The following is a 72,089-nucleotide window of genomic DNA, read 5'->3' on the forward strand; positions in this document are numbered from 1 at the left end:
CCAGTTTGTAAGTGTGGCCCCAGCTCCAAGAGGCAGGTGATCCCTGAAAAGTACCTTAAAACACATGACATCTCACTACTGAAGAAAGGCTGTCCACATACTTTTAGGATATGGCTTCCTTCCAGAGGCATAGCAAGGCCAAACGCAGGCCAATTCTTTTTTAGTGGTCAAGCGCTGCATCCACCTCCCTTGGCAGCATTCCAAGAGTATAACACAAGGGCACAATCCAGCCAGAGTTAAACACTTTATCTTCAATATAAATGAATGGGTTTTTAAACACATGTCCTGGTCTGCCCAAAAGATCAAAATAAGATCAAAGTATTCCACTTTGGCAGGATTGTGCCCTTGAACCATAAGTTATAAATGTCTTAATGCTAATACTACCTATCATCTTAATTGAACAGGTCTACACCACACTTGCTGTTACCACCAGAAAGGTTTTACAGTTTATCAGCCCATTATTTATTTGACAAATCAAACTGAATTGACCCAATTATGTTAATTGCTGGGTTATTGCTATTAATGTACCACATACATATTATTTTTCATTTTAGTAGTCACTTGTGCTTCAGCCCTTCAAGACAATGATCAACCTTTGTTTATGCAGAGAATGTTACATACACAGTTCGCTAGTTTCACAAAGCTAGGCTACAAGAAAAAAAACTTAATTTTAATATGTAAGCCAATTGAGTGTTATCATCTAGAAGATGCAGCTAAACAGGGCCAGCATCAGAATTCCAGCTCCTGTCATTTGGATTCGCTCCAGGACAGTCCCCTTCTCTGACGCAGTACCTAAGAGGAGTTAAAAATGTTCAAGGCAAGTCAGGGAACTCCCATGGTTCACTGCCCCACCCCTTTGTGGCTTGGTCATACAGTCATTATGTCCATACCTTGTAGTGGCATCTTGGCTACCTCCACAGGTGCTGCTAGTTCACCTGAGTTTCCCTCTGCATCAGAAGTTAGCTTGGCAGCAACATTGTCATATACTATGTGTGATCTGTTATCTACAGTCAAAGGAAATAGGGTGTTAAAAATTGGCTTGTCAAACAAAGAACTGCAAGTTTTGAGGTGCTTACAGGCAAAGCTACTGTTTTCGTTTTAAGAAGTCTTAAGGGGCTGGAAAAATATTCAGCTTTGCATCTTGATTCTGGCTACCACAACAAGGCAAAATAGGCATAGAAATTGTGTTGGCTATACAGTAGTTTGCTATTCCTTCCATTTCTGATCTTCAGACTGAGTGCCAGTCCTTATGTAGCTAAAAGCACACCACCACATGAGATGGAAGTAAGAGAAGGCTTGGCAGAACTCCCAAGTTTTGCAGACATACAAAAAAATTTGAGAGAACACCCTCCCATCCAAAAAACAGCCTAACAAGGACTGAGCATGCTAAGTGACCATACAGAACGCTGCTTTTGGGGATAGGAATGGAATAGCACTCCACACTGCAACATTTTCAGGCCCCACTCATTTATGCTATTTGCTTAGGTTTTGACTCCAGGACCTGCATGTGTATACACCAGGGTGGGGAAACTCGTCGGCCCAGTGGACCATATCTTTATCTCCCCCCGCCCCCAAGGGGCTACTCACCTGTCATTGGATGCCATAATGCCATTAGGTGATTGACAGTCAAAGTTGATCCTCTGAGGAAGGGGGACGGATCTGCTTTGCCAGCACATTCCCTGCAGGGAACACAGTGCTGAAGCAGCACCCAACAGGATTGAACTCTTTCCTCATCAGCCAATGAATAGAGACTTCAGTCCTGCTCTCTGCAGGGATCTGGCAGGATTCATCAGCTGTTGAGCAAGGGGCTCAATCCAGCTGATTTGACTTCCCTGTGGGGAACTGACAGGAGCAGCCAACGCAGAATTGAACTCCACCTGTCGTTCAGAGTGACATCAGGTGACTGACAGAGGCTGTAGTTTTGGGAGAATGGTTTTGCAGGCCAAGATGTTTCTCACCCCTGGCATACACACTCCTTGACACTTTCCAAGTTCCCAGTATAGCATGCTAAAGAACTCCACCATGGCTAATTCTAGTACTTTTTGTGATTTTGTTTTAAGAAATCTGCTCCAAAAGGTGGAGGCCATGACTACAGTTACCAACTGATAGCAGCTTTTGGGAGGTGGGGAAAATCATCTAAAATTCCTACCAGTAGTTGTCATCACAGTTTCATCAGAGTCTAGAAGCCATCTTAGTCGTTCATCTGCCTTGAGGAAAAACTGATGTCCAACAGTAGATTCGGACTCAGTTTCTATCACATGGGATTCACCTTTAAGAATGGAATCACAATTAGATATGCATCAGACACCCAATAGGGCAGTTAAGCATGTACAGAGCTCTCACCTGCTCAAAAGATGGAAAATTTAGGATTTACTGAGTTTGTATGACTAGTAGAGTTTGTATGTTTGGTAGCCTCTAAAGTATGCTTCATGCAAAAAGCAAGTTCTCCGACCCCCAAGACTATGTGCCATCAGAGTAGCCCTTCCTTCAAGGGAAAGATAATTCCAGTAACACCAAAGTAATTGTCATGAAATCTGGCCCCCAAGAGCCATGATTTGCATGCTTCAGACCCAATTCCCACCCTTTGGGCAATTGATCTGGAACCCAATCACCAAATTCCCCTTGCCAAGGCTGCGCAAACCAACACCAACCCTGCAAGGTAGAAGATAGGCTGCCACCACCCCTTCACTGGTTCAACTCTGAGCTAGGGGAACTCAGAGCCCAGAAATAGGTAAACCAATGTTCAAATAGACAAGAGCCAAGTAGACACTCCTTGTCCAGAAACCTCTGGTTAAACCAAAATACACTGCTGCTTAACTCCTTGGTAGTTTGTGGTCAGTGGACAAGGTGCTGGATTCAGAACCAACTTTCCCCCTCAATGAACACACCAGGTTAATAAGAAGTAGCTTTATTAAAAATATAAGTGCACATTAATATATAGCAGCAAGACAATTCCTTCACCACACACCCAACCAGGGGTTCAGGTATAACATAAGAGAGTTCAACACACAACGGAAAATAACGAACTATCTAGCCTGTCTACTTACTTAGAGGTAGTGGATGGTAAGTCTCATCTCTCCTCAGAGAGAATAGCATCAGATAAGAAGCAGTGGAACCCCACATAGGTAACCACCCATCAAGATGGAATCCCAGGGGAACAAAGGCTATGGGTCTCAGACCCTATACTTTAAGGGAAAAGGCACCCAACGGTCCAGGATGAATTAACCAATCAGGGGCTTTCTGATGTAATCATCTTCCCAAAGCTTCTTTACTTTTTTGCGCCTTGCAGGCCCCCCTCCCATCTCTGATCTCAACCTTCTCAGGCCTGCATGGCCTTGAGTACCAGGCTCCCAGCAGATTAGCAGAGATAAACATGTGTTTCTGTTCAGGCCTCCCAACTGCTTACAGCTGGAAACGAAACTTAAACTTTTCCTCTCACAGAGGTCTGTCTCCTTCCAAGATGTACCTTCCACAATTCCCTGTAACTGAGCCATGATACAAAGAAACCAGGTTAACAAATTTACAGAAATTTACAATTTCATGACAGCAATATAATACTTTCAGTTTCTGTACTTATTTCTAAATACATCTACTTTCACAAAAAACTGACGATTATGAAGAAAAAAGAGAGATCATTCTCTACTAATACTCTGGAGTTGATGCAGTTGATTAAAGAACACATTTGAAGATCTTGTTCACCTCCATGAGCATCCCTGACACTTAGGGCTTATCCACATGGGAGCATAACTTCGTACTAAAGATGCTGCTTTTGCTGTCGTGATATTTGCAAGATCCACACTTGGTAGCTTCAAATCTGCTAGTTTCCATTCACGCTAGAAGGCATTCCTCTGTGAAGGATTAGTGTCACTGTTTCCTTGTGGCCCCGCCCTCTAATTTTACATATTTACTCACTCCAGTTCAAGGCTGAAGCGGGGAGAGTGCCTTGGTGTGAAACTGACAAAAAAATGAAACTGACTAGACCCTCCTCCCTTTCTCCATTGTCCCAGCCTGAGTGAAAGGTGGATTGGGGGGGGGGGAGTGAGTGAAAAGGCAAAGTAGGCAGCGGCAGCTTTTGCAGGCGACAGAGAGAGAGAGGGAGATGGGGCATTAGAAGAGCCTGCCTACTAAAAAAAATCAAAGCAAAGTGCCTACATGAAGGAGCACAATGCAGCTGAGACTGTTTTTCCTCTTTTTTCGCATTATAATTGGATTGGGTTCATACAGATTTAATGGGGGAAACCGTGTGATAGCTTCTGCTTGCCTGCAACGTCATGTGAACCATGAGAGTTACAAGGGGATGCAAGCAGCACCAGACACACACTAAATCACCATGTGGATGAGCCCGCAGCCTTCAGATTATACCATCAACTGGTCTAGTACCCACAGAATTAGGGTGACCAGATACAGAAGCAGACAAGGCACCTGCATCTTTAATAGTTGTATAGCTGGGGGGAGGGTGAAGCAGGTGTAGCTTGCATGGCAACCTTCACCTGCTACAATTCCCCCTTCCGGTATGCTCTCTGTGTAGGGTGGACAGGTGCACAAGCAAGCTATACCTGCTTCACCTCCTCCATCTGTTGTACAGCTCTTAAAGTTGTAGGAGCCCTGTCTCTTTCTGCACCTGGCCACCCTACACATAATACAAACATTTAAAAATTAACATCTTTAATTTTAGAAAAATACACTTTGTATGACCTACAGTGCCTTCATGCTCACAATTGCCATATGTTACCAATTCCCCCTCCCTCAGTTATGGGCATGGATCAGTTCAAAAGGTTCTGGTGGCTGGGCGGAGAAATCCAAGGGAGCTATAGTCAAAGCACCAAAATATGTCCAGACACAGTCTTGGGGATAGGTATGAGAAGCCCTCATGAGTCATGATAACGATGGCTAGAGTTAAACGCTCTCATATATTTTTATTTTTTAAAAAACCTTAACAAATGCCCCCAACCCCTATTTAGAGCCATTAACACACCTTGCAGTTACATTCAGTCTCTATTCGTCACCACTTTTCTACTGAGGGCCAATTCAGATTAGGGCAGATTTTGTCTCATCAAAAAGTATTTGAGCAGCAGCATGATGGGTTTGCTCCATGCCCATTGCATGTTATGTGCCTCAGAGAGCTGGCTCCAGCCTGCACTCACTGCATGTGCAGCCAGCCACCCATTTCTTCCTCATACTTTCAGTGTTTTGCAGTTCAAAATTATAATTCTGTGCAGAAAGTGCCCTCGCTGTATGGATTGATACTTAGACTCTGCTCAGATGTTTATGAAGTAAGGTCTTAATCATACATCCACGTCAATGTGTCAGAGCCATTTTCACAAATAAGGCTTTTATCAGAAATGGATGTTGCGGACCACGCACACTTACATTTCCTCCCATTGTGTGGTAAAGATAAAAGGCTTTCTTTGGCTGAACTTTCTTGACGCTCTAAGTAATGTCATAAAGATATGCCACTTTCAAGCATAGAAGGAGAACTTTTTCTCTGTTGGGGGCTGCATTCCAGATGTGGGTGGGGCCAGCCACCTTACTTTTTCTCTTCATTTCTTTCCACACAACATAGGAAGCACCCTTTCTGTTGTTTTGCACCTCTGAATACCTTCCTCTTTCAACAAACCTTTTAAGTAGAGACATTGGACTCATCTACGTGGGAGCATTTCTTCTTCAGAAATATACTTTTTACCTTCACATTTCATTTGCATCGTTCAGAGTTCCTGCTCAAAAGTTAGCTGCCAATTGCATTTTCCCATTCACACAAGCAGGCATTCCTCTAGGGAGGATTAGTCTTGCCTTTTCCTTGTGATGCTGCCCTCTAATTATATATTTCCACTTCCTCTGGTTGCTAAGGTGACCAAGCATGCTCAGTCTATTCTACAGCCGCAGCAAGTTCCTTTAAAAAAAAAATCCCAGAAGTACTAATATCTGTGTTTCCCCTGGTAAGATACAGCTGAATTACAAATCTTTGAGCAGTGTTATGCTTTTACGCACAAGTTAAGGGGAAAAGAAAATAAAGTCACCGTTTGCAGCAACATAAAAGAGGCCAGCAGAATGGAGGAGAGCAACCAGAAGTTGCTTGTCAGCCTGTGAGGGGACTTCGTTCCCTTACGAACGGATTAATTAGATTACAAGCTGTGGTAGAAATAGTCACCAATGTTACAGGGGATGCAATACGCACACTAACAGAAGAAACAGAACAAATACGTAAAAGGTTGGTTGTGCATCAACAAGGTCTTGATCAGTTGTTGGCCAACTCGGGCGGATTGTGCGCTGCCTTAAATACCAGCACTGATTGTTGTGTGGAAATTGGGGACCAGTCACAGGTAATCAACCAGTTAGTTGACCATGCAGAAATAACAGCGTATGTGGGTAACCAACACTGGGAGGGCTTGAACTGGGATTGGCTTACCAGTTGGCTCCCTAACTGGGCATGGTAGAAACATTTGTTTGTTATTGGTTGTATTATACTGCTTGTCTTAATGTGCCTGCCATGTATTATATCCTGTGTGTCTGGCATGCTTGTGAGGCTCATGAAAAGAAGAGGTAGACTGATGATGTACCAGCAACTTGCTCTGCAAGAGATGCAGGGACAATATGCAGAAATGGCACCGGTTCGGGAGGAACAGAAAGACCAGGTCCTGTATGCCACTATTGAGGAGTAAAAGAGATACTTTCTTGGAATAAGAAAGTATCTAAGGGGGAATTGTGACAATGAGGCCAATATGAGCAAAATGGAACATATGCTTAATGTCTGCAAAAAGTAAAATATATGCTTTTATGCTTTCTCAGCATTTGAGATATTCTTTCCCACATAGCTTGCAGAAGGAAAGGTCAAGGATAGAGGAACTTGGGATGGGAACAGGGAAGTGAGCCATGGGAAACAGCCCGGATGAAACATTTATTCTGATTAGCAATGCACTTTGATACTGTGATGCTTTGATGATTATGTATGTGATGCATAACAGCCTATAAATGTGATGGTTGTCTGCTTTATGGGGAGAGCCCACTTCATGGTGATCTCTCCCTTTGCAAAGGAATAAAGGCAAGCTTTTGCACTTTACCAGGTCTCGTCTCTAATTCCTGATTGGATAACCGGGAAATTGGGGGCCATAACAGGCAGGCCCACACTTAAGGTCTAGCCCTTTTGTAACAAAACTACAGGAAATAAAATGAACAAAGGGAAGAGAAGGGAGTGGGCATGGAGAAGGGAATGACTGACATTCGCCTAAAAGCATCGGAGCAAAGCTTCTGCAAGCAGTAGAGAAATGGAGTGGAGATCTTTTTTTCTTCCCTTTTTGTATTCAGGTTGGGTTAGTATGGATTTACAGGGGGAAACTGTGCGATAGCTTCTGTTTGCCGCTAACGTCATGAAAAATGGAAATGGACTGCCTTCAAGTCAATCCCAACTTATGGCTACCCTATGAATAGTGTTTTCATGGTAAGCCGTATTCAGAGGGGGTTTACCATTGCCTCCCTCTGAGACTGTGAACCATGCAAATTTAAAGACTTTCCTCTTTTCCCAGGCATTTTAGCATGTGTTGTTAAATTGTTTTTTTTAAGTGTTTTTAAATTTGTATATTTGTTTTTAATGTTTTTAATTGTTGTAAACCGCCCAGAGAGCTTCAGCTATGGGGCGGTATACAAATGTAATAAATAATAATAATAATAGTAATAAAGGAGATGTGAGTAGCAAACTCATAGTAGACCACTGTGTAGATGAGCCCCTTATTTCAGTCTGCATCTGCACTGGAATTGTTTTCAATATGTTTTGTGTTTAATATGTTTTATAGATGTTTTTAGTGTTTTGCTGCTTGTTTGCCACCCTGGGATCCTTCTGGGAGGAAGGGCGGGAAGTAAATGTAATAAATAAATGATACATTCTCACTTAGGAGGTTGCCTGGGGGAGGAACAGAATACTCTTGCCAGAGGTCTGAACAGATTGCTTGCACAGGGCTCTCCCCTGCTGCCCATGGCTTCATCTGTTTCAACTCCCCTGCCTCCTGCTCTCCCTTCCAGGATTTCCCCACTTGCATGAAATTAGATGGAAGGCCCCAGATCCCCCACCCCTACTTTACCATGAACTACAATCCTTTGATTTCACCACTTCCTTTCTTACCTTCGGCCACCATTGTTTCTTTTGTTCCTACTTCTCCTTTCTGGTGGTCCCAAGGAGCATCAAGGATTAAGAGAGGCCCCACCACAAGGTCAGCATCAACTTTCCCTTTTGAGAGGTCAATGATAGCTAGAAGTGAACAGAATGAGTAATTTCAGATCCCCAAAGCAAGGTTATATCTGGTGTTGAAGACAACATGCTGGCAAAATTAAACGTCTTTTTCTTTGCAATGTGGAAAGCAAATACATTTTTGTATGCACATGGTTCATTTACCTTTGAAATATGACATATTTATAGCATTGTTCTTAGCATCACTTCCAATAATGTTCAAGCTTTTCCAACCAGTTTAAGAGATATGCAGCTCTTAGTGGTTTAGTTTAGAGCCATGGTGAGTTTAGAGCAAGGATGGAGAATCTGTGGCACTCCACATATATGTGCAAGGTCACAGCCACATGATACATTAAAACCACATGGCTTCCCACAAAGAAACCTGGGAACTGTAGTTTATCCCTCACAGAGCTACAATTCCCTTCACCCGTAAAAAAAAAACTAGTTCCCAGAATGCTTCAGAGAAGACCATGTGCTTTAAATGTATGGTGTACATCTCCCACATTCCAGCCTCTGAAGAGCCATAGTCCCCCTCCCCTAGTTTAGAGCCTACCTGACCCAGAAGGCATTTGTTTCTGTCTTGATGTATGATGATTGCTGAGGTTGATTGTGCTGGGCCATCCTGTAGATGATCCACAGTTCCCAGTCTCACAGCAGTTACAGATGTCCTTGGAACCTTCTACTGGTAGCCAACTGACATAGATAGATAGATATCATGTCAGTGTTCTTCAGAGTTCTGTCTCCCCATTACACATTTTTCAGTACTTACATATTTCTTTGGCTGTTGAATGAGCAAGCTTTATTTAAGAGATCTGGTTCTTTGTCAGCTGCAGTGACTTTCAGATGGCATGATATGTAGATCTGAAAGAGAAATTAAACAGGATTGGGATGGGGGAAATGCTGCCATCCCACTGTACATAACAACTAAGCACAGCCAGCCCAAGACAAAGGAGAAAATGACATCCCCTCCTATTCTATGTACAGAAAGAAGTTGTCTGGACTAGCAGTTGAATCTTACACTGGTGACAGAACAACATCTTCCACTGTACCCAAGGGCAGCAGACTCTTTTAGGAGGGCAGGAGGGAGACCACGTGGCACACACAGCCCTGCCCATCACACCCCACCTCTCATTAACTGCCATCTGAGGTGATTGCTTTAGTCTGTCCAATGGTAGTGCTGGCCCTGGAACCGAGTGATATAAGTGAGTCCTCTCACCAAGTTTCTTGTGTCCCCAGCAAATCTGAATGTCTCTATGGTAAATTGGAGTGTTTCCTGCTGAGGTCTTGGAATTCTGAAGACTGATGCTACATCATGAGCTCTTCCATCTACCAAGCATCTAGATCCAAATATCATCATTAGAGAGATCCAATGTGTCAGTATTTTTGAATTGAGGGGCCCATTAGAACTTGCAGTGTGCTGTTATGCAAGTGTATGCAGAGGCAAGCCCCACTGCATTTGGGATCATTTACTTCCAGGCAGATGTGCGTCGGACTGCAGCCTTACAGCACAATTCCAACCGTGTCCACTCAGGAGTAAATCCTATTGAATTCTCCACACCTTTCCTCTAGTGCTTGCAGATGCTTGCTCCAATGCTTTTAGGTGGGTGCATAAATCGTTCCCCTCTCCATGCCCACTATCTCCTCCTCCTTTCTTTCATTTTGATTACTGTGGGCTGACAAGCAACTTCCGGTTGCCCTCCTCTGCTCTGCTGGCCTATTTTATGTTGCTGCAAACGGTGCCTTTATTTTCTTTTCCTCTTAACTTGTGCACAAAAGTGTAACACTGCTCAAAGATTTGTATTTCAGCTGTATTCTACCAGCCGTAGGTAGGGAAAACAGATATTCACACTTCTGGGTTTTTTTTTTAAAGGAACCTACTGCTGCTGGTGGAACAGACTGAGCATGTAGTGTCACCTAGCAACCAGAGGGAGTGAAAATGTATAATTAGAGGGCTGGGCCACAAGGAAACAGTGAGACTAATCCTTCCCAGAGGAATGTCTATTGGTGTGAATGGGAAAAACCATTTGGCAGCTAACATTGAGCAGAAATTGTTGGCAGTGCAAATGAATGGCAAAGGTAAAAGCAGTGTATTTGCTATGAAGAAATGCTGCCGTGTAGATGAGCCCCGAGTCAGTCTATCCCCCTCCCCCAATTTGGAGGGCAAGGAAGCAGAGCAAGCTTCATTAGGACTCTTTCACCAGGAAAAGACACATCCATTTCCAGGGGCTCTACCATACAGATTTTTATTCTCTACTAAAGCTAGGCTTTTTTTTCTTTTTCATCTTACCCATGGAAGTCAAGGATTGCATAGTGTGGAATGGAATCTCTCTCTGGTGTTTGTGAGGCCACGCAGCTATCAACAAATAGCCGGAGAGGTAGATGACCTTCCCTGTCAATATCTGCTTGGATATGAAGATAATCACCCAGCTGGTATTGAGTAGACTCTCTCTCAGCACTCCAGTCATCTATAGTCATCCACAGTGAACAAAACAAAAAAGAGAGAGAGAAACTTAAAATCGTATCTTACAAGCTGTCCTCATAAGGGTTGAGAATCTCACTTACCAGTCATCAGACGCAAGGAAAAGTGAAGCCTTCCTTCCACAGACTTTGTCGAAGCAGAAGGAGACCAAGTGCGCTGGATGCCATCGCTGCTCACATTATCTTTCCTAAAAAGAAAAGATTGCTACTTAACTGATGCCATCAGGCAAGCAAGCAGCCAAACAGCAGTCTAAGATACTATGGCTCACCTAGGATAGCGGCACTCAATTGGGATCTCCACTGGGCTGTTCCTCACAATTACTGGGTTGCTTGCAGGGCCTGGGTTATAGTATAGAGATGTGTGGTAGAACAGGGAGTCTGCTGTTGTCTGGAAGAGCAAAGCAATCCTGTAGTCACTATTTTTACAATGACCTTGAAGTTACACATAAACTTTAGGCAATTCAATTTACAGGCTTTCATTATTTTAACATTCAGAGTTATTGTTTAAGAGGTTATACCTGTCTATTAAAACTAACTGATGTGAGAAATGAACATTACCAGAGGTCAGGAAATTTCCATGAGAGATGATTACGCACTGGGTCTTAATTTCTGCATATCTTGTCAGCAGCATGGAGAGCTGCATTTACAAGGAATTACATTCATGGCCATGGTCATTAGTTCATGGCCATTAGTCATGGGTAAAGGCTGGATGGGGAATTAGATTCAGTTCACATTTAAAGGTGGAACTATTTTGCACTTTCCAAAATGATATGTGAACTGAAAGACAGCCATCTTTTGAAATTCACATTTCTCCAGATTTTGCAGTGCAGTTCTCAAGCCAAGTAATGTGCATAAAAATACATATACTGGGGTAAAGTGTGCATATAAATGCATGTTAAAAACATATAAAATGCATTATATTATGGAAAATAGCTTTGCAAAACTGGGTGTTTTAAGGGAAATTGCATACAAACATGCATATTAGGATAAATTCACACTAAAATGTTAATTTTCATGAGGATTTAAAAATAGAAAACTGATATGGAAATGTGGAGAACTGGACTTTCGGTTACAAAAAAAAGAAACTGAATTTGATTTTTATTTTTTTTTGAGGTGGGGAGAGATGAAATGAAGTGGCTAGCATCCTGAACAGCAGCACTCAACTCTGCAACCTTTTGTTGCAGGTTCCCCTTGAAGAAGAGATAATGATGGCAATCTGTCACATTCAAAGTCCCTGCTCCAACTAGGAAGGCCATAATTTTATTTATAAGCCTTCTATGAACACAGTTGTCAGGGCAGCTTACAAAAAATACAAGTTACAAATCCAAGTATGTTAACATTAACTGATGCAAGTAGCAGAAAAGCCAACAATGTCTTCCACCCTCTAGTAGAAGTCTCCAACATGTAGCTGTGTTTACTAATTCAAATCAAGTCACTCATATCCACATGTGTTCCACAACAAGAGTCTTGCTATACAATTCTAAACATGTCTACAGAGTAGTAAGCCCCACTGAGTTCAATACGATTTACTCCCCAGGTAAATATACATAGGGATGTATACAGCATGTTAGATTTTGTATGCACATAAGTCTCACATTACCTGCAAGTTGCTGCCACACTCATGAAACTCCACTTCAAAGATAACCAAGTCAGAGGCACTAACAGAAGTATAATGGCAGGCTTGTGGGGCAAGGTAAAGATCAGCTGCTTCGATCAAGTGGCCAGTCTCAAACAGATCTCTGTGGACCACTATCACCATTTTGGCTTCATGGCATTGCACTGTGACAGACTGCAAAGGGCTAACTATCAACTGCCTAGGAGATGATGCACCAGCTTGCCTCAAAGAGTTATCAGTAGCTCTGTTTTGTAACTGCTCAGTTACTGGTACATGTCTTGAAAAGTCCCAGAGATTAGCACAAGCCACACTATCAATCAAATAACATACAAACAAACATCCTAGTCCTTTTAAGCACCTCATCCTGCTTATTTTACTTCTACAATACTACCATAAAGTAAAATAACCAGCACCAGTCTTTTTACGTACTCTGTCCTTTTCCTATCTATGAGCCTAGATTACAGAACACCAATTATCATCTCTTCCTACCCCCCTGCTATTAAGACTTTGTAATAGAGTGAACTCCAAGAAAACTAGCTTCACCTGGGCCACTGTATCTGGATAAGCAAGGCTCCAAATCTTTGCACACTTACTGACCCCCTCCTGGCCATGTGTAAAATATATCTGTAACTCAGGCTCTGATGAACTCATGCATCTAATGAAGTAACCTGTAGTGTTCCCTTATGCCATAATACATTTATTAGTCTTTAAGGTGAGACTAGATTGTTTGTTCTGTTTGCTGCAACAGACTAACACAGCTATCCCACTGGAAATTTTTACTCAGGACTGGAATCAGACTGCTTGAACTCATTAGGACTTATTTTGAAGAAAACATGCATAAGATCAGGCTGCAGTTTAGAAACCTTACTGCAGTTGTGTGATCAGTTAACTCCTCAGATTTTTCTTTTTCTTGAGGCTGATGATTCAAGATGTAGCTGTTCAGGCAAAAACGGTTGCTTTCCATATAGCCTTGAAAGCAATTAAGCAGGGACCTGGTGAAGTAGCTTTAGTTGCAGAAAGCAAAGTCTGTAGGAGTAATCCAAAGACTTGTGTAAGGAGAACTCAAGCAGGGGATATGTAAACCTGACTTCAGCTGCACAAGGACTGCTGCACTCAGGGCTGACCCAACTATGGAAGCAAGCTAGGCAGTTGCCTGGGGTGCCAATTTGTTGGGGGCACTGGTTTCATCTATGTAGTGTTTTGGAGAAAGAGCCACAGCCTGCACCTTTGGAGGAGGTGCACAGCAATAGTTCAGTATTCATCAGCTGATTGACTAGCTGACGTTTCTGGCGATTCTCCAAAGGCAGCCTTCCAATAACCCAAATGGATGTAAAATAAGGGTCTTCTGATCTCCATTAACTAAAGCACACATCCCTCTTCATAAAGTACTTCTCAGCCCAGCAGATCAAATACCTGCCAAAAAAGAAATGTCTGCTTGGCAGTGGAAGGCTAAGAGGTACAGGGCTGCTCCTATCGTTGGCAGAGTGAGGTGGTTACCTCAGGCAGCTGATTTTAAAAGGGCAGCAAAGTGGTTTAATTTATTATTGCTATATTTTTGCTGCCAGGGAGGAGGAGACATACTTACATAGGAAGCTGCCTCATACTGAGTCAGACCACTATCTAGATGAGTGTTGTCTATACTGACTGGCAAGAGCTCTCCAGGATTTCAGACAGGGGACATTTGCAGTCCTATATGGAGATACAGTACTGGGGATTGAACCTGGGACCTCAGATGTTTTACCACTGAGCTATGGCTCTTCCCTAGTGTTGTGATTTTCTGCCTCAGGTGCCAAAATAACTAGCCTCAAGTTCTGTGCACCTTGATTTGGGGCTCATCCACATGGTGATTTACTGTGTGTTTGGTGCTACTTGCAACCTCTTTTAATTCTCATGGGTCACATGATGTTGCAGGCAAACGGAAGCTATCAGGTAGTTTTCCCCTTTAAATCTGTATTAACACAATCCGCTGATAATGCAAAAAGGGAAGGAAAAACCATCTCAGGTGCACTGCACTCTTCCTTATAGGTGCTTTGCTTCAATGTTTTTAAGTGGATGGGTGAATAGTCACTTTCAGCTGTTTCCCTTTCTCTGCCCACTGTAACTCTCCCATTAATTCCATTTTATTTCCGGCGCCTTAACCAGCAACTTCTGACTGACTGCTCTGTCTTCCCCCATAGGAGTTTGCTGTAGCCCGCCTTTCTTTCCCCTCTAGTAAAGTTCCTTCCTTCACTCCTTGTAACCAGAGATGGGCTCCATTTCTACAGAATCTAATCAGAATTGCCATTGTATTTCATCCTGCTGGGGTGTGTGTGTCCCCACTTTCCCAGCTGCAGAATCCCCCTTTCTCCCTAACCTTTCCCCAAGGATGCTTTCATTGCACCTGCCGCCTGCAAAAGCTGTTGCAAAAGCTGTTGCAGCCACTGCCTACTTTGCCTTTCACTCACTCCCCCCCGGCCTTTCACTCAGGCTTGGTCAATGGAGAAAGAGAGGGGAGGTCTAGTCCATTTCATTGTTTCTTGTAAATTGCACACCAAGGCACTCTCCCTGCTTCAGCCTTGAAGCCCAGCCATGGGGATTGCAACTGAGGGAACTGTTGCCTTCTATCAATACTCCAGAGGGAGCAAACATGTAAAATTGAGGGCGGGGCCACAAGGAAACAGTGACACTAATCCTTCCCAGAGGAACACCTACTCGTGTGAATAGAAAACAGTGGATTGGAAGCTACCATTGAGCAAGAAGTGTGGATCCTGAAAATCTATTACGATGGTGAAAGCAGTGTCTTTAGTACAAAGTTAGGCTCCTATGTGGATAAGCCGTTGAAGAGTGGGATGACATTTGCTGTTCTACCTCAGGCAGCAAAATGCCTTGAGTCATCCCTGGAGACAGAAGGCCTTTTCCTATGTTTTTATCAGCCACATTTCTACCACTGGGGAGACACTGAGTAGAGCCTCTCCTGCAGATCTTAATGAGCAGGGAGGTTCGTGGGAGGAGATGGCCCTTTAGGTACTGTGGGCCTAGTCCATTTTGACAAGTTAGTAACCAGCATTTTGAATTGCGTCTGGAAGCAAACTGGAAATGAGTGCAGAGGTTTTAACATTTTCCCAACAACGTTTCCCCATCTGCACTCTTGCTGCCCCAGTTTGGACCAGCTGGAGCTCAGACTTTTCAAAGATACCTCTATGTTTTGCAATATAGGTGTTACTAAGCGTCAAACTGCATGTTAAAATCATTTGTGCTTTTTAAAAAGCTTGCTTGAATGGGTCACTTTTATTTTGAAGAAAAGCAGCTGCAGGACCCTGACCGAGAATATTTTCCTGAACATTTGGGGGTGTTATTATTTTCCCCTAAAGATGCTGGTTACTGCAAGTAGTGTCTTTGGAACAGATGGTGGATTCTATTCTTGGCAGAAAATTGGTATAGAATATCAATCTGGACTGAAAACATGCTGTGGATAGGATATCACAGCTGCTTTCTCTTTAAAATAAAAGCAGCCATTTTAAGCATACCTTTTAAAAAATATGAGTGTGTAGTAAGGTCCAAAGGCATGCATCACTGTGGTCGTATCTAACATCCCTATGATAGGATGCAGCTTGCACAACAGCATAATTTGGATAAAAGCATCCCAGCTACACTTGCCACCTGGACATCCAGAAGCAAAGTTGGGTCAAGGACTCAGTATCCAGGATTACTATCCCATCCAAAACAGGCTGATTCCTATTACCATATTATCAGTTCTCCTGGGCATCTCTGACTGGTTTGGATTACAGTACACATTTCAAAATAATCTCCCCACTACACAAAAAAAGTCAGATTTTGTGCACTTTCAAAGAGAGTGCAGAAGCACAAAAACACAGAACAAACTTTTGGTGATGATGTCATGTAGACACCCCATAAAAAGTGAATGGGGACAGAGTGGAAATTTCAGAGCGAACATGTAATGTGGATATGGAAGCATCCCTGGTTGACTTAATCACAATCTGAGAATCTTAAGAAGTAGAGTGACATCTAGTGATTAGATTGTTTTTCACAATCAGTTTCATCCATTCAGAATATTTTGGTGCATGCATTCACCATATTCAACATGTGTTCTGCTTGCTTTGTCTGGGGTAATTTATCATGGCCAACAGTGGTTCCTTTATCCTCCATTAAGTCCAGCAAGATCATCACATTCAGCACAGGGAGGAGGGAGTTGGAAGCCTCTGCAGACTACATGGTAGCAGGCACTTCAAGAGTCCTGGGATACAATCATGCTGGAACTTCTCCTGTATAACAAAGCCCCACTGAAATAAATGGGAACAGTGCAAGAACTCCCATTCAATAGAATGGGGAATGTTCAGGAGATCATTTGAACAGAAGCTGTAAAAACTGAAGAGAGATGCAGAGAAAACATGAGATCTTGTACAAATTGTCCTGATAGGACATCTAGTGTGATGGTTACAGCACATCCCTCTCTTTCCCTGTGCTTTTCCTTTGTTATTTTTGGCAAGTTTCCTCCCCCCACTCCCAGATATAAGGAGTTCTAACTAGTCAGTTGTCTCACTGTATCTAGATTGGTTATGAGAATTCAAACCATCTGACTAATCTAATAGCTGCATAAATAAAAGTGTTATTTGAAGAGTATGGGATAAAGTATAGAATGTGTTAACCCTTTTGGATAAATGGGCTTCTGGGAAAGATTATTAAGATCATTAGGTTTTAAAAAATCCTAAGCATTATATTTGTCAATGAAATTGCAAAATAGATCCCTGCTTTTTCCCCAGAGTTCCCACCTCCACCCCAAGAATTCAGTGTATACACACAGTAACTTGTAAATGATGTGGCAGTTGGTGGTGTTTGTTCACGCTAATCTATTGCACCAATTTGCTTGATTTTTATTTGATTAAAATTATCACAGAAAAGAGGAAGATGGTAAGGACCACACGAAAGCATTAACAGTCATGTAGTGTTGCAACTTATTTGCTATCCTGTTTCCTTCCACGGGATATGTTAATTTGCTGATTTGTACTTTCTTTGGCTTTTGTTTTCATCCTAGTAGAAGATGAAATTCAACAGCAATATGTCAAAAGGCCAACACTGTCAACATATCAAAATATATATTTGGAAAATATGGATATAGTTATTGCAAGTTATATTTATATTTGCATACTTTTCAGATCTATGTCCAAATATAGTACATCTGAGAGCCAGTGTGGTGTACAGGATATAGTGCAGGACTGGGGACAGGGAGACATGGTTTCAAAACTACTCATCCATGAAGCTCACCAGGTGACCTTAGGCCAGCCACTCAGCCTAGCCTCTCCTTACTGGTTTAATAATAAATCCCTCTTTCCAAGGAATTCTGAGAGTTGTAGCTCTATGAGGGGAATAGGGGGGTCTCCTAACAACTCTCAGCATCCTTTACAAACTACAGTTCCCAGGATTCTTTGGGGGAAGCTATGACTGTTTAAGGTGGTGTAATGTTACTTTAAATGTATATTGCAGATATGGCTTGTCTTCCAGTGTGTCAAGTCAAGGATAGGGGAGGGGAACAGCTGCATCACTAGGGGGACTGAAGAAGACCTACCCTGGAAGTGAGTCTCTGAGCATCTAGGTGCTTGCTGCTTGCTTCTCTGGGTTGCTGTCTTTTAAGACAGGTGATGTCCCTGGTAAGTGCTCCAAGGGCTGGGATCCCCTGCCTGACCCTGGCTCCAGAGAGAGGCTGCAGTTAATCTTGCAGCCTCTTGCATCAGCTCCTGGCTGGGTCAAGAGGCATATAAGCCTGGCTGCCATTGGGTGGCGGGTCTGCTGCGAGCGGGGTCACCACTGAAGGGGCAAGCCAATTAGGGAGTCCTGAGGGTGAGGGCGCTACCCTCTTCTATTTCTTTCTTTTGTTTTTCCTAACCAATCAGGGGGAGATTGGTAGTGCGGAGGGCATATGGCTCATGTGCAGTTCCTGCGCAGGGTGAAAGCCTGTGCAGTGAACTGAATGATAGGAGAAAGTTGCCAGATGTCTTCAGAGTGAGAGTCTGTAACTGGCAGAAGGCTGGCCCTCCCTGGGTGTGAGACAGAGGGGGAGTAGATGTGCCCTGTGTGAAAATATTGAGTGAGTCTTACTGTTCCCAATTCTTGCAGTGGCTCAGGTAGGTTTTGTTGGTGGGCTCTTGTTGGGTCCCTATCAGGTGTTTAGGAGGAATCTTAGTAAGGAGGGACATAGGTGATGCCACTACAATTTCAGTGATCACAGGTAGAGGGAAGTATAACCATGGGGGGTGAATTACCATAGAAGACGACGGCAACGCTATTTACGCCTTGTTCCTCCCTCCCACTCCTCTCATGGATGGGTTCCTTGTTGTGGATCTGCTATGCCCACTGGCATGTGTGTGTTGTTGTTTAATGCCAGATCAGTACACAATAAGAACATACTCATCCATGATTTGATCGGGGATGTAGGTGCTGATTTGGTGTGCATTACAAGACCTGGGTGGGTGAGCTGGGAGGAATTGATCTGACCCAGCTTTGCCTGCCTGGATACTCAGTGCAACACCAGCACAGGCTGCAGGGATGGGGAGGGAGGAGTTGCTGTGGTCTACAGAACTTCCATCTCTGTCACCAGGAAACCACTCTGTCTTGGAGCTGGCTGTGAGGGCCTGCACCTGGTGTCGGGCCAAGGAGACAGGAAACTAGGGTTGCTGCTGGTGTACCGTCCACCCTTCTGCCCGGCAGCTTCTCTGACTGAGCTGGTGGAGGCTGTCTCAGCTGTGGTATTGGAGGAGCCCAGAACGATAGTGCTGGGTGATTTTAATGTCCATGCTAAGTCTGCCTCTAGTGTTCTGGCTCAGGACTTCATGGCCTCCATGATGACCATAGGGCTGTCTCAAGTTGTCACCGGCCCAATGCACAGGGTAGGGCACACCCTCAACTTGGCTTTTGCTCCAGATGGAGGAAAGGGTGGTCTGGAGATGTGGGGGTGGATGTCATCCCATTGTCATGGTCAGATCACTTCCTGGTGAAGTTTAGACTTGTAGCTCCGATCCTTCACTGCAGGGGTGGTGGACAGATTAAGATGGTCCACCCCCGGAGACTAATGGAATCCACAGGATTCCTGAATGCCCTGGGGGAGTTCCCAGTAGATAGAGCAGGTGACCCTGTTGAAGCCCTTGTCACGCTGTGGAACAGTGAGGCACATCGGGCTCTTGACACGGTTGCCCCCGAGTGCCATCTCTGGCAATGTAGAGCCTGGTTTGCACCTTGGTACACCAGTGAGCTAAGGGCAATTAAACAGGCTGGACGACGGCTAGAGTGCAAGTGGCAAAAGACATGCTGTGAGGCTGATTAGGCACAAGTAAAACATCATAACTGTGCCTACTGTGTGGTGGTGAGGGCGGTGAAGAAGGCCCACTTCTCTGCCTCCATTGCATCCTCAAGTAGCCATCTAGTGGAGCTTTTCCATATTGTCAGGGGTCTGTTGACATCAACTCCAGGAAATGGAGTCTTAGACCCTTTAGAGGCCCACTGTGAACTGTTTGCAAGGCACTGTGAGGGTAAAGTTGCTTGCCTCCGTCACAATCTTGATGCTCCATCCACATCTACTGTAGTCCCCAAAGAGGTATCCAGTGCAACGTCTGCTACAACTTCTTGGGAACGGTTTCAGTTCATGCGGCCTGATGATGTAGACAAGGTGCTTGTGATGATGCGGCCAACAATGTGTCCTCTCAAACCTTGCCATTCTTGGCTTATTAAAGTTTGCCGAGGGGGTTTGACCAAGTGGATCCAGGGTGTGGTCAATGCATCATTGCGGGAGGGAGTGGTTCCATCCGCCCTGAAAGAGGCGGTGATCCAACCACTCCTGAAAAAGCCCTGGACCCATTGGTCTGTGACAATTACTGACCGGTCGCAAATACCCCCTTCTTAGGGAAGGTGATTATGAAGGTTGTGGCACAGCAATTGCAAGTACTCTTGGATGAAACAGATTATCTTGACCCATTCCAGTCTGGGTTCAGGCCTGGTTATGAGACTGAATCAGCCTTGGTCGCCCTGATGGATTACCTTTATTGGGAGAATGACAGGAGGAGTGTGACCCTGTTACTCTTACTTGATTTCTTTGCAGTTTTGGATACCATGGTATCCTTCTGGGCCGACTTGGTGAGATTGGTACTGGAGGCACTGTTTTACAGTGGTTCCAATCCTATCTCCAGGGTTGTTTTCAGAGAATAGCATTGGATGATTGTCTTTCAGCCCCCTGGCAGGTGTGCTGTGGGGTGCCTCTGGGTACCATCTTGTCCCCCATGCTGTTTAACATCAATATGAAGCTGTTGGGAGTGGTCATCAGGATATTTGGGGCAAGGTGTCAGCAGTATGGTGCTGATACCCAGCTCTATTTCTCTGTAACATCTGAATCTGCAGAGGCTGTGCATGCCCTGGACCACTGCCTGGACTCGGTGGTGGGCTGGATGAGGGCCAATAAACTGAGTCTGAATCCTTCCAAGACGGAGGTGCTGTGGGTTGGTGGTTTCCAAGTTCAGATAATTGGTCAGTTGCCTGCTTTGGATGGGATCGTACTCCCTCTGAAAGTGCAGGTCCATAGTCTGGGGTTGCTCCTGGATCCATCTTTGTCACTAGAGGCCCAGGTGACCTCAGTGGCTAGTAGTGCCTTTTACCAGCTTCGGCTGGTAAGACAGCTGCGGCCATTTCTGGACCGAGATAGCCTGACCGCTGTTGTCCATGCACTGGTAACCTCTAGGCTGGATTATAGTAATGCACTCTATGTGGGGCTGCCCTAGAGGTTGATCCAAAAGCTGCAGCTGGTGCAAAATGCGGCTGCGAGACTGCTCACTGGGGCAGGGTATCACCAACATGTCACTGTGCTGCTGAAAGAATTGCACTGGCTGCCCATTTGCTACCAGGCCAAGTTCAAGGTTCTAGTTTGGTGTACAAAGCCCTATACAGCTTGGGACCAGGATACCTGAAAGACCATCTTGTCCTTTATATACCCAGTTGATCATTGCACTCTGCAGGTGAGGGCCTCCTGCAGATACCATCTTATCAGGAGGTCCATTCTGCACAAAATAGGAATTGGACCTTTAGTGTGGTGGCACCTACCCTGTGGAACTCCCTACCCTTAAATATTAGACAGGTGCCGTCTCTGTTATCTTTTCAGCCTTCCTCTTTCAACAAGCCTTTTAAGTTGAGACCTTATCCCAGTCTGCTTTTGTAATTGCTTTTTAATATGTTTTTAAACCTTTTTTAAAAAAACAATATGTTTTTTAACTTTGGGGGGGATGTCTTCGAAGGTTTTTTTTTAAAAAAATGTTTTTAAAGTTGTTTTGTTTTAATATATTTTAAAGTCTGTTTTTATTATGATTTCAAGTGTTTTTAGTGCTTTTGTTTGCCGCCCTGGGCTCCTGCTGGGAGGAAGGGCGGGATATAAATCAAATAATAAATAAATAAATACAATAATGCTAAACTGTCTTCTTAAAGTCTCAGATGTCAGCTAGGGAAGATGGAGGCTGTGTGGGTTAGGTAGTTCCCATGTCCAGAAGATAGACCAGTTGCCTGTTCTGAATGAAGTTGCACTCCCTCTAAACAAGCAGGTACATAGTTTGGGGGTACTCCTGGATACATCCTTACCATTAGAGGCCCAAATGACCTCAAGGGCTAGGAGTCGCTTTTACCAGCTTTGTATGGTACACCAGCTATATTCATATCTGGATCAGGATAACCTGGCCACTGCAGTCCATGCACTGTGGTCCATGCTGAATGGAATGGCTAGACAGTTGGTGGGGGCAGACAGCTGACAGCATGTGACACCTCTGCTAAAACATGTGCACTGGTTGCTCATGTCCTACCAGGTCATGTTCAAGGCTTTTGTGTTGATAGATTTGAGTCCAGGAGACCTTATGGACTGCCTGAACCCTTATATCCCAACCTGATTATCACTGAGCAAATCTGGAGGAGCACGGTTAGCTTTCCCCATATTACAGAGGCCTGACTGGCCTCAACTAGAAGTCGGGCATTTAGAAGTCCCGTGCTATGGAACACTCTTCCAGCAGCGTTTTGTCAGGCATCCTTGCTTTTGACTTTCAGGTGTCTCTTGAAGACTTTTTTGTGCCGACAGTCATATGCAGCTGTTTAAAATGTCTCTTGAGCAGTCAGTCAATTTAATGATTGTTTGGTATTTATTTTCAATGTTTGTATGTTGTTGTACACCACCATGATGTTTAAATTATGAGAGGGTGGTATATAAATACTTTGATAAATAAATAAACAGTAAATAGCCAGTCCAATCCCATTAATGAGTATGATTTTGAGAGGAAAGTCAAGCTAAGACTTTGAATAATGACACATCAGTTTTATGTATGTTTGCTTTTAACGTTGTCATCTGTCTTACCTCTCATTTATGTCCTCCTACATTATTACATTCTTTTTGCCAGTCATTCGTTATGACAGGAGAAACCAGTTCTTTAAACTTCTGCAAGGGACAAGCCGCTGAGCAGCCTGGCAAAATAAGTGCTTGAGGTGGAGTAGAAGTGGTAGTCTGATAGTACATCTTGATGGTGTACTCACTGAAAAGAAGAAAGAGTGCTTGTTAGACTACTATGTGTAGTCATTTTCATAAGATGCAGGCCTTGCTAGCCTACCTTCATTCTAAAATAAATGCTCTGAGAACTCCTTCGATCAGACATGTGGAGTTCTGTATTGCTAACCAAGGAAGGTTCAGGATAACTTGCTCATTTTCTGGCCTGAATGGAAATCGTGTTGTAGATATTTCCTTTATGGATGTCACAAGAAGCACAACAAACGCTTTGTCACAAACTGTCAGGTTGCTTGATTTATTTTATGCATGTTTATTTGGAAGTATGTCCCACTGATTTCAATGGGACTTATTCTGAAGTAGGGAATGGGGGAGGAATTTGATTCAGTTCGCATTTAAAGCCAAATTTATCAAATTTGCACTTTTCAGAACAACATGAGGACCGAAACACAGCCATTCTTCAAAATTCATACTTATCGGAATTTTGCAATGCTATTCTTAAACTAAGCAATATTTGCAAAAATGCATATGTTAAGGGAAAATGTGCATAAAAAAAGAATATATTAATGAAAATAATATAAAATGCATTATATTATGAGAAATTGCTTGCGCAAATGTGTACATTAGTCAAAACGGCATACAAAAATATTGTTAGTAGGAGAAATTCTCACTAAAATGGTGCAGAATTTTCATGGGGATTTTTTTTTTTATCACAAATTGCTGCAGAAATGTGGAGAACAAATTTCAGATTGGAAAAATGAGAAACTGAGAGGACCACAATTGACAGATCCTTCCATCCCTATCTGAAGTAAGTGAGCAAAGGATTGCACCCTTACAGGCAGCCCAATCCTACACAGTGTTTAGTGTGCTTTACCTCATTGAGATATAGGCTTACTTAACTGCACAAGATTGTAGCCACCAAACAGTGCAATTCTATGCATAATTACTTTGAAGTAAATCTCACTGTGTTAAATGGGCAATACTCCCTGGGAAGTGTGTTTAGCTTTGAAGTATTTTAGTGTGATTAGGTTTGAAGTCTTTCAGCATAATCCTATGCATTTTCTCAGAAGCAAGACCCACTATGTTCAGTGGGGCTTACTCTCTGATAAGTGTGAATAGGACTGCACTATTGCTTTGTGCATGTAAGTTGATTCATTGGTGGCATACCACACCATATATTTAAAGCACATTTGAACTGCATGGCTTCCCCCAAAGAATCCTGGGAATTGTAGCTTACCACTCACAGAGCTACAATTCCCAGCATCCTTAACAAACTGCAAGTCCCAGGATTCTTTGGCGGAAGTCATGCAATTTAAATGTTTGGTGTGTGACTTCTTAAATACAGAGCTGTGTGTACACTTGACACCGAAGAAATAAAATCCAAATTGGTACCAAGAACACTCAAAGGTTATGCTCAGAATAACAGATGAAAATCAATGAAACATAAGCAAATCTATTCATTTTTCATCCATATCCTCAGAACAAGGACTATTGCTGAGTGGTAGACCATTTGCAGAAAGTCCCAAGTACAATCCCTGGCATTTCCAGGTCATAAGAACATAAGAACATAAGAAGAGCCTGCTGGATCAGGCCAGTGGCCCATCTAGTCCAGCATCCTGTTCTCACAGTGGCCAACCAGGTGCCTGGGGGAAGCCCGCAAGCAGGACCCGAGTGCAAGAACACTCTCCCCTCCTGAGGCTTCCGGCAACTGGTTTTCAGAAGCATGCTGCCTCTGACTAGGGTGGCAGAGCACAGCCATCATGGCTAGTAGCCATTGATAGCCCTGTCCTCCATGAATTTGTCTAATCTTCTTTTAAAGCCATCCAAGCTGGTGGCCATTACTGCATCTTGTGGGAGCAAATTCCATAGTTTAACTATGCGCTGAGTAAAGAAGTACTTCCTTTTGTCTGTCCTGAATCTTCCAACATTCAGCTTCTTTGAATGTCCACGAGTTCTAGTATTATGAGAGAGGGAGAAGAACTTTTCTCTATCCACTTTCTCAATGCCATGCATAATTTTATACACTTCTATCATGTCTCCTCTGACCCGCCTTTTCTCTAAACTAAAAAGCCCCAAATGCTGCAACCTTTCCTCGTAAGGGAGTCGCTCCATCCCCTTGATCATTCTGGTTGCCCTCTTCTGAACCTTTTCCAACTCTATAATATCCTTTTTGAGATGAGGCGACCAAAACTGTACACAGTATTCCAAATGCGGCCGCACCATAGATTTATACAACGGCATTATGATATCGGCTGTTTTATTTTCAATACCTTTCCTAATTATTGCTAGCATGGAATTTGCCTTTTTCACAGCTGCCACACACTGGGTCGACATTTTCATCGTGCTGTCCACTACAACCCCGAGGTCTCTCTCCTGGTCGGTCACCGCCAGTTCAGACCCCATGAGCGTATATGTGAAATTAAGATTTTTTGCTCCAATATGCATAATTTTACACTTGTTTATATTGAATTGCTTTTGCCATTTTTCCGCCCATTCACTCAGTTTGGAGAGCTCTTTTGGAGCTCTTCGCAATCCCTTTTTGTTTTAACAACCCTGAACAATTTAGTGTCATCAGCAAACTTGGCCACTTCACTGCTCACTCCTAATTCTAGGTCATTAATGAACAAGTTGAAAAGTACAGGTCCCAATACCGATCCTTGAGGGACTCCACTTTCTACAGCCCTCCATTGGGAGAACTGTCCGTTTATTCCTACTCTCTGCTTTCTGCTTCTTAACCAATTCCTTATCCACAAGAGGACCTCTCCTCTTATTCCATGACTGCTAAGCTTCCTCAGAAGTCTTTGGTGAGGTACCTTGTCAAACGCTTTTTGAAAGTCTAAGTACACTATGTCCACTGGATCACCTCTATCTATATGCTTGTTGACACTCTCAAAGAATTCTAATAGGTTACTGAGACAGGACTTTCCCTTGCAGAAGCCATGCTGGCTCTGCTTCAGCAAGGCTTGTTCTTCTATGTGCTTAGTTAATCTAGCTTTAATAATACTTTCTAACAGTTTTCCAGGGACAGAAGTTAAGCTAACTGGCCTGTAATTTCCGGGATCCCCTCTGGATCCCTTTTTGAAGATTGGCGTTACATTTGCCACTTTCCAGTCCTCAGGCACGGAGGAGGACCCGAGGGACAAGTTACATATTTTAGTTAGCAGATCAGCAATTTCACCTTTGAGTTCTTTGAGAACTCTCGGGTGGATGCCATCCGGGCCCAGTGATTTGTCAGTTTTTATATTGTCCATTAAGCTTAGAACTTCCTCTCTCGTTACCACTATTTGTCTTAGTTCCTCAGAATCCCTTCCTGCAAATGTTAGTTCAGGTTCAGGGATCTGCCCTATATCTTCCACTGTGAAGTCAGATGCAAAGAATTCATTTAGCTTCTCTGCAATCTCCTTATCGTTCTTTAGTACACCTTTGACTCCCTTATCATCCAAGGGTCCAATTGTCTCCCTAGATGGTCTCCTGCTTTGAATGTATTTATAGAATTTTTTGTTGTTGGTTTTTATGTTCTTAGCAATGTGCTCCTCAAATTCTTTTTTAGCATCCCTTCTTGTCTTCTTGCATTTCTTTTGCCAGAGTTTGTGTTCTTTTTTATTTTCTTCATTCGGACAAGACTTCCATTTTCTGAAGGAAGACTTTTTGCCTCTAAGAGCTTCCTTGACTTTGCTCGTTAACCATGCTGGCATCTTCTTGGCCCTGGCGGTACCTTTTCTGATCTGCGGTATGCACTCCAGTTGAGCTTCTAATATAGTGTTTTTAAACAACTTCCAAGCATTTTCGAGTGATGTGACCCTCTGGACTTTGTTTTTCAGCTTCTTTTTACCAATCCCCTCATTTTTGTGAAGTTTCCTCTTTTGAAGTCAAATGTGACCGTGTTGGATTTTCTTGGCAATTGGCCAGTTACATGTATGTTTAATTTAATAGCACTGTGGTCACTGCTCCCAATCGGTTCAACAACACTTACATCTCGCACCAGGTCCCGGTCCCCACTGAGGATTAAGTCCAGGGTTGCCGTCCCTCTGGTCGGTTCCATGACCAACTGATCTAGGGAATAGTCATTTAGAATATCTAGAAACTTTGCTTCTTTGTCATGACTGGAACACATATGCAGCCAGTCTATGTCCGGGTAGTTGAAGTCACCCATTACTACCACATTTCCTAGTTTGGATGCTTCCTCAATTTCATATCTCATCTCAAGGTCTCCCTGAGCATTTTGATCAGGGGGACGATAGATCGTTCCCAGTATTAAGTCCCTCCTGGGGCATGGTATCACCACCCACAACGATTCTGTGGAGGAGTCTGCCTCTTTTGGGGTTTCGAGCTTGCTGGATTCAATGCCTTCTTTCACGTATAGAGCGACTCCGCCACCAATACGTCCTTCCCTGTCCTTCCGATATAGTTTATATCCAGGGATAACCGTATCCCACTGGTTTTCTCCATTCCACCAGGTCTCGGTTATGCTCACTATATCAATGCTCTTCTCTAAGACCAAGCACTCCAGTTCTCCCATCTTGGTTCGGAGGCTCCTAGCATTAGCGTACAGGCACTTGTAAGCAGTGTCTCTCTTCAAGTGTCTTTGGCACTTGTGGTTAGGCCTGTGGTAATTTTGCTCTTCTGAATTTATATCCTGTGCCCCTGCTCTCACAACGCCTACTTCTAGGCCTATCCCTTTTAAAATTTCATCATTTCTTTGGTTTTTATCCCGGGGGGAGGTTTATTCCGAACCGGACCTTTCTCAGCTCCTGTCGGGTTTCCCCCCTCAGTCAGTTTAAAAGCTGCTCTGCTACCTTTTTAATTTTAAGTGCCAGCAGTCTGGTTCCATTCTGGTTCAAGTGGAGCCCGTCCCTTTTGTACAGGCCCGGCTTGTCCCAAAATGTTCCCCAGTGCCTAACAAATCCGAACCCTTCCACCCGACACCATCGTCTCATCCACGCATTGAGACTGCGAAGCTGGTCCTGTCTGGCTGGTCCTGCGCGTTGAACTGGTAGCATTTCAGAGAAAGCCACCTTGGAGGTCCTGGCTTTCAGCATCCTACCTAGCAACCTAAATTTTGCTTCCAGGACCTCACGGCTGCATTTCCCCATGTCGTTGGTGCCAACGTGCACCACGACCACTGACTCCTTCCCAGCACTGTCTACCAAACTATCTAAACGACGGGCGATATCCGCAACCTTCGCACCAGGCATGCAAAACACCTTGTGGTCTACACGCCCATCACACACCCCACTGTCTATGTTCCTAATGATCGAATCACCCACTACAAGGAACCCTCCACCCCCTGGAGATATATCCTCGGCACGAGAGGATAGCTGCTCATCCCCCAAGGAATGGGTCCCTTCTAAGGGATCGTTTCCCTCTTCCTCAGCTGGATGCTCTCCTTCCCCGAGACCATCGTTCTCTTTTTTTTTTTTTCAATAATTTTTATTCAGATTTTCATAAAACATACAAGACAAAATCATAAAACATTCAAAGACAAAAAACAAAATCAAAAATAGTTAAACAAAAAGAAAAAAAGAAAAAAAAAACAAAAATAAAAAATAAAGAGTAAAATATTGACTTCCCATTTGTCAAAGATCAAATCAGTTATAAGTCTATAATATATAACAATCCTGTCTCTTAAGTCATATTATAAAATCACTTTCCTCCAGTAGTTATCTTACTTAATCATCAAATCTCATAAACATTACTTTATTCTTTCCACAAAAAGTCAAAGAGAGGTTTCAATTCTTTAAGAAATATATCTATCAATTTTTTTTTTCCAAATAAGCATATCGATTAATCCATCTCATTACTAATTATGATAATCTTATTGTCATAACCATAGTCAAAATAAGCATTTCAATTAATCCATCACATCAGAATCTGTTAGGTTCAGTAATTTCAGTAGCCATTATTCTATTATCCCTATTAGTTCCATTTTCCATCTTCCATCTTCAGTAGTCTTGTTAAGTCCAATAATTTCAGTATCCAATCTTCCATTATCAGTATTCCATAATAATCTTGCTGTCAAAGCCATAGTCATATAGTAAGAGTCTGATGGGAATTACCTCTATCCCAAATATTTTCTTGCCATCCATTCTGAATAGGTTGCTGAAATACTGCTGTAAAATCATATCTCTGTTCTTTTTTTCAAAATACACTGGGTCATCTCTTGAAAGTTTTTCCATTGTCACATGGCTGCAGTTAATTCCATAGATTTTCTCTATATTGGGCTCCATCACATCATTCCAGTCCAGAAGATTATCCATGCCATTGATAACTTTATCTCTAGAATCTTCATTAATTTCTTCAGAGATAACATTGAGTTCCAAACAATAGATTTTATTTCTAAAGTCCATAGACTCCAAATCTTGTTCCTGTTCCACGTTTGTTCCAATCTCCGGGATCTCCTCTCTCACAGGGACCCCTATTCCAGTCTCCAGGGTCTCCTCTCTCACAGGGACCCCTGTTCCAGTCTCCAGGGTATCCTCTCTCACAAGGACCCCTATGTCTTTAATCTCCTGTGTCTCCAAACAATAAATTTTGTTTCTAAAGTCCATAGACTCCAAATCTTTTTCCTGTTCCACGTTTGTTCCAATCTCCGGGGTCTCCTCTCTCACAGGGACCCCTTCCAGGGTCACCTCTCTCACAGGGACCCCTATATCTTTAATCTCCTGCTTCATTTTACTCAATTCAATTTTCAGCTCCTTACAACCCTGTCGCAGGTTTTGTTTCGTTATCTCAATCTCATCCATTATTTTCTGAAACATAGTTATTTCCAGCTTCTCAGCCACTTTCTTAATTGCCATTTTAAAAAAAAAATATAGGAAAACCACTTCTTATTTCAGCAACAATTGGGTTAATACTCCAAACTTGGTGACATCACAGTATAAACAGAGCAGACAGCCTTATCTCTCCATGCTTAAGTAAACAAAATGCAGTTCCCAGGATCGAAACAATTAATGGCGGTCGTCAGAAAACAGATTCGTCAAAATAAAATAGACCAAAAAGAGAGTAGTCTCAGACAATATAATATTCTTCAAAATAAAAATCTGGAATAGAAATCCCTCTTCTGTGTATATCTTTAGAATGCAAATCCAGGACAGCTTTTTGCAACAAAAACAGAGATAAGCTATTAATTAGTGAGTAGCAGAGAGAAGTTATGGCTCCCCAGTGAGATGTCAAAAACCGATCAATCTGGCAAATCTCTTTTAAACAGCAACAATTTAAGTCAAGTAAAAGAAAAATATAGAAAGAAGGGTGCTTGCCTGTTAGTGCGTTCTCTCTTAGAAGATAAGATGAACGTTCGCTTTTCCAGATAGAGCTTGTTGTTAAAAATCCGTTCCACCTTCGTCGGCTGGACCTCGTCCCATAAATTAATGAGATCTGGTCGTCCCAACAAAAATAGGCTTTGAGGTTAATCTCTTCGTTTCTCCCTACCCGGGAGAAGTTTAATCAGTCAAAAAAAGAAAAAATCTGACTGATATATCTGAATAAGCTTCTTTTGAGGCAGGAGCCCGTCTCAAAAGCAGGCACAGGCTAAGTCACCCTTCCCGGAAGTCCCCCGAGACCATCGTTCTCCATGATAGCAGGAGAGCTATCATCGTTGGAGTGGGACACAGCTATAACGTCCCTGAAGGTCTCCTCCACACACCTCTCTGCCTCTCTCAGCTTTTCCAGGTCCGCCACCTTGGCCTCAAGGAAATGAAGTCTTTCCCGGAGAGCCAGGAGCTCATTGCACCGAGAGCATACCCACGACTTCTGTCCAACAGGCAGATAGTCGTACATGCTGCAGGCGGTGCAAAACACTGGAAAGCCCCCACACCCCTGCTGGCTTCTTACCTGCATAGTTTTGTTTAAGGTTTATTACGTCAATGGGTTGGAGACTGCGGTTTAGTTGAGGTCAGGGAACAGATGGGCAGAGTGGGGGGCCCTGGCCTCCTCGCCCTGCTGCCGAACTCGCTCTGCTGCTTAACTCGCCTTGACGCTTCGTCAGCTGGGGCTCCCTCTAGCTCGTAGCTAGGTCGGGCAACCTTCCTGCCTGCAACTCTGGAGAGCCACTGCCACTCAATGTCAACAATACTGCACTTGATCCACCAGTGGTCTGACACTATGTAAGGCAGCTTCCTATGTATGCTTTATTCTGTGTTTAATATTTAAGCCTTTGCAGGATTTTATTTCATTAATTAAATAGGAACTGTGGTGTCAGAAGAGGTGTAAATAACAAGTTTATTATAAAGAAATCACAATGTCAAAATACAATTTAAATAACATCCCAGAAGAATATAAAGATCAAATAAGGAACAGATTTGAGGCTTTAAACTTAGTTGACATAGAACCAGAAGAACTATGGAATGAAGTCAGAGACGTGATCAGGGTAGAATGTAAACAGACAATACCTCTAGTTAAAAAGAGAAAAAGACCTCAATGGATGACTGACAAAACTCTTAAAATGGTTAAAGAGAGAAGGAAAGCAAAAGCAAAAGGAGATAGAAAGACAGTCAGAACCCTAAATGCAACAATACAGCAACTAGTACGTAGGGACAAAGAGAACTATTACAATAATTATTCTATAGAAATAGAAGAGGACAACAAAAAGGGAAGAACAAGAGCCCTATTCCAAAAGATTAAAGAAATGAAAGGGAAATTTAAACCAAGAGTAGGGATGTTGAATAATCAACAAGAAAACACACTGACTGACCGAGATGAAATAAAAGGAAGATGGAAGAAATACACTGAAGAACTCTATAAAAGAGATGTCAGGATGACAGACTCATTCATGAAGGAACTGTATTATGAAGAACCAGAACTTCTAGAATGTGAGGTGAAAGCTGCTCTTGAAACACTTGGAAGAAACAAAGCTCCAGGAACAGATGGCATACCAATAGAGTTGTTACAAGCTACTGAGACTGAATCTGTCCAACTTTTGACGAAAATCTGTCAAGAAATATGGAAAACTAAACAATGGCCTACAGACTGGAAGCGTTCAATATACATCCCAATTCCAAAGAATCCCAGGGAATGCAATAATTATCGAACTATTGCCTTAGTATCCCATGCAAGTAAAGTAATGCTCATGATTCTACAACAAACACTATTACCATATATGGAGTGAGAAATGCCAGATGTCCAAGCTGGATTTAGAAAGGGAAGAGGCACCAGAGATCATGTCACAAACATACGTTGGATAATGGAATGGACCAAAGAATTTCAGAAGAAAATCACCCTGTGCTTTATAGTTTACAGCAAAGGCTTTGACTGTGTAGATCATGAAAAACTATGGAATGCTTTAAAAGAAATGGGGGTGCCACAGCATCTGATTGTCCTGATGCACAATCTATACCCATCGGAAAGAGTGCGAGACAGGGGTGTATTTTGTCACCCTATTTATTTAATCTATACACAGAACATGTCATCATATGGATAGTGGGATTGGACCAAGATGAAGGAGGTATTAAAACTGGAGGGAGAAATATCAATAATTTAAGATATGCAGACGATACCATACTACTGGCAGAAACCAGTAATGATTTAAAACAAATGCTGATGACAGTTAAAGAGGAAAGCACAAAACCAGGACTACAGCTGAACATCAAAAAGACTAAAGTAATGATAAGAGAAGATTTATGTAACTTTAAAGTTGACAGTGAGGACATTGAACTTGTCAAGGATTATCAATACCTTGGCACAGTCATTAACCAAAATGGAGACAATAGTCAAGAAATCAGAAGAAGGCTAGGACTGGGGAGGGCAGCTGTGAGTGAATTAGAAAAGGTCCTCAAATGTAAAGATGTATCACTGAACACTAAAGTCAGGATCATTCAGACCATGGTATTTCTGATCTCTATGTATGGATGTTAAAGTCGGACAGTGAAAAAAGCGGATAAGAGAAAAATCATCTCATTTGAAATGTGGTGTTGGAAGAGAGATTTGCGGATTCCATGGACTGCGAAAAAGACAAAAAATTGGGTGTTAGAACAGATTAAACCAGAACTATCATTAGAAGCCAAAATGATGAAACTGAGGTTATCCTACTTTGGACACATCATGAGAAGACATGATTCACTAGAAAAGACAATAATGCTGGGAAAAACAGAAGGGAGTAGAAAAAGTGGAAGGCGAAAGAAGAAATGGATTGATTCCATAAAGGAAGCCACAGACCTGAACCTACAAGATCTGAATAGGGTGGTTCACGACAGATGCTCTTGGAGGTCACTGATTCATAGGGTTGCCATAAGTCGTAGTCGACTTGAAGGCACATAACAACAATGCCATCATGAGCACAAATCATCATTAAGGCACAATAAAGGTGGCATCTGGAGAACAGGATCTTTAACTGTGTAGACTGTGCCATAACCGGATATCAATATCTATGAAATATGTGTTCAACTTTTTCAAAAAGAACAGAAGGAATAGAAACAGAGGCAGAGTCGTGCAATATGTTAAAAATATATATCCCTGCACAGAAATACAGGAGGATGAGCTTGGTAGACCCACTGAGAGTATCCAGACTAAAATTAATGGGGCAAAGAATAAAAGAAACATGGTGGCTGGAGTCTACTACCGATTATCCAAAGATATTTTGGATACAGTTGGGTACAGTTACTCAGTGAAGATGGCAAAATGAGAACAGAGGACAAAGAAAAGGCAGAAGTGCTGAATTCCTACTTCGGCTCAGTCTTCTCCTAAAAGAGGATCTTTGACCCTCCTGGCAAACATGAAGTTGAAGGGACAGGATTGCAGCTTGAGATTGATAGACAAATGGTCAAGGAATACCTAGTTCAGATCTCCAGGACCTGATGAACCGCATCTTAGCGTATTGAAGGAATTGGCTGAAGAACTCTCAGAAACACTATTATTTTAGCAAAATGGTGGAGAATGGGTGAAGTGCCAGATGACTGGAGGAGGGCTAATGTTGTCCCTGTCTTCAAAAAAGGCAAAAAGGAAGTACCAAGGAATTACAGACCAGTAAGCCTGACATCAATCCCTGGGAAATTTTTGGAGCACATTGTAAAGCAGTCAGTCTGTAAGCACCTTGAAAACAATGCAATGATTACTAGAAGCCAACATGGATTTATCAAGAACAAATCTTGCCAGACTAATCTTATCTCATTTTTTAATTGGGTAACCTCTCTTGTAGACTGTGGGAATGCTGTGGACATAATATTTATTGACTTCAGCAAAGCTTTTGACAAAGTGCCCCATGATATTCTGATTAGCAAGCTAGCTACATGTGGGCTGGATGGAACAACTATCAGGTGGATCCACAGTTGGCTGCAGAATCATACTCAAAGAGTGCTTATCAATGGTTCCTTCTCAAACTGGGGGAAGGTAACGAGTGCAGTACTACAGGGTTTGGTCCTGAGACCAGTGCTCTTCAACATTTTTATTAATCGCTTAGATGAGCAGGTGCAGGGAATGCTTATCAAATGTACAGATTACCCAAAATTGGGAGGGATAGCTAATACCCTGGAGGACAGAAACAACATTCAAAGGGATCTTGATAGGCTGGAGCATTGGGCTGAAAACAACAGAATGAAATTTAACAGGGATGAGTGCAAAGTTCTCTACCTAGGAAAAAGAAACCATAAGATGGGAGATACTCGGATCAGCAATAGTGCATGCAAAAAGGATCTTGAAATTGTTGTTGATCACAAGCTGAATATGAGCCAACAGTGTGATGTGGCTGCAAAAAAGGCAAATGCTGTTTTAGGGCACATTAATAGAAGTATAGTTTCCAAATTGTGTGAGGTACTAGTTCCCCTCTATTCAGCACTGGTTAAGCCTCATCTTGAGTACTGTGTCCAGTTCTGGTCACTGCACTTTAGGAAGGATGCAGACAAACTGGAACAGATTCAGAGGAGGGCAACAAGGATGATCAGGGGACTGGAAACAAAGCCCTATGTGGAGAGACTAAAAGAACTGGGCATGTTTAGCCTTGAGAAGAGAAGACTGAGGGGACATATTATAGCACTCTTAAAGTACTTGAAAGGTTGCCACACAGAGGAGGGGCAGGATCTCTTCTCGATCATCCCAGAGTGCAGGACATGGAATAATGGGCTCGAGTTACAGGAAGCCAGATTTTGGCTGAGCATCAGGAAAACTTCCTAACTGTTAGAGCAGTACAACAATAGGGAGGTGGTGGGCTCTCCAACACTGGAGGCATTCAAGAGGCAGCTAGACAGCCACCTGTCAGGTATGCTTTAATTTGGATTCCTGCATTGAGGTGGGGTTGGACTCAATGGCCTTATAGATCCCTTCCAACTATTATTTTATGATTTTATGATTCTGTGAATAGCATTTTGAGCAGCCAGACTTCAAGATGAAACACAGAGGGAATGTAACTTATTTTTAACCCATTTTAGCAGTGCACAAAATATGAGAAGACATACTGTGGGTTTGAGAAGGTGAGTGAATTTGCAAAAGTTTACCCAAGAAATCATTGCTGATTATTATATCTATGAGTTAATACTTACCCATTGTCTTCTTTATATAACTCAAAAAAATGGCAAGCAGCATAGGGAGGTAGCTTTACTTTGAAAACATTGAGTGCTACCTGGAGAGCAACTAGTGTGATATCATGCTGTTAAAAGAAAGAAAAGAAATCCTTAAATCTCTGTTGACAGAACTTTGTGTGTGTGTGTGTACAGATTTCTTATCTCAAAAACTGTTAGGCCAAAGAATGCTATATTAGACAAGTCCCCTATTATGTCCTATTACATGTGATAGATGTAATTACAAAGGGATCACTCTTGCAACATTATCCAAGCAGGAGCTGAAAGAGAAAGAAATGCCCAGCCATGGGGATATTTGATATTTGAGCTGGTTCCAGACAGTATTTTTATTCCACATTTTAACATAGCATGCCTTCAGATTTATAGCTTCTTAACCACACATCCCCTTGAAAACATTTTTGCCATTCACATTTCTGCACATAAATCCAGGACTGGATGTGTACTTCGCACACAAAATATGTCTATCCCACTCATGTAAAATATCTGCCACAAAAAGGGTGAACAGATTGTACGGGCAGATCCTATGCTTATTCAAAAGTATATGTTCTTTTTGCATAGCGTATACTCAGAGCTTGGAAAAGTTACTTTTTTGAACTACAACTCCCATCAGCCCCAGCCAGCATGGCCACTGGATTGGGCTGATGGGAGCTGAAGAGCCCCAGCCAGCATGGCCACTGGATTGGGCTGATGGGAGCTGAAGTTCAAAAAAGTAACTTTTCCAAGCTCAGCGTATACGTGACCTCTTGGAGGCTTTCATTCCCACCAGTTATGGTATTCTTCTGGAGAGACTATCTGAGTTGGGAATAGGGGCACTGTTTTGCAGTGGTTGTGCTCCTGCTTGGATAGTCTTCTCCGGAAGGTGGTACTTGAGTGAGGTTGTTTGGTCCTGTGGAGCCTCCATCCAATATGGGGTTCCACAGGGTTTTATTTAATCTCCCATGCTGTTTAACATCTACCTGAAACCACTGTGTGGGGTCATTTGGAACTTTGGAATGCATTATGAATATGCTGATGGTGCGCAACTCTACTTTTTCTTTACAGCCCAAGCACATGTGGCAGCGGCTGGATTGGTGCCTGGCCTTGCTAATGGACTGGACAAGAGCCAACAAACTAAAGGGCAATCCAGGTCAGACAGAGATTATTAGTGGGTCATTTCTCTGCCCAGGTGAGTGAAATATATCCTGTTCTGGATGTGGTTACACTCCCTCTGAAGGAGCAGGTGTGCAGCTTGGGTGTACTCTTGGATCCAAAATTGTCATGGACACCAGTGGCATGGAGTACCTTCTACCAGTTTTGATAGGAAGCCCAGTTGTGATCCTATCTGCACAGGGATAGCCTGGATTTGACTTTCTATGCTCTCGCAACTTCCAAGTTAGACTACTGCAAAGTGGGTCTGGCTCTGCAACTAGTTCAGAAACTACAGTTAGTGGAGAACTAGATTGTTAACTATAGTTATTTATTACATTTATATCCTGCCCTTCCTCTCAATGGAGTGGGATATACCCAGTTCTGGTGCAACTACATTGGCTGCCAATTTTTCCAAGCCCAATTCAAAGTGCTGGTTTTGACCTTTAAAGCTTTATACAACTTGAAAGGACTGCCTCTGCCTATATGAATGTGCCCAGACCCTGAGATTGTCTTCTGCAGCCATTCTTTCTGTGCCACCTCTGAGGGAGGTAGTGTTCAACCCAATTTTTAAATTATGTGATTAGCATAACATGACTTGAGTGGACAAATGGCACCTCCCAATTAGAAGTTTAGAGAGAGAGGCTAGAAAGTGGCAGGAGAATGTGAGCTATATAAAGTGTAGTCAATTTAAAATGTTCACACTTACTGCTGAATACATTAACATTTTTCTTCCATCAGTAGACTGAGTAGCTTGTGTCATCTTATCCAAAATATCTTTCACAAGGAGACCTCATTTGAAATGAAAAGAATACAAATGCTGGTTAAACCAAGAAACAATTCAAAACTTATCATTGCCTTTTATTACTCGCCCATTGTGATGGCAAATAATTTATTTTTCAGCTATGACTGGGAAATTCTAACTTTTTAGAATTCAAGGAGATAGGGAATTCTAAGAACACCGTCCAATCAAAACCATTGCCATAAAAAAGAAAACAATCAGTAGATGTTGTAGAACAGCCTTCACCAACCTGATGCTCTCCAGATGTCCTGGATTACAACTTCCATCATCTAATATAAAATGTGCATATTAGGCAAAATGGTGTACAAAAATGTGTACATTAGGAAAAATGCACATTAAAATGCTGAAGAATTTTTGTGAGCACTTTTCTTTTAATTGCAAACTGATGTAGAAACATGAACTGAAATTAAGATTGTCCAATCCTCAGTGTAGAGCAAAAAAAAAGCTACCCCTGCTTTAGGTCAACAAGGACACGCACGTCATACTGAAAGATGCCTTTTTTTGTTTGTGCTCACCTCCTTGTAGTCGTGATTTCTCTTCTCTTTTGTGTACCCCAAATATTGCATTTAAGGAAAATGCCAAAATATTTTTCAGTCTTTCCATGGTGTGGTGTCCAGCCCAGTATGGTACAGGATGCTTATGAATTTTCTACGGTAAAAGAAAAGAAAAGAAAAGGTGGGGCAGTTCTGTGATCCATGCCCTTTGCTCTGATAATGCCTCTGGCATGGGGGATAAAGAAGATGAGTGTGTGTAGAAACTAGTCTACTGCACAAAGGTAAAATTTATATTTGTTGCTCCATCCATTTTTGGCTTTGGCATATATACCACTGGCATGTGGCCCCCAGGTTGAAAAATGTTCCCCAACCCTGGTGTAAACAATAGCTGGGACAACTGCAGCTTCTGTTGCTATGGTGACAATAGCCTCAGGCTTCAATAGTAACAAGCTCCGGGCCATCAGATTCTGGGACTCAGGGAACTGGTTGTCCAGAATCAGGTGTGTAATCAAAGACAAGCAGAGGTGACATCCCCAAAACAGCAACAGAATCTGGAGAAGGGAGAAGTAGTAAGGCCTAGGCAGAGTCCTCAGAGTTGCTCAGGCTGAGGAGCTAGCTCTGAGGCCTGGACTTTTTAGGACCCGTGTGCTACCTGGGACTGACCTTTGGATGTATAATATATTTTATAACAATATGTGTATAGCTTTAAGTAACCCTGCGGAAATTAGTTTTCTCTTTCCTCTTAGAGGCTTGGGTTAGGTTTTCTCTTAGTCGATCTGAGGTAGCATGCAATGTAGTTCTTCAGGAATTTGCGTTTCTTATGTTTGGAAAGAGGGGTGCCATTCTAACGCAGGAAGAAGGTAGGTCCCCTGTAGATGATTATGTCACATTGTGGCTCTTCACAGGCCAATTCACTGTTAAGCACCCGGGCAGGCTGAAAGGTGAGCCAAACAATCGTGTGACAAAAAGCCTAAGGTATTCTGGACTCTGTAGTCTATTTAATGTTTTGGGTTTGTGTATCTGCCACAGAAGTCTACTCAAGTTTCCAGAGTCTCTTGAGAGCTTCCAGGAGAACAGAGCCAAGGTATGGCCTGCAGGATGTACAGGTAAACTCATTTCCTTCCCCCATACCAATTGTGCCTAAGGATTGCTAGAGAAATTTAGGGTCAGATGACAGATGATATTCAGTCAGGCTGGTACTGCAGCCTAGAAAGTGTTCTTGAAGCCCAGAGCTCAACACTTGCACTAGTGTCTTAGGAGGGAAGGCACTAGAGTCTGTCAGCTGGAAGCTCTGTTCATGACACTTCCTGGTGCCTTATGAATGGTAAGAAGGAGGAAGAGTGGCTGCCTAAAGCCATCTGATCACATGCTTGCCCAACTGTAGTTGACATAAGGTCCGCTCTATGTACTTTGAGGCAGTCCACTGAAGGAAGCTTGCCTGAGGGCCCCTGTGTTCCTTGAGAGATCCCTATTCCCCTTACAGAGTTACAGTTCCCACTGGGTTGATTTAATTCAACCTGGCCAAGGAACAGAGCAATCAGTCAATTGTCTTGCCACACACACTGCTCTCGTTGGCCTTTCATCACAGGAGGAATCCTAAACTACTATTTTTGTTGGCGCTGGATGAGTAAAGATTTATTAGAAATACCTGAATAAGTAAAGTATCATATACATTCCAGAGTTTGTGATTGTTAACATCCAGAAGAGTCTTCAAGTCATATCCCATGTGACTTGCCAATTTAGTTAGAAATCTCTGGAAGATAAGGAGCAAAATGATCAATAGTTTGCAAATGCAAATGGTTATCTAGAGACTGATTGAGCCTGCTCCTGTGCTGACTCCCATGTTAATTATTTGGCAAATTTTTACCTTGCCCTTTAATATAGGATTCTCCACACAAGGTTCAAAGTCAAAACAATATTAAAAGATAATATAAGACCAATCTTGTATTTGGTCTAAAAGGACAAGCAGGCTATAACAACGAATAAAATAAGCTAAAATCACTGAGGACCCCTCCATACAGGGTGTGTGTGTGGTAACTGAATTCTGTCACATGTTGACACAATAGTATTGCATTAGTGATGGATTTATATTGAATGATCCACACATCATTCTGTTTTCCCAATGCCACCGTGGTTTTGCTGTCTGGGAGGGCACTTATGTACTATAGTGCAACAAAAGCAGGATAACCCCCACCACCAAACATTTGTGGTATGAAAAGTTACAGGATTTCAGCAGGAGACTATGGGACATACACCAATTGCAAATGAAACAGTGTGCCCCCCCAAAAAAACTTTTGCAGGCACAAACAGTATTGAAAATAGGGTCATGTATAACTGTCCTGATAACAACATGAGAAATAATCATTAATGTCCAATTAAAAGGACATCTGGAGGGGCCCTGAATCACTGAAGACCAAAATAAACACATACATTTCCTAGGATTGTTTCAAAGAACGAAGTTCCAAATTTGGTTAAGTTCTGAAAGTTACAAATTCCATAATGTGGGGCAGGCTGCGGTTCTAGCCACCAATTTAGTGCACTACAGAACCAGCCTAAGGCTCTCAAAAGCTCATTCTTAAGGAACATGGAGGGAAGAACATGAGAAAAGACAGTCCCTGCTCCCACAAATGGCTTTAAAGCTAACAGGCAAACAAGGAGCTAATTAGTGGCTAGAGCAGCTCTTCCTCATGTTACATGCCTCCTGCAGACCATACCAGAAAGCAATATGGCTGCCCTCTTCTGCAGCAGCTCTGAAGAGTCTTCAGAGACAGATCCATGCAATGGTAATTTTGCCTATGAGTTGAAAATGATTTAGTTTGTATTTGAGTCAAAGGCTTTATCTATGTTTGTTAGTTCCTTTGAGTTGGATCCAGATTAACATTATGCTCAGTGAGTAGACTCACTGAAAACAATAAAGTTAGTCCACAACTGCACTATATATTTAAATTGCTATTATATCACTTCACCCCAAGAATCCTGGGAACTATAGTTAGTTAAGGGTGTTGAGAGTTGTCAGGAGACCCCTATTTCCCTCACAGCGCTACAGTTCCCAGAGTGGGAAAAGGGATTTATTGTTAAACCACTCTGGGAATTGTAGCTCGCCAGCCTTATTCGTGTGTAGTAGGAAACCCTGCTTAGCAACCTACCTGCAGTTGGGTATGGACAAATCTGTTGATTTCAGTTTCTTGGTTTCTCATTTTTCCAGTCTTGAGTGAAGCTTTTCTCATTTCCACATCAGTTTATGATAATTTTTCAAAAAAGGTTTTTGAATATTTTTTGAAAAAAAAATTTTTTCATCACCATTTTAGTGTATTTCTCCTAATATACATATTTTATGTGCTATTTCCCTCAATATACACATTTTTGCAAAGCAATTCCCCATATGTACTGCATATTTGTATATTTTCCCTAATATGCATTTTTATGTACACTTTACCCTAGTAAATGCATTTTTGTACACATTATTTGGCTAGAGAACTGAATTGCAAAATTCAGAGAACTGTGAATTTTGAAGGACGTCTGTGTTTCAATTTGTGTATTGCTTCGGAAAATACTAATTAGAGAGGTTTGCCTTTAAATGTGAACTGAATTGAATTTCCTAGCTGCAGTTTCTTAACCAAAGTTAAGGGTAGCACCAAATGGAGTGTGTTACAGTAATCTAGTCATGAGATTTGCCAGTGCATGGATCCCAGTATCTAGGCTATCCTTGTTAAATTTAGCATTAGGGTTTTGAGATCCTATTGTTTTGGGCCACTTTCAGATGACCTGTTTATTGAGCATTCATTCTGATTTGCTTGCACAAAGTTTGTGGGAAGGTTAGACAATGTTGTTTATTTATTGAGCATTCATTCTGATTTATTTGCAGGGAGAATATATGATGCTGTGTCAAGAAATTGTTACCCTACACATTTTTCACATTCCAGTTGCTTTCCTTGTTGCAAAAAGTACAATTTTGTTGGGAAGCAAGTTTATTGTGTAAATACTCCAGATCAACGTTCATTGTGCTGGTATGGGCACTTCCAGACTATCACTATTTTCAGGTGGAATTTAATCACATGCTGGCAAATCCAATTTTTCCCTTCTGCTTTGGAAATTGTAGACAAAAGTGCAGCCTTAAAATCCCCCCCCTTCTTACCATGTGCCCTTTCAGTTCTCCCTGGACTTCTCTTGATCCAAAGGTTTCCTTCAGAAGTTGATAGAACTTTGGACAGCCTTGAATAGGGTAATATAACAACTAAAATAAAAAAATAAAAGGTATTAAGTAACTAGAAAGTCCTCCCGATACTGTCTGCTACCTGTGCATAATCCATGTGTCAATTCAAAAGAAGAGTTATTACTAACAGTCTGAGATCCTTTTCATACATTATGTAGTTTTGTGGATGGGAAGATGCTTTACATGTGATCAGAACTCCCACTTTTTCTATTGCAGAAAGCAGCCTTGGCCGGGATAGGGAGGGATTGTGCTGAGGTTGTGGCACAAGGGACAGGGCCTCATTCCCCATGCCATGGCCCTCAATTCAAATTCTGCTGGGTTTTTTTTGTAAATAGAAAAAGATATTGAGGAGTTCCACCACTCACAAAATTCCCTCATCTTGTGAAGTTTGATCTAAGTGTTTGCTCTCAAAATAACTCAGCTACTAAACCACTGTTATTCTCATATTCACACAGGGAGATCTGAAGACGAATGATTATGGAGTGAGTCCATTGCTAAGTCAGAATTTAGATCAGCCCACCTATCCAGTCAAACATCCACTGCACCATGACAGTGCCCATTTCTTCTATATTGTACTGCAATGTTGACACAGTGAACCAGACTGATGGCCTCCATTCTGACAAAGAGGCACTGGAAGGAGAGTTGTTCAAACCCACTCTCAGAAAAGTGTGAATAGAGAGCTAGAAGGAAGGAAGAAGGATTTCTGAAGAAAAGGACTTCTTTGCCTGCATTTCTAAGCATTGTGACCACTGCAAAGAAAAGTCAGGAAGAGGCACCATTTCCTTATCCATGGAATCTTGAAGACAGCAAACAAAGAGAAAGTGATAGGAGCTCTTGCTTCTAGCTCCCTCCTCCTTCTTTTCACTCACTAACTTACCACTATACTATAGGATGAGAAAGGTCAGCTGCCACCAGAAAGATCACATACTACAGCCTTCCTGGGTCACTTCAAAGTAGAGGTGAATGATCACATAGCTTCCTATCCATGGAAAGCAACATGTCAGGGATAGGACTAGGGTGAACCCCTTCTCCCTGACATGCTAGCTTTATTTATTTATTTATTTATTTTATTTTATTTATATACCGCCCTAAGCCCGAAGGCTCTCTGGGCGGTGTACAAAAAGATAAAAAAACAAGCAATGTATAAATACAATAAATACAATAAATCAAGAAAACAAAACAAACAAACAATAAAAGAACCAAACAACATCCAAAATACAAATAATGATAAAAATGCTATTAAAACACACTTTAAAATGCCTGGGAGTATAAAAAGGTTTTCACCTGGCGCCGAAAAGATAGTAACGTCGGCGCCAGGCGCACCTCATCGGGGAGGCTGTTCCACAGTACAGGGGCCACCACAGAAAAGGCCCTGGTTCTAGTCACCACCCTCTGAGCTTCTCGATGGGATGGCACTCGGAGGAGGGCCTTAGATGCTGAGCACAGTGTCCGGGTAGGTTCATATTGGGAGAGGCGGTCCACCTGGTATTGCGGTCCCATGCCGTGTAGGGCTTTATAGGTCAAAACCAGCACTTTGAATCTAGCCCGGAAACAAACAGGAAGCCAGTGCAGATGGGCCAGAACAGGTGTTATATGAACGGACCTTCTGGTCCGCGTCAGCAATCTGGCCGCTGCATTCTGGACTAGTTGTAGTTTCCGAACAGTCTTCAAGGGCAGCCCAACGTAGAGCGCATTGCAGTAGTCCAGTCTAGAAGTTACCAGAGCATGAATAACTGAGGCGAGGTCGTCACTGTCCAGATAGGGACGTAGCTGGGCTACCAGGCGAAGATGGTAGAAAGCATTCCGTGCCACCGAGGCCACCTGGGCCTCAAGTGACAAGGAAGGATCAAAAAGAACCCCCAAGCTACGCACCTGTTCCTTCAAGGGGAGTGTAACCCCATCAAGAACAGGATGAACATCCTCCATCTGGGCAGAGAAGGCACTCACCAACAGCGTCTCGGTCTTGTCTGGATTGAGCTTCAGTCTGTTAGCTCCCATCCAGTCCATTATCGCGGCCAGACAGCGGTTTAGCACGTTAACAGCCTCACCTGAAGAGGATGAAAAGGAGAAATAGAGCTGCGTGTCATCAGCGTACTGATGGCAACGCACCCCAAAACTCCTGATGACCGCACCCAGCGGCTTCATGTAGATGTTGAAAAGCATGGGGGACAGTACCGATCCCTGCGGGACTCCACAATGGAGAGTCCAGGGCATCGAGCAATGTTCCCCAAGCACTACCTTCTGGTGGCGACCCACCAAGTAGGAGCAGAGCCACTGCCAAGCAGTACCCCCAACTCCCAACTCCATGAGTCTTCCCAGAAGGATACCATGGTCGATGGTATCAAAAGCCGCTGAGAGATCAAGGAGAATCAACAGAGTCACACTCCCCCTGTCCCTCTCCCGACAAAGGTCATCATACAGGGCGACCAAGGCTGTTTCAGTGCCAAAACCGGGCCTGAAACCAGATTGAAATGGATCAAGATAATCAGTGTCATCCAAGAGCCCCTGGAGCTGGCCGGCAACCACCCATTCTAGCACCTTGCCCAGGAACGGAACATTTGCCACAGGTCTATAGTTGTTCAGGTTATCTGGGTCCAAAGAGGGTTTCTTCAGGAGCGGTCTCACAACCGCCTCTTTCAGGCAGTCAGGGACCACTCCCTCTCTCAGAGAGGCGTTTATTATCTCCTTGGCCCAGCCAGCGGTTCCGGTCCTGCCAGCTTTCACCAGCCAAGAGGGGCAAGGGTCCAGCACAGATGTGGTCGCCCGCACCAGTCCAAGGATCTTGTCAACATCCTCAAGCTGTACAGACTGAAACTCATCCAATAAACAAGGACAAGACCGTGTTCTGGATGCTTCATTAGATCCCACTGCCATAATATTGGAGTCTAAGTCCCGGCGAATGCATGCGATCTTATCCTGGAAGTGCCTCGCGAACTCATCACAGCGGGCTACAGATGAATCTATAATGTCCCGAGGGCCAGAATGTAAAAGCCCTCGAGCGATTTTAAAGAGCTCCGCCGGGCGGGAGAGAGATGCCTTAATTGTGGCAGCAAAAGATCTCTTTTTTGCTGCCCTCACCGCTACTACATACCGCTTAGAAGAGGCACTCACCAAGGCATAATTGCATTCGTCAGGAGTTCGCCTCAATCTGCACTCAAGCCTCCTCCTCTCTTGCTTCATCACTCTCAGCTCCACGGTATACCATGGAGCTGTATGAGCTCTACATAGGAGGGGGCGCATGGGAGCGATTGTGTCAACCGCCCGGGTCATCTCCGTATTCCACAATCCAACCAGGGCTTCGACATGTGCAGGATTGCTGAAGGGTTCAGTCCCTTGCGTGTATTATGAAATGTGGCATTTTTGAATGCGCTTAGCAGCCTTCGACTGATCCCAACCCTTCCCTCTTTTCTGACCTTGACTACATATCCATCCTTCTGTGTCATCTTTCAACTTGTACAAGTTCTATATGATTTTTATGAACTTGTAATCATGGCCCCTGGTTTTTCCACTCCTGATCTTTCTGTGTCTTCTTACTCATTTCTGCCTGAATGATTGTTCAGACCTCCAGCAGCTATAGTAATGCTCATCCTGTCCAGGTCAGGGCCTGATTTCTGCCACCATCCTGCATCACAGGTCCAAGACTGAACTGAAGCATTTTCTCTCTCAGTTTCTATTGAACATCTAGTGGAAAAGGTTAAAAATGACACAGGTTTTCTTGCCTTTTCCATTGAACGAGGCACGGTATGAACTGGAATAGGTTGCCAACGGATCTTTTGATTCCAGGTCTCACTGCATGTAGGAGGAAAGAGACCAGCCAGATTGGCTTCAGCACTCATAATGGTTCGGTCATAATCTGTACTTTGAACGTATATCTAGAAAGGAAAAAGAGAGAGTGATTGTTTTGATGTTACAGGCTCCTTTGCCACAGCAGAAGGTAGAAAGCTAAGTGAAGTTGACTTGAATCTCTGTAAATATTCTCTTGGGCAGAATTGGGCATGGCATATATACCCCAAAGAGAAACAGTACAATGAAGTTTGATGTATCTTGCACAACATTTGAGAATCATTGTACAAGTGAAGGTATATGGGGAATATTTTCTCCCACACCCCTTGATTAAAACTTGGAAGGCTAGCAGGAGCCATATAAAATTCTTTGATGGGCCAGATTTGGACTATAGGCCACTTGTTGGCCAGATTCTGCATGGTAAATCTATTTCAAGGGATGATGAGGTCGTGCAGATATGGGAAAGACTGGTGCATAGTCTGTAGGCATGTTACTGAGAATCATAACCCATTGACTCAGAATACACACCATGGCAGCTTGTAATGTATGCCTTAGAAATGTGTTGAGCATTAGAACCTAGTTCCTCTCCAGCTTTTCTTTGAACCGAAGACAGTGAAGAATCCCTCCTTTTCTTCCTCATTCCCACACACCAGCCCACCCTCTTTCAGGACTGCTGCTCTGCTGGCCTCTTTTTTCTTTCTTTGCCCCTCCCTCCCTCCTAACTGGGAATGCTGGGAAATGTCTGCAGTGTCTGGAGCCTATTCCCCAGTGTCATGGGGGTGTGGAGGGAAGAGTAACAGAAAGAAAAATGGAGGAAGGTGAGATGGAAATGGAAAGAGAAGCTCCTTCACCTTCTTTCCTCTCTGCTGCCATGGCCAAAGCAGCCATTGTCAAGAGGAGGAAGGCTGGAGACAGACATGCCCAGCAACAGTCACTGCTACTGCTACTAAGCAAGGAGGTTTGGGGCTTGTAGGGATCACAAGTACGGGCGGACTGAGGACACATGGGGAAAATCATCCCCCCCACCAAACATCACCATCTACATATTATCAACTTTTGCTTGTAATTGCTTGTCCCAATCCCGAGAGCATGGGGGAAACTCATCATGACCCTAATGTAATATTGGTATAAATGTTATTGCTAAGCAAACAGAAAAAAAGTGTCATGTGAGTTCAATACTTGCTTCCTTTCGCTTGTAGGTATCGCTTAAGAAGCCTTCATATCTCTTCTTTATGTATTCACCCAGTTTGTATTGCTGCTGCATTCCAAGCTGTGGGAGTAAGAATATATGTGTGCATATAAGCCTTGTAGACACATTTGACTGCCCTTTGGACCTACCTCTGACTAATTCAAAAGATAAAGAAATAACTTTATTCTGTGATAACAATGTTGGTTGTAAATGGAAATATCACTGGATCCTAAAACGCTCACTTCACTGGCATTATGCTAGAGCTGGCTTAAGAAATCCTTTCCACTTTCATAGCCCCAGCTGCATTTGGGCATCTTCTCCAGCATGGGGGAGAATTCCTTCTGACTTCTGGAGTTGGGGGCCTATTGGGAGCGATGGAGGTAGCACCTTTTCCTCCTTTTTAAAATAATCTTTTGCTGCCATTGCAAGTGACAGTGATGCTTATGTGCCACCTTCTCCTCCTAGCACACGGCAAGAGTCTGTCACCCAGCCCACTCGTTTACTTGCGGTTTTAAACACTGATTAAACATGTGGATGGGAAGGGATACAGAGAAGGAGACGATGCAGGCGAGAGTTTCTGCCCGCATATCTCCTTCTGCCTTTCCCACTCACCACTGACCACATGTTTAATTTGGGTTTAAAATCCTAATTAAACAGGGCTGTGCAAGATCCCCCCATTAGTTTCAGGGGACAGGTTGGATTGGGTGCCAATCAGGTTTGCTGAACCTGGCCCCGAACTGAATTGGGGGTGGCTTGCACAGCTCTATTACACAGACTATGCATACTGCTGAACTCCCATGGACATCAAGTGGCAGTGTCGGTAGGAGGAGTATGAATTGCATTCATTATGACTTGCTACTGAGTCAAAAACTCAGTCTTATATGCCCAAGTGAGTGGCTTTTGGCCTTCTAGCTGCTTTTGGGACTCCATCTCCCATCAGCTCCAGCCAGCAGTATCAATGGTTCCGGATGATGGAAATTGTATACCAGCAACACTGGAGGGTCCCAGATTCTCCACTCCTGTTATATGCCATCCTATGTGTCAGGGGTGGGGAACCTTTTTGGCTCCATGAGCTAGATCTTTATCAGAATCAGCTTCATGGGTCAAATTTGAAGTGGATTGGAGAGGCCACCTGTCAAACAAATGGCATTATTATGATATTGCATGATTGAAAGTTCATGTAAATAACAAATACTTCTCTTGTAATAATGAAGTAGTGGAGTCAGTATTGCATGTTCTTTTTAGATGCAGTTTTTATTAGGGAGCTACAGAAACTCAGTCCTTCCCAGGACAATCTTAAATTGCTAAGCAAATTGCAAAATTTCTAAATGTTGTAATTTACTTTAGACAATGTAATGATTCTTTAATCCCCCCCCCGTTTTAGTGATCTTATGCATTTTACATTCTGTAACTTTTTATTTGGGGCCAGTGTACTGTAAATAAACTATATTCACATTCAAACACATTGTACCAGAACTTGCATTAAGATTAGGAGAGCCTTCAATAATAAATAATACACCGCTTAGGGGTTTTGACAATTCAGTGCTATACAAATTCTGTTATATAAAACAAATAAATAAAACTTTTATAATATATTTTGGTTAATGAGTATGTTAATGTATATGATAAAAATGTAATTAAATAAATAAATATATTTTTTCATTTCTAAGATCAGCTATCAAACCGTAGTGAGTTGTCCATATCCTTGTGGCCAAACATCTTCTTTAATCGTATTAGTGGGAAAAGTTGAAACAGGACTTCTGTCACCATGTCGGTAAATCTAGTAAAATGATTTGAAGACTGTATTAGCTTTCAGAGAAACTAGAAGATACACCTCTGTACCCTGGCCTTTTCAGCTAACCACAATTTGTCATTATGTCCAAATTGTGATATACAACTGCTCTTAATTACGGTTTATCTGAACAAGCTAGGACTATAAACTATAGTTGGAGGTTGGCTTGTTAGGACAAAGCATGGTTAAAACTAGCCACAAGTTTGTCTTTGTTTCGACAAAATGATAAATGGCAGTTAGTTAAAAATGGAAGTAAATGTTTCAAGCTCCATGTGGCTGTGTTGAAGAAGGAAAGGGAATGGGGAAGTGTAGAAACCCTGAGATTCATTCATCTAGCACTTAACCATAGTTTAGTGTTACATCTGAATGCAGATGTCTCCAACATAAACATGCAGTGGGACCAGAAACACAGATGCCACAGGTCACCTTTCATTTTTCCATTCTCTGGCAACCTCCAGGTTAGATTATTGCAATGCAGTGTACAGGAAGCAGCCTTTGAAGACTGCTTTGACACTACAGTTAGTCCAGCATACAGCTGCTATCTTGCTGACTGGGATGAGACACTGGAAACGTATCTCATTGGTGCCTAAAGAACTCCAGCAACCAATCAATTTCTGAGCCGGTTCAAAGTGCTGGTGCTTACTATTCAATCCCTACAAAGCTCAAGATCTGGATAATTGAAGGACATATTGTCCAGGTACTGAGCTCATCTCTGGATGCCCTCCTCACATGCTCCCTGCTATCTGAAGTGAGGCAGGGGATGACTTTGGCAACTTTCATCTTAATTATGGTGCTTCACTTAACTCTGTTGGGAGGCTCACATGCCACCCACCCACGGCTGGCTCCAGGCATGCCGGGGCCCTTGGGCTCCAGCCTGCCCCAGGCCCTGGCACATGCTGCTGTGGATCACACCACCCACCCGTTCCCTCCGCCTATCTTTCTGTCCTGTGTTTTGCGGCTGCATGCGCAGCGCTGCCCTTAACCAAGATGGCGGCCAAGGTTTCCCTAAGGGGCTGAAGCCTCCACTGCCATTTTGGTTGATGGCACACATGCGTGCTATGCACACCCAGAGCTACCATCAACCAAGATGGCGGTGGACTCTTCAGCCTCTTAGGGAAACTTCAGCTGCCATCTTGGTTAAGGGCAGCACTGCACGCGCAGCCACAAAACACAGGAAAGGTAGGTGGAGCGAGGGAATGGGTGGGCGATGCTATCTGCGGCAGTGATTCTGCAGCGGATCGCAGAAGGGGAGCTCTACTCCCCCACCCTAAATAGGAACCTTTCAGGGACCCCTCTGACCCATGGGGCCCTTAGCCAGGACCCAACCTTGCTGCCCTTTAGAGCCAGCCCTGCACCCACCTAGTGTGATGCCTTTTTGGTAAAAGACCATGTTACTTTCCCCACCTTTTAAATATCTGATGTGATTTAGATGCTGCCATTTTAGTCATTTTTGTTTAATTGTAATTATATTATTTTATTGATCTTTGTAAACTACCTTGGATTAAAAAAAACCCTGAGAGCAGTATATATATTTAACTAAAAACCAAAAAACAGCAACAATCAAAATCACAAAAAGAGCTTAAAAGAGGGCAGTAGAAAAATGATGAAAGCCAGATTAAGACAATACATAAAAACTTAGGGCATAACAGGCCTGGACAACTAAAATGATCTTTTCAAAATTCTTCACATGGTGCAGCATTTGACACTGGAGTTTTGGAACAAATTAGGCAAGTTCCTAACTCAGCAGATTCCCATTCAAACTCAGGGCTCGTTCACATGTTGACTTACTGTGAGACTGGTGCTACCTGCATCCCCATTTAATTTGCATGGTTCACATGATGTTACAGGCAATCAGCAGCTATCACACAGTTTTTCTGTATCAACCCAATCCAATTATAATGCGAAAAGGAAAGGAAAAACCGTCTCAGGTTCCCTGTGTTCCTCCATGGAGGCACTTTGCCTCAATGTTTTTTTTAGTGGGCAGATTCTCTTATGCCCCATCGCCAGCTTCTTCTCTCTCTGCCGCCTGCAAAAGCTGCCTACTTTGCCTTTCACTCATTCCCCCCTCTATTCAGTTTTGTGTCAATTTCATCCCCACTCTCTCCCAGCTGGTGTGCAACTGACAAGAAACAATGAAACTGACAAAAATCCCTCCCCTTCTCCATAAGCAATATGGATACTCTGGAGGGAGTAAACATGTAAAATTAGGGACGGAGTTGTCATGAAATCGCAACATTGGTTCAAACTGGTTTAAAATGAACTGTGTAAAATGGCTCAGATGCAGAGAATTGTTTCGATCTCACCTTGATAGGAGTTGGGCCTCTGTGTGAGTGGAAAACTTTGAGTTTCATTTCTTAGCTGCAATTAATTAGGAGCCCTGAAGAGCAGCACCTGGTTATCTCTGTTATCTGGTGAGAGCCTGGTACTCAAGGCCATGCGGGCCTGAGAAGGTTTGAGATCAGGAAGGGAGGGGGGCCTGCCAAGGCGCGAAAAGTAAAGAAGCTTCAGGAATATTACTTCATCAGAAAGCCCCCTGGTTGGCTGAATCATTATGAACTGTTGCTGGAGTTTTTTCCTTAAGTATAGGGGATGAGACGCATAGCCTTTGTTCCCCTGGTTGTCCCCTGGTCATCCATCTGGGGTTCCACTGCTTCTTACTATCCTGATATGTCTCTCTGAGGAGAGATGAGATTTACAACAACTACCTCTTCAGTAAGTAGAATAGGTCAGTTAGTTTGTTATTTTTCTGTTGTGTCTGAACTCTCTTATGTTTTACCTGAACCCCTGGTTGGGTGTGGTTTTGAGGAATTGTTTTGCTGCTGTTAGTTGTGCACTTATATTTTATTAATAAAGCTGCTACTTATTACCTACATGTGTTCATTGAGTGAGAACAATTTGGGTCTGAATCCAGCACCTTGACCACTGACCACAAACTACCAAGAGTGTGTTTTGGCTTTACCAAAGGCTTCTGGACAAGGAGTGCCCGTTTGGCTCTTGTTTTAGGAATCCTTGGTTTACCTATATCTGGGCTCTGGGTTTCCCCTAACTCAGAGTGAGAACCAGTTGAAGGGGTGGAGGCAGCCTATCTTCTACCTTGCAGGGTTGGTGGTGGTTTGCACAGCCTTGGCAAGGAGGGAAATTGGGTTCCGGATCAATTGCCCAAGGTGGAGTCATTGGGTTCGAAGCATGTACTTGACCCTATGGGGGTGCAAGGGCTTGACAGGGGTCACAAGGAAACAGCGATACTAAACCTTTCCAGAGGAATGCCTACTTGTGTGAAAGGAAAACAGCAGATTTGAAGGTAGGAAGTGTGAACCTTGCAAATCTATTGTGATGGCAAAAGCTGTGTCTTTACTGTGAAGTTTAGCTCCCGTGTGAATGAGCCCCCAGTCAGACAGAAATATTGGGATCTGGGAAAGCAGTATAATAACCGGAGGGAAAACTATCTGAGATTGCATCCAAGGTTCAGCATGCCATTTTTCCTACCAGGAAATTCAGATGAGATTAAGAATATATAATTATATATACTTCCCTTCCAGAATATTATGCCCATGTTGGAACAACATTATATTTGAAGTGGCTTTGGGACAGTTACAACTGTAAAATACATAAGGTTTCTGAGAGCAAATAAACACTCACAGTTGTAAGGGCCTTGTATATATATATAACCTCTCTGTAGGAAATTATTGGCCCAACGTCATCCAGTGAATTTCAGGCCGAGTGGGGATTTGAACGCTCGTGTTCCAGTTCCTAGTCCAACATTCTAACCACTTCGCCACACTGGCTGTAGATTTTTAGCATTGGGGTATAAATTAAAGTGGCACAATCTAGGGCAAGAGTCTCAAACTTTTTACCCCAGCCATGGGTAAAAGCTGAAACAGCTGAAAATTACTGAGGCCCAGCAGTCACAAAATGTTTGTGCAGGGGCAGAGACAGTCACAAAATGGTGGCCGATAAAGGTAGAGTTTGGCATAATCAGCTGGCAATTACTGACATCATTTTCTACTGATATCTAATCCATCTTTGGAAATTGCCAAAACTCTTTACTACAGCATTTTCCTTGTGGCACAGAGTTCTAGAACTCAGCTTCCCTCAAGAAAAGTACATACATTTGTTCCCACCATCCCCATTTTGGGCAGAATTTGCTGATCTAGAGGCTCTAATTGGAGAAGGCCTTTTCTTTTACATTTTCCCCTTCCCATCTCCGTATGCCTCCCAGTCTCAATATATTTTTACCATTCTCCTGTAATTTCTTCTCTCATTCTCTTTCACACTCAACTCCCCCCTCCCCGGTTTCATCCCTTCTCCCTGTTCCTTTTAAATTCACTTTCTGCCTCCTAAAACTGTTTATCTTTATTTATAAATCATCATTATCATCATCTTTTTCTCACTTTCTAATTTTCTTCAAGTCCTCCTCTGCCCTCTCCGCTTAGAGCAGTGGTTCTCAATCTTTTTTGGTTCACGGCGCACTGTAAAACATATAAAAATTTTCTGGCGCACTTCATGTACAAAATTTAAAATATATTAATATATTTTAAACTATGAATAAAAATATCTTAATAATAATATACTTTCATAATATTCGTGGCACACCTAGCCACCTCTTGCGGTGCACCAGTGTGCCCCGGAGCACAGTTTGAGAATCACTGCCTTAGAGGAAGGAGACCTCCCCCCCCCCACTTCTCTGTCTCCCAGACACCTTTCCAAGGAATTGCTGCTGCTGGCATCGGTCCAACCAAAAATCTGTGGCATGGCTAGGGGGTGGGGAGGCAAGTGAGGAGGCACTGGGCAGGCTATGGCACTGAGGCCCACTCATGGGTGCTGGCTCACTGCTTGAGAAACATTGATCTAGGGAAAGTTAAGCAAACAAGTTGCACTGAAATCAACAGGAATTAAGTGGTTTACAGTGGAAATGTACTCATGTTTACCCCAGTTGTTTTCAGTGTTGAATTGCTGTGTGTTGTGTCATTAGATACAATCAAATTAGATACATTCAGCACCTATATTCATTTATTAAAAACAAAAGACAGATCCTCTGATCCAGCAAGAGAGAGGTGCATATATGCACTGCAGTGCACATCAGTACTTATTCATACTGTATGGTGGAGCTATAATTTACACCCATTTGGAATTTAGATGAGAACATGCCTCTCCAAGGATACACTTCAGCTTTAAATGCATTGTTGTGAACAGCTGTGTCTCTTGACTGGGGCCAAAATGCTTGGTGGCAGCATAGCAAGAAACTGGCTTTGGAATCCTACTTCATCAGATCCATGACATGTCCAGTGAAGATGGTACGAAATGCAAGAGCTGTGCACTAATGGCCTCTCAAAATTCTCCATTCTATTTGTGAATAGAGAAATTGGGGGGGGAGCATATTGCCAAATTTCTCCAGGGAGAATTTCTCCAACAGTTTCTTGAGCTGGTTGAGGCTTACCACCAGAAGTTCTTTGGGAGTGAAGAAAAAGAAAACTTTTCTCACGAAAAAATATTTTTTAAATAAAATATATTTATTTATTTATTAAATTTATATCCTGCCCTTCCTCCCAGTTAGGGTTGCCAGGTTCAGGGCCTGAGACTGATCCTGTATCTTTAGGAGAAGAGAAAGTCAGCCAAGTGCAGGTGTTCTTGCAACACTGTAATGGGAAAAACCACAAGGTGGAATTCTCCCTTCCTCCTGCACACCTTTTAAAGATACAGCTGGGTCTTCTGTATCTTTAAAAGTTGTGCAGGGGGAAGGAAGAATTCCACCTTGTGGTTTTTCCCATTACAGGGTTGCAAGAACACCTACACTTGGCTGACTTCCTCTTCTCCTAAAGATACAGAATCAGTCTCAGGCCCTGAGCCTGGCAACCCTACCCCCACTAGAAGCCCAGGATGGCAAAATAAGAAAATAAAAAAAATATTTTGAAACATTGCAGCCCAGATGCACAAAATGTATATAAATTTGAGGTATACTGGAGGATAGTTAAAGGTAAGAGAACTAAAGCCAATGAGAATGTCGAAATGGGTCCTAATGGTTGGAGTGCTAAACACAAATACAATCAAAATATTTTTGAAGCATGGAAGAATTTAAGCTGAATAAACTTGGCAGCACTACACAGGAACTTTTTGTTGAAAGAGAAACAACCATAATGTGCATCGATTTAAGGAGAGATTCTAATTCTACATAAGATTGCTTCTTCTTTTTCTTTTTAACTAACCATGCTCCTGAGTCTTTAACAGCAGGCTGTCTTGCAGGAATTAAACGCTGGAAGCTTTCCCAATTGCTTTCTTTCTCCCTGATAAGAAAAGTTTCGTAGTCTAATCTTCTGCTTATCACGCAAATGCTTTTTTTTAAATAATGTTTTTATTGGTTTTGGGTAGAACAGAATTTGGATTCCTGCATTGTGCAGGGGGTTGGCCTTGATGGCCTTATAGTCCCCTTCCAACTCTACTATACTATGATTCTATGAATACAAAACAAGAATAACTTACACAACAATGAGAGAAAATAGGGCAGTTGACAATAGGAGTTATTGTACCTATAATGCTCTAGGAAGGTAAGCATATATTAAATGGTTATTGTCCTGTATTGTTTTCCAGATAATTATCCCAATGTGGACTGCCAAATCTGACCATGCAAGGTTGGAGGCTTGCAAGCCCCATCACTTTGACTAACAAAAACAATAAAGCTATACCATTGTTCTTAGAATTTGTCTGCATCTGTTCCTTGTCTCATTGCTTTTGCACTATGTGTTAGTTTTTCCATAAGTGTTAATTTCCATATTTCCTGATACCATTTATGAATCGTATGTGGGTCAAGTGTTTTCCAGCAAGCAGCTATCACCAGTCGTGGTGCTATAAGAAGAAAGTTTGTCAAGGTTTTGTGTGTGATTTTATTATTGGCTTCATCAGTGATAAGTAACAGAGCCAGAGATGGGTCTAAATGAAGGGATTGATTGGTAATCTTGTTGATTTCATTAAATACTTCCTCCCAAAAGGGAACAATCAGCACGCAAGACCACCACATATGATAAAATGTACCTCGCAAAAAAAGTTAATTTGTAAATAATTTTAAATCATTTTTATTTTACATAAAATGCTTCAAAAACAAAAATGATTCTAACATTAATCTGGACAGTAGCACATAAAATTAAATTATTAGAGGCTATACATATAATATGCAGGAAACAAAAATCCCCTCAACAGTCCATACAATGAACTCTCTCTCACAGAGAGAGAGAGAGAGAGAGAGAGAGAGAGAGAGAGAGAGAGAGAGAGAGAGAGAGAGCAATGATTAATAAGGCATTGGCTGGTAAACTCTTTTGATAATGAAAAGAAAATTACAAAGCTGAGTCAGGGGCTAGAATTACAAGGGGCATTAAAAAAAACACTGGCAATCCTGAATCTGCAGCCTCTCATTTTAAATGTCTTTTGAATTTTGTATTAACATTGCTCTGTTATCTTGCAAGAAGATGGAACAGGAAAAGGAAGGCAGTCTTTCCAACCTAATGTACATGGGCTACAGAGAGAGGAACTCCAAAGATCTATACTGTAAAGGACATTGGCAGCAATGAAAAGGAAACCTCGTACTTACTAATATCACATACTCCAATGACCTTCCCATGGTACTTGGGAGAAGCAGACCCAAGAAAAGGATGAAGAAGGAGAAGCCGCAACTATTAAAGCTGTGCAGAAGATACATGACTGACATGTTGATCCTGGCAGCTATTATGAAATAGCTTTTTAATGAAAGTGGAAAGGGAAAAAGCTGTGCTTTATAAAGAGCAACCAAAGGGGTGGAGAGTCTTTGTATATTTCATCTTGAACTTTAATTTGATGTCTACTGATATATTTCTTCTGCAATATAGGTAAGCGCAGGGAAGGACATGCCCCATTCTGTAGGGCATTTGCCACATAAGAGATGCCTGGAGGCTGTGCCAATGGTTTTTCTCCTAAAGGAAGCACACACTGTTCTCTGCTAATGCCCGGGGAATCAAGGGTCACGGGCGGGTTGCACACTTAGCCTTCCAGGAAGGGCATCATGACAATTTGAAGATGATCCTTGACTTATCCAATCATCCAGAGAAGGAATAGCTGCAGACAGCTTACTTCCCCTTCCACCCGCTCAGCTCCAACAGCTATCAGATGTCCTGGAACTGTAAGGCTGAATAATCACACTCGGGCCACATCTATCAGGCAGAGGACTCAGGACTGCTCAGTTGAGTGGGGTTGAAGCTGGTGTATATGCAATGCATATTATTACAGTCTGTTGCTCGCTCCCTTGAGGACCACTTGATTGAAAAGTAGCATAGAAATCTTCTAAATGATAAGCAAACTTGGTGGATAAGGGTATAAGCTATGAGTAGTAGTCTCTTATTCAAATAAAAACTCAACTATACGTTTGCTGGGTGACCTTGAAATAGCCTCTCTGTTAGGCTAGCATCCTTCTGGCCTACTTTACAGGATGTTTGTAAGGACAGGAGAACAGCAGTGCATTTTGATTTTTCCCCAGAGGAACAGATGTCAGCTATTCACTTCTATGGGAGAAAATAAAAAAGTGCCCTCAATGATACTACTCAGGTGGGACCTAAATCAGCTGCCTGCCCTACTGATCTTAGCCATTAAGAGGCTATTCCCACCCACCTAGCCACATACTAGATCTTGTTTCTTGGTTGTACTGGAGCAGGGGTCACAAATCTTTTGGGGCCCATGGGCATATCTGCAAACTTGAGAACCTGTTGTGGGTACCACACACTGTGCAACCAAGTATACTCTACAGCCCATTCTGTTGGCTGCAAGAAAATGCTTCTTTCAAGCCTGATTTTGGTGAGTGAAGAGGACCCTGTGGATCCCAGGGAAGACCTTTGTGGGTGCATGTGTGTTTCCAGGCACCATGTTTATTTTATTTATTTATTATTTAATTTGTATCCCACCCTTCCTCCCAGCAGGAGCCTAGGGTGGCAAACAAAGCGCTGTTGTTGTTATGTGCCTCCAAGTCGACCATGACTTATGGCGACCCTATGAATCAGTGACCTCCAAGAGCATCTGTCATGGACCACCCCATTCAGATCTTGTAAGTTCAGGTCTGTGGCTTCCTTTATGGAATCAATCCATCTCTTCTTTGGCCTTCCTCTTTTTCTACTCCCTTCTGTTTTTCCCAGCATTATTGTCTTTTCTAGTGAATCATGCCTTCTCATGATGTGGCCAAACCTCAAGTTTCATCATTTTAGCTTCTAGTGAAAGTTCTGGTTTAATTTGTTCTAACACCCAATTATTTGTCTTTTTCACAGTCCATGGTATCCGCAAAGCTCTTCTCCAACACCACATTTCAAATGAGTTGATTTTTCTCTTATCCGCTTTTTTCACTGTCCAACTTTCACATCCATACATAGAGATTGGGAATACTGGTCTGAATGATCCTGACTTTAGTGTTCAGTGATACATGTTTGCATTTGAGGACCTTTTCTAGTTCTCTCACAGCTGCCCTTCCCAGTCCTAGCCTCCTTCTGATTTCTTGACTATTGTCTCCCTTTTGGTTAATGACTGTGCCAAGGTATTGATAATCCTTGACAAGTTCAGTGTCCTCATTGTCAACTGTAAAGTTGCATAAATCTTCTGTTGTCATTACTTTAGTCTTTTGGATGTTCAGCTGTAGTCCTGCGTTTGTGCTTTCCTCTTGAACTTTCATCAGCATTCGTTTCAAATCATTACTGGTTTCTGCTAGTAGTATGGTATCGTCTGCATATCTTAAATTATTGATATTTCTCCCTCCAATTTTCACACCTCCTTCATCTTGGTCCAATCCTGCTTTACGTATATGTTCTGCGTATAGATTAAATAAATAGGGTGATAAAATACACCCATCTCACACCCTTTCCGATGGGGAACCAATTGGTTTCTCCATATGCTGTCCTTACAGTAGGCTCTTGTCCAGAGTATAGGTTGCACATCAGGACAATCAGATGCTGTGGCACCCCCATTTCTTTTAAAGCATTCCATAGTTTTTCATGATCTACACAATCAAAGGCTTTGCTATAATCTATAAAGCACAGGGCGATGTTCTTCTGAAATTCCGTGGTCCGTTCCATTATCCAACGTATGTTTGCGAGATGATCTCTGGTACCTCTTCCCTTTCTAAATCCAGCTTGGACATCTGGCATTTCTCGCTCCATATATGGTAAGAGCCTTTGTTGTAGAATCTTGAGCATTACTTTACTTGCATGGGATATTAAGGCAATAGTTCAATAATTACTGCATTCCATAAAAACAGATCTTAAAATACATTAAAACAGAACAGTGTTAAAACCATTTTTTTAAAAACAACTTTAAAAGGGGGTTAAAACATTATTAAAAAACATATTAAGCAATTCTAACACAGATGCAGACTGGAAGGCTTTTTGAAAGAGGAAAGTCTTCAAAAGGTGCCGAAAAGATAGCAGAGATGGCACCTGCCTAATATTCAAATATGTTGGTGACCCCTACCATGCTGGCTGATTAATGTTGCTAGCTGGCATAGTTGTAGAGTGAGCAACTCACTTTAAATGCATATGTAAATGTATGTATATTCATTAATAGATTTACTAAATCTTATATGAGGTCACATGCAAGGCGATGGGCACACTGTTGTGGTATAGAGCCATGCTCCCCTCCCCAGATAGACTGTTTCTAGGTTATCACTATCTTGCCCATTCCACAGAATCATGAAGTTGTTAGAAGTACCCTCTCAAACTCCTCAAGGGGTTTTGCTTGTCTATGCTCAGCACTTCATGTGGATATGTCGACTGGCTGTTACTTGCAAAATCCTGGGAGACACAGTGATCCAGTATTGCAGATTTTAAAATGGCTTCAGTCTGGTTTATGTTGCAACAAAAGCAAGGAGGCTGCTAGAGGCCTGCCTGATGGATATTAGTCACCTCAACGGAGCTGATGTCACAAGTCTTGTGCATAGGACATAGCTTTGGGCAATGCGATCCAATCAAATTATCATTACAATAGGGTGCCCCTCAGGAAATGTGCCCGTTGTTCAAGTCTAAATCTAATCTGACTAGCTCAAGAGTGAATATCACTACTGGTCTCTGCAAAAGAAAAATCTTTTCAGGGTGGTTCCTCACCCCTAAATAAAGCTTGGGTTATTGTTACCCCCATCACTTATATTGCAAAACCTCCATCCTTCATGCATTATTACCTTCATTAGCAACCAGAAGTAGCCACTGTGATGGGGCAGTGGTGTGTTGCCACCCTTCTGACAGCAGCATCACTGCTGCTTACCAGGCAGATGTGGGGATGGGGCATGGTGGCAAAGACAGGGCTGTGTGGGCACACCAGTGCCATGGCTGTTAGGAGGGTGGCGATGTTCCATTGGCCCATGTCAGAGATGTGCCACTGACCCACAGCAGTTACTTCTGGTTGCTAATGAGGGTAATGCATCCAGGATGGAAGTATTGGAAGGTAAATAATAACCCAAACCTTACTGATAAGATATTCTCTGCAGACTCAGATCCTCATGGTCACAAGGTATTCACATAGGCAAATAATATCAGGAATCAAGGCAAGGTTCCACAACATAGCCTATCAATGAGGGCATCAGCACAGTACAATACTGTTAACTCAATAGAGTATGTGCTCATTAAGAAAAGAAAATGTTAAGAAGTTATGGTACATGATATTGCAAGAGCAGACACAGCCAATGCACCACTAATGACATTAGCAGAACATTAAATGAGACATTTCAGGGTTGAGGAGTTGTGTTAGCTATGGAAGCACTGACTGCAAAGTACCTAGGCATCCAGGTTAGGAGGATCATGGCTCTGCAGGGTTTATTCCCCTGATGTCCAACTTAGTCATCACTCGCCACATGTGGCGAAATAGCTATCGACCTGTGGCAAATTGGTGCCTTACTTCTACCACCTATTTTTTAAATAACATTTTAAATAAAATTATTTTATACATGCACCAGTTCAAACAAGTGTCTATCCCCCACCCTTAACAATCACAGATTTGTCCTTGGGTCCTATGCACTGCAAAATGCACTTTGACATCTACAATTCTCAACTATCTCAAGAGCTTATGAGGCTTCTTTCTTTGGAGAGGCACCTTTTCAAGACAGATGTCATTTTACTTCAGGATGATTTGATTGGTACAATGTGAACTCGTATTTTAAATAAGAATGAATTTGCAGTTCTCAGTTCCAAAACTGTTTTCAATTTTTGGTTCAATGTGGCTTTGCAAATCAATGTTTTCTGCGGTAAAATTGGTGAATCAAAATATAGGTTGCAGATGTTGGAGGAAAATTTGGAGGTGGAGTTGCGATATAGTCAGATTGATTTTATGCCTGGTTTCCCTGCACTACTTAATGAAAAAATATGTCAGATTTCTCACTATCAATAAATAATTCTAAACTTTATTGTGCATTTTTCTACTGTCAAACACACTTATTTTATCATGTGGTGAAAATGTTAATCCATTTGCCTCAATTCTGGCAAGTATAAAAAATTGTTGGACTCTATTGGTTTATTCTAATGTGCAGTTACACACATTTTGTGCAAAAAAGAATTTGGGCAGCGTGAAATAAGTTTTTGTGCAGTCAGGCATATGGAATTTAGAAAGAAGCTAGGTAGTTTCTGAAAAAGAAATAGATAAGAAAAGATAAAAAGAAATAGAAAATGAAGATGATTACTAGTTCCTTTCAAATCTTCACAACCTTATATAAATAGTATAGCATTTATGAATCTCATGAGGTGTCCAGAGCACAGTCTAGTCTCATTGTATTAGATGAGATTCAGTCAGTAGGGCTCGAGGGCATGGACAAAGTGCTTTGCTTCGTTTGGGCAACCACTTGTGCTCTTGAGCCTTGCCCTTCATGGCTGATAAAAACTAACAAGGAAGATATGGCCAGCTGAGCCAGGGAGGTGATTAATGCCTCCTTGTGAGAGGGGGTGATCTTCACCTGCCTAAAGGAGGCGGTGGTAAGACCACTCCTTAAGAAATCCTGCCTAGATCCAGAAATCTGAATAATTATTGACCAGTCACTAATATTCCCTTCTTGGGCAAGGTTCTGGAGTGTGTGGGTGCAGTCCAGATCCAGGCTGTCTTGGATGAAACCAGTTTTCTAGATCTGTTTCAATTTGGGGTTTTGTCCTGATTTTCGCACAGAAAATGCCTTGGTTGCCCTGTAAGATGACCTATGTCAGGAGAGAGATAGGGAGAGTGTGTCCCTATTAACCTTCCTTGATCTCTCAGCAGCTTTCAATAACATCAGTCATGGGATTCTTCTGGAGAGGCTGTCGGAATTGGAGGTGGATGGCACTGCTTTGAAGTGGTTCTACTCTTACTTGGATGGTCACACTCAGAGGGTGGTGCTTGGGGAGTATTGTTCAGCTTGTTGGAGCCTTCAGTGTGGGGTTCCTTAGCAGGGGCGTCACCAGCCGGGTGTGGCAGGTGCGGGCCGCACCCGGGTGACTCCATGGAGGGGGTGACACCAGAGCCGCCTGGCCCCGTCCCTAGGCTGCGGATGGCACCAGGTCCAGGAAGAAGCGGGACAGGCAGACGCCGCTGAGGGCCGGCGGAGAGCTGAGCTGCCTGCCTGGCCTGTGTGGCACGGCACGTGCGCTTAGACGTCATCGGAGGTGCCACGTGAGGGAAGGGTGCCAGTGGCCTGGATGATCTCCCGCGGGGCAGGGCCTCAGGGTCCAGATTCCAGGATTTAGTCACTGGGAGAGATCGTCAGTTTGGAGCACGCACGTGAGAGAGAGACCAACCACCCTTGTCCATGCCCCTGGGAGGGCGCGCGCCAGAGGTCCGCACCCCCCCGCACTCCCGCTAGTGACACAGCTGTTCCTTAGGATTTGATTTTATCCCCCATGCTATTTAACATCTACATGAAACTGCACAGTGGTGACATCCAGAGATGTAGAGTATGTTGTCAGGAATATGCTGACAACACACAACTCTTTCTCTCCTTTGCATCTCCAGGTGTGATAGTGGATGTGCTAGACCCATGTCTTGCCTTGGTAATGGACGGGATGAGAGCCAATAAACCAAAGCTCAAACCAGACAAGACTGAGGCACTGTTAGTGGGTGGTTCTCTAGACCAGATGGAGGGGAGGTGGCTTGCCCTTTATGGGATTACACTCCATCTGAAGGAATAAGCAGTCTCAGTGGCGAGGAGGACCTTCCATCAGCTTTGGCTGGAGGCCCAGTTATGAACCTATTGGGACAGTGATAGCCTTTGTGTTGTCTGAGTTCTGGTAACCTTTAGGCTAGATTACTGCAATGCATCATACATGGGGCTGCCTTTGAAGAGAGCTTGGAAACTGCAGCTGGTGCAGAATTCAGCAGCCAGATTGCTCTCTGGGGCAAGACAGTCTGAACACGTAACACCAATTCTGACACAATTAGTTTCCAGGCTCAGGTTTTGACCTATAAAGCCTCATATGGTTCAGGACCCAATACCTCAAGGACCACCACTCACCATATGAACCAACCCAGACCCTGCATTCAGCATCTAAGTTCCTTCTTTGTGTGCCTCCTCCGAGAGAGGTGCGGAGGATGGCGGTAGGAGAACTAGTCTTCTCAGTGGTGGCCCCCCGATTATGGAACACACTCCCCAGAGAGACATGCCTGGCACATCATTATCTATCTTTAGGTGCCAAGCAAAAACATCCCTCCTTTCCCAGGCATTCATCTCTTAATTTTCAGAAGGCTTTTGGAGGGCATTTGATGTTGAAGCCTCTTTTAGGGGGTGGGTCATTCCAGTGTCTTATCCATGCATTATGGTTTTTAAAAACTTTTTATTTGTATTAGTATTATAGTGGTTTTAATCTTTTTATTGTATGTCACTTAGGGTTCATTTTTATGAAGAAAAATGACTAATAAAATTGATATTTAAATAAATAAATGGTTCATATGGCATGTAACTACTGTATACCTACATACGATTTGCTTAATATGCATTCACATTTAAGTAAACAGAATGTAGGTATACAGACACTGGGGAAGGGGAACCTGTGGCCCTCCAGATGTTGTTGGGAACTATAACTCTCATTATCGGCTTCCGGTTGAGCAGCAGCCATGGTAGGACGCGTTCTTACTTTCCTCTGATCCTGCTTTTCCTCTGCCTGTCTTTTCTTCTAATTAATTACACTCCTCGAGCTCTCGTTATAGAGCAGGACTCACCGACGCTTGGCCAGAGCTTATAATAGACTCCTACATCTTTTGAAGGTCCGACTTTTAATCCTCAAGCTCTGATAAGACGCTCGAGTCTCTGCCAACTCCTATCTGCTTACCCTCAATTGCCTACGCTCGAATTACATTGTGGATCTTCTGCAGCACTCTCTCTCCCTCTGAATAACAGAGCATAACTTTGCTAACAGAGTCTATTTCCATGCATGGTTAGTCTCCTGCCCTTTTCCTGCCATTCGACAAAGGCACTCCAGGGGTTTAAAATGGTAAATACAAGGCAGAAACGCAGAGAACTGGGCTTGCTTGAGGGGGAGGTAAACCCCCAACAACTTAAGATTCCATATTTCTTCCCTCCCAAGACAAAGCCAAACTCCTCGGGGAGAGAGTCGCTCGAATGGTCTTTAGATCGCCAGTTCCCTAAACAACTGATGAGTGATCTCTCTCACTCCAAAAATTTGGCAGAGGAGCTTTTGGATGCAGGCTTTAATTGTTCGCCTGGGGGTGATGTCCCTACTGAGTTGTTAACTCTCAACTCACTGCATGAATCGCAGGAAACTTCGTCTCCATCTTTAATTACACAATCCCTTTGTGGGACGCCTTCCTTGCAGAACATTGCAGACTCACATCCCCCCCTGCTGGCCAGAGATGTCTCAATGATGAAGGAATTAGCATCGATCAAAGCCTATATTGCCGAGACTAACAGCCTACTGACAACATTGGTCCAGGCCACGGGCTTACTATTAAGCAATAAATCTAGTGACTCTGGCCAACATTCCAGCCTATCTACTTCCTCATGTTCATCCAAGCCAGCCTCTAGAAGGGCCTTAAAGACACATAGCTCCTCCAAGTTGGCTTCAACGAGATCCAAAAGAAAATCTAAGAACTTCAAGAACACCAAATTCAACCCAGGCAAGAAAATGAATTTTAAGCCTCTATTCAACCTCTTAGATCCTCCTTCAAAGCCTTCTGCGACAACTCTACGTCATCATGACATTGACATCAAGAAAACCACCACACGGAAGGCCCCTCCTAGGGCTAACTGTTCTTTTGATCAGCAATCCATAAGACCCAGGGACACAACTGCAGGGAAAGGCCCACCTTTGATGTCTACTTCTGCAAGACTACTCTACAAGCCTGATCTGCCCAGAATGAGTCCCCCCCCCATTCTACAAAGAACCAACTGCCCTTCCATCATGCCTACAACAGGCAGGAGGGAACTCTCTCTATCCCCAGGACAAAGCTGAAACCCATCTCTACCATACCATTCGATGTATCCTTGGGCCCTTCCCTCTGGAACTTAGTGCTGCAATCACGAAAGCTTGTTGTCATCTGTCACCAAAAGGATCTCGACACTCGTCCTTCTTTTCCAAGCATTCCTTTCTTAGATTCCTGTTTTAGCCGTGCCCTTTTGTCCAACCATCGGATGAGCTTTATCAACCATATGACCAACCTCTCTACCCATTTACGATCTTGGAGACTCATTGTCACTTTCCATTCAGAGCATATGACAAATATGATATACGATGCAAGAGAGAAATTACAACAGCAAGGTATCCTGCTCCATCATTACTTTTTAAATATTCCCCCCCAGGCCATTAATATTCCCCCATTCTATTAACCCAGGATCCCTCAGAAACTCTCCTTCCAGCCTTAAGACAATCCCCCCCCCATGATCAATTTACTTGTGGTCCGGGGCAAGATGGTAGAGTTAGCAATCAGCTATTTTCTTTCGATAAGGTACTATCAGGTTCCCAGTCCATACTTGGTCTTTCTTTCCCTCCCCCAAGGCAGCAGTGCCACACGGATGGATCCCCAGACTCCCTATCCTCCACAAACATCCCCGAGGATTTCCCCAATGGTGAAGAGATCATGGTGTCCCGTTCCTTCGCTACGTTGCCCCCCCCCAGGACCAACTTGATATCCTGCTAAGACTTGAACGCCTCAAGGATCACCTATTGAACATCTTCAGAGAAGGAAAACCAACGGAAGCCCGATGAACACCCGAGACCGACCCCACCCTCATCCACTCTCCAGTGTCTGGAGAGGTAGTCCAGTCCCCGAATCACCAGCCCTTCCCCCATTTCTTACCTGTTCTCCATCACACTAAATGGACTCCAGGGGCACCTCCACTCCTACCTGCTTCCCATAACTTGGATGTAGGTATACAGTAGTTACATACCAGTACAAAACACAGAACAAAAGATTTAGCTTTCTCTGAATTATTTTAAGTATCACAGTTCCATCTGCCTGAGCAGTAGCTTCATCCTTGAAAGCATTCACCCACCCATCAATCAAAGATACTGCACTGTTGAATTCCCATTTATTTTCCTGATATCTCCCAAGCCCCAAATATTCTTGGGTGGGATTAGCCTGCCTATTCAGACAACTGCTGTCAGTAAATCTGCAAGCTTGGGTAAGCACAAAGTCTGACATATAAGGAATCTGAATAGCCAACAGGCAAAGGGGATAACGTAAGAACCTGTGATCCTGTGCATTCACAAAAAAGGGCCCATATTGCTAATTTCAGGCTGCTGCAGGTCCTCTCACATGCATGGCTTCTGTTGCTCTGGAAGCACTGTTTACTGCAGACACATCTGCATGACCCAGTAAAGAGTGCAATTATAGCTGCGCACGTAAGAGCGGCCTCCAGCAGCTGCAATCGATCAGCCCTCCTTGTCGGCTGGATTTCCTGCTCGAGTGTAGCGAAGGATGGTAGAGAGAGAGAGAAAGAGAGAGATTGAGCACGTGGTGGTAGTGGTGGCTGGCAAAGAGAAAGAGACAAAGCACAAGGGGGTGATAGCTGCCCCTTGCCTGCCTGCTCGAGTGTAGGGAAGGATGGTATGCCCCAGTTCAAAATGCATGATGCCCCTTAAAGCACCCACCAATGCCTTCCTCCATCTGTTTTCTCTGTTGCTCCTCAGCACCCATTGAAACCCCCCACACACACACCATTTAAATGATGAAAGAAAAAGGCAAGGCAGGTATCTCTGGATGCATTTTGGAAGAAGTCTTCAAATGGTCTGTAGAAGGTTCAAAATGTTTTTGTTTACTTGTGCAAGGCCTGGTTGTTTCATTTCAGACATGCGTATCATTAGTTTTAAATAAAAAGTTTGCTGAAATATGTTGAACTGCTCTTCTTTTTTGTGGTGTAGGAACCTATCCCTGTTCTTTCCATGTTATTCCTACCTCTGATACCAAAGTTTCTGTTCAAGAAGTAATGCCCAGGAATGCATGCAGTTAACAAACTGAGGTAATGCTGTAACATTGTTTCCAACAAGGTTTTAGAGAAAGAAAGCGGCTTTCCCAGCCCCTCCTCCCATTCTCTGCCTCCTCCACCTCTTCCTCTGCTGTGACTGAGGCTGGACAGTTTTCATATTAGTAATGAAAGCAGCTTTCAGTGCCCCCCCATCCCTTGCAAGCCTAGAGAGTCCTTAACATGGGTGAGGCTCTCTAGGCTTGCCTTTTAATCATTTAATGGGTTAACACAACAGAGATTAAAAGGCAAGCCTAGAGAGTTTGGCTTGCTTCCTCCCTACTTGGATTATTTTGGTGGAGAGTGTGGCAGAGAGAGAGAGAGAGAGAGAGAGAGAGGAGAAAAAGAGAGATAGAAACCTGTACTGCTGTGCTGTGGGTAAAATCAATAAAATAACAATATATTTGAGGGGGAAAGTCTGGTGTTGGGGGAAAGCCATTAAAACTCAGAGGAAACAGAATTGCTCCACAAAGATAGAGAATATGTGAGCCATTGACAAATCTGATGCTAAATTCGAATTCAGCAGAATTCTCACTCATCCCCAGTGCAGAATCTACTGAGCAAGATGGACCAGTGGTCTATTCGGTATATGTTCCTCTCCTCTCCGTTCCATCTGGCAGCTGCTCTCAGGGGAGGAGAGGTCCCTCATCTAGCTCTATGATTTGAGACCCTTTAACTGGTGGTGAGGCCAGGGATTAAATGTGACTTACTGCATGCACATTGAGCATGCTCCAAAGGCCTTGCACCTTCGGTTGCTTTAGAATAAAATAATTACAATTATTTGTAATTATAATTAAATGAGGCCTACCTAGGCTCCCTTTACTTCAGCTGGACCTGGGGAAAAAACTTTTAGCTAAGATTTCTGTCTTAATTTCAACCACAGAAATATTTTTTTCCATTTGTTAGACTTTGTGTTTTTTAATTGGAATGACATGCTCCATGCAACTGTGGTTGTCTGGGGCGCAGGAAAGGAAGGAGCAACAGATCACCCTGTTCATTGTTTGCAGGCACTTACTTCACCCCAGGAAGAGATCTTCTTGATTTTCAGGGTGTGTGGCTTACTATGCCATGAGTTTGTACTTGCAGGTGTACATAAGAACATAAGAAGAGCCTGCTGGATCAGGCCAGTGGCCCATCTAGTCCAGCATCCTGTTCTCACAGTGGCCAGCCAGGTGCCTGGGGGAAGCCCGCAAGCAGGACCCGAGTGCAAGAACACTCTCCCCTCCTGAGGCTTCCGGCAACTGGTTTTCAGAAGCATGCTGCCTCTGACTAGGGTGGCAGAGCACAGCCATCATGGCTAGTAGCCATTGATAGCCCTGTCCTCCATGAATTTGTCTAATCTTCTTTTAAAGCCATCCAAGCTGGTGGCCATTACTGCATCTTGTGGGAGCAAATTCCATAGTTTAACTATGCGCTGAGTAAAGAAGTACTTCCTTTTGTCTGTCCTGAATCTTCCAACATTCAGCTTCTTTGAATGTCCACGAGTTCTAGTATTATGAGAGAGGGAGAAGAACTTTTCTCTATCCACTTTCTCAATGCCATGCATAATTTTATACACTTCTATCATGTCTCCTCTGACCCGCCTTTTCTCTAAACTAAAAAGCCCCAAATGCTGCAACCTTTCCTCGTAAGGGAGTCGCTCCATCCCCTTGATCATTCTGGTTGCCCTCTTCTGAACCTTTTCCAACTCTATAATATCCTTTTTGAGATGAGGTGACCAGAACTGTACACAGTATTCCAAATGCGGCCGCACCATAGATTTATACAACGGCATTATGATATCGGCTGTTTTATTTTCAATACCTTTCCTAATTATTGCTAGCATGGAATTTGCCTTTTTCACAGCTGCCGCACACTGGGTCGACATTTTCATCGTGCTGTCCACTACAACCCCAAGGTCTCTCTCCTGGTTGGTCACCGCCAGTTCAGACCCCATGAGCGTATATGTGAAATTAAGATTTTTTGCTCCAATATGCATAATTTTACACTTGTTTATATTGAATTGCTTTTGCCATTTTTCCGCCCATTCACTCAGTTTGGAGAGGTCTTTTTGGAGCTCTTCGCAATCCCTTTTTGTTTTAACAACCCTGAATAATTTAGTGTCATCAGCAAACTTGGCCACTTCACTGCTCACTCCTAATTCTAGGTCATTAATGAACAAGTTGAAAAGTACAGGTCCCAATACCGATCCTTGAGGGACTCCACTTTCTACAGCCCTCCATTGGGAGAACTGTCCGTTTATTCCTACTCTCTGCTTTCTGCTTCTTAACCAATTCCTTATCCACAAGAGGACCTCTCCTCTTATTCCATGACTGCTAAGCTTCCTCAGAAGCCTTTGGTGAGGTACCTTGTCAAACGCTTTTTGAAAGTCTAAGTACACTATGTCCACTGGATCACCTCTATCTATATGCTTGTTGACACTCTCAAAGAATTCTAATAGGTTACTGAGACAGGACTTTCCCTTGCAGAAGCCATGCTGGCTCTGCTTCAGCAAGGCTTGTTCTTCTATGTGCTTAGTTAATCTAGCTTTAATCATACTTTCTACCAGTTTCCTAGGGACAGAAGTTAAGCTAACTGGCCTGTAATTTCCGGGATCCCCTCTGGATCCCTTTTTGAAGATTGGCATTACATTTGCCACTTTCCAGTCCTCAGGCACGGAGGAGGACCCGAGGGACAAGTTACATATTTTAGTTAGCAGATCAGTAATTTCACCTTTGAGTTCTTTGAGAACTCTCGGGTGGATGCCATTCGGGCCCGGTGATTTGTCAGTTTTTATATTGTCCATTAAGCTTAGAACTTCCTCTCTCGTTACCACTATTTGTCTTAGTTCCTCAGAATCCCTTCCTGCAAATGTTAGTTCAGGTTCAGGGATCTGCCCTATATCTTCCACTGTGAAGACAGATGCAAAGAATTCATTTAGCTTCTCTGCAATCTCCTTATCGTTCTTTAGTACACCTTTGACTCCCTTATCATCCAAGGGTCCAATTGTCTCCCTAGATGGTCTCCTGCTTTGAATGTATTTACAGAATTTTTTGTTGTTGGTTTTTATGTTCTTAGCAATGTGCTCCTCAAATTCTTTTTTAGCATCCCTTATTGTCTTCTTGCATTTCTTTTGCCACAGTTTGTGTTCTTTTTTATTTTCTTCATTCGGACAAGACTTCCATTTTCTGAAGGAAGACTTTTTGCCTCTAAGAGCTTCCTTGACTTTGCTTGTTAACCATGCTGGCATCTTCTTGGCCCTGGCGGTACCTTTTCTGATCTGTGGTATGCACTCCAGTTGAGCTTCTAATATAGTGTTTTTAAACAACTTCCAAGCATTTTCGAGTGATGTGACCCTCTGGACTTTGTTTTTCAGCTTTCTTTTTACCAATCCCCTCATTTTTGTGAAGTTTCCTCTTTTGAAGTCAAATGTGACCGTGTTGGATTTTCTTGGCAATTGGCCAGTTACATGTATGTTTAATTTAATAGCACTGTGGTCACTGCTCCCAATCGGTTCAACAACACTTACATCTTGCACCAGGTCCCGGTCCCCACTGAGGATTAAGTCCAGGGTTGCCATCCCTCTGGTCGGTTCTGTTGGTTAGTGAGGCATGCTGTGAGACTCACAGACAGGGTTTTTAGCAAAGAGAGTAAAACCTGAAGCAGAAGGGTTAAGCCGTGAGAACAGAGCGCCAGGTTTGCCAAGGTCAGTAGCTGGCTGGGAAGCCTGATAAGGTGGGATGCTTGGAAAAGCTCAGTGTGGGGGAAAATCTGTCTGTGAAGAGAACTGTGTCTAATGTCTTTGCCTAGTAAAGACTCTTACAAGAAACTTGCCTGGCCTGGCTTATTCCTGTTCTATGCAACTCTTGGATTCCATCCTTGTATGATCTATACACGCACACGCAACAGGGGTTATGGGCCCAGCTTATCATACAAGGTAGCGGGTTCGAGAGCAGTTGACGTGACGTTGGTGCAGAGAGAAACAAAGTGCAAGTAAGAGGCAAGTAAGAGTGGACAACATAGCTGTAAACCTGTTATCCGGGATGCCGATGGAGAGGCTGAATGCTGTAAACTACTCCAGCTGGAAATGGAGAATGAGAGCAGTTCTAATTAAAGAAGATTTGAATGATGTTGTAGAAAACCCCCCTCCGGCAGCTCCTTCAGCAGCGTGGTTGAAGAAAGACGAGAAAGCGAAGGCTTTTATTACTCTGGGGCTGTCTGATTCTCAACTGTTGCTGGTGAGTAATGAGCCAACAGCTAATCAGATGTGGGAGAAGCTAAGAGCCGCTCATGTGCAGCAAACTGCGGGGAGCAGGCTGTGTTTAGCACGGAAACTTTATCAGATGCGTTTTACAGATGAAGTGACTATGACAGAGCATCTGGCTGAATTCCGTAGATTAAATGCTGAGCTGCAAGATAGAGGAGTGCATCATAGTGACATTCAGATGGTCTATATACTGTTATCTTCATTTGATCAAAAATGGGATGTCATGGTCTCTAGCCTGGAAACTTTACCCGACGGACATCTGAATTTGGACTTTGTAGAACAGAAACTTCAACAAGAGTGGAATAGAAGACAAGAGAATAAGAAAACTGAGTTAAAAGAGACTGTGGCTGTACAACAACAACAAAATCAAAGAAGCAGGCAAGAGAATAAAATATGTTACTTTTGTGGGTCCCGTGGACATATACAGAGACATTGTTTAAAGAAGAGAAATAACAGGGACTTTGGAAGTCAGAGAACAAGCGTGAACTTTGTTACTAAGGAGGACAATAAACTCATTAACTCTAAGTGGCTTCTCGATAGTGGAGCGTCTAATTGCCTAATCACAGACTCTAGTTTATTTTACACTTCAAAGCTGACGCAGGAGAAGATTTATCTGGCTGATGGATCGACTCAGGACACGATTGCAAAAGGCACGCTCAGGTTGAGTAATTTGGGAACTATATTAACAGATGTGTTATTGGTT

At 43.0% G+C, this 72,089-nt stretch overlaps 2 protein-coding genes across 2 annotated transcripts; both read right to left on the bottom strand.

Moving 5' to 3' along the window:
- Positions 1-438: 438 nt before the first annotated feature.
- Positions 439-12,806, bottom strand: LOC133365275 (zona pellucida sperm-binding protein 3-like). The gene is made up of 11 exons (XM_061586926.1): positions 12,297-12,806; positions 10,966-11,084; positions 10,781-10,884; positions 10,506-10,683; positions 9,435-9,555; positions 8,988-9,079; positions 8,772-8,911; positions 8,114-8,239; positions 2,150-2,269; positions 891-1,004; positions 439-792 (listed from the first exon to the last, which is right to left on the bottom strand). Exons 1-11 carry the CDS (start codon positions 12,672-12,674, stop codon positions 701-703), a joined length of 1,584 nt encoding a protein of 527 aa, XP_061442910.1. The 5' UTR covers positions 12,675-12,806; the 3' UTR covers positions 439-700.
- Positions 12,807-17,231: 4,425 nt separating this feature from the next.
- Positions 17,232-51,093, bottom strand: LOC133365515 (prostatic acid phosphatase-like). The gene is made up of 11 exons (XM_061587495.1): positions 51,026-51,093; positions 48,615-48,710; positions 46,925-47,011; positions 45,678-45,830; positions 41,881-41,979; positions 39,394-39,498; positions 37,767-37,899; positions 37,159-37,241; positions 35,286-35,392; positions 22,678-22,852; positions 17,232-17,339 (listed from the first exon to the last, which is right to left on the bottom strand). The coding sequence occupies exons 1-10, from the start codon at positions 51,071-51,073 to the stop codon at positions 22,681-22,683; spliced, it is 1,083 nt and encodes a 360-aa protein (XP_061443479.1). The 5' UTR covers positions 51,074-51,093; the 3' UTR covers positions 17,232-17,339; positions 22,678-22,680.
- Positions 51,094-72,089: the final 20,996 nt, after the last annotated feature.

This window comes from Rhineura floridana, chromosome 10 (genome assembly GCF_030035675.1).
Source record: "Rhineura floridana isolate rRhiFlo1 chromosome 10, rRhiFlo1.hap2, whole genome shotgun sequence".
Taxonomy (NCBI): Eukaryota; Metazoa; Chordata; class Lepidosauria; order Squamata; family Rhineuridae; genus Rhineura; species Rhineura floridana.

Excerpts from the sequence above, each read along its gene's own strand:
- LOC133365275 (XM_061586926.1), bottom strand. The coding sequence starts at position 12,674 with ATGAGGTGCTTAAAAGGACTAGGATGTTTGTTTGTATGTTATTTGATT. Across the intron at positions 9,556-10,505 it reads GCAATCCTTGACTTCCATGG|ATGCTTGGTAGATGGAAGAG; the intron begins GTAAGATGAAAA and ends ATTTGGATCTAG. Across the intron at positions 8,912-8,987 it reads TTCAACAGCCAAAGAAATAT|TTGGCTACCAGTAGAAGGTT; the intron begins GTAAGTACTGAA and ends TATCTATGTCAG.
- LOC133365515 (XM_061587495.1), bottom strand. The coding sequence starts at position 51,073 with ATGAAACTCAAAGTTTTCCACTCACACAGAGGCCCAACTCCTATCAAG. Across the intron at positions 45,831-46,924 it reads ATACCTACAAGCGAAAGGAA|ATATACGTTCAAAGTACAGA; the intron begins GCAAGTATTGAA and ends TTTCCTTTCTAG. Across the intron at positions 37,900-39,393 it reads ATGATACTTTACTTATTCAG|AAAATTCATAAGCATCCTGT; the intron begins GTATTTCTAATA and ends CTTTTACCGTAG.